This window comes from Phragmites australis, chromosome 24 (assembly GCF_958298935.1).
Source record: "Phragmites australis chromosome 24, lpPhrAust1.1, whole genome shotgun sequence".
Classification (NCBI taxonomy): domain Eukaryota; kingdom Viridiplantae; phylum Streptophyta; class Magnoliopsida; order Poales; family Poaceae; genus Phragmites; species Phragmites australis.
In genome coordinates, this window is record NC_084944.1 from 11338765 (window position 1) to 11410853 (window position 72089).

The window sequence follows — 72089 nt, forward strand, 5'->3', positions numbered from 1 at the left end:
GCACTAATATCGTTTTCCTATTTTTGACAAAACATTTTATTGTATATCAAGGTCTATAATTTATTGTATATTAATTTTTATATTAAATTTATAATTTGTGTAGTACTTAATCATTATTTTTTGCAAAAAATGATTTATTTTATATTTAGGTTTGTAATTTATTGTATATTAGGTAATTTATTTTATATTAGGTTTCTAATTTGTGTAGTAAATCTTCATTACATAAGGCAATGTATATGTTTTATAAAAATTAAAGCTTTTTACTTAATAGAAATTAAGGCATATTCTTTGTAAATACGAATTAGATCTATAATTATCATAAAAAAGCTTTATTTGTACTAATTAAAGTATAAATGATAGTTGTGAACTTTTTACTTAATAAAAATTAAAGTATATTCTTACTTAATACATGTTCTAGATATAAAGTACAATGAATCCTGAATTAATTATTACATAAAATCTATTTTCATTTAACAATTATAGCTTTGTTATGATCGTGGCATATATAGGTAGGTTCCTCAGTGTCATCAATAAGAGGCATGTCGACATTCTCTCCAAACGGAGACAGGTCATCAAATTGATTGTAGTCTTCCTCGTCAACGACATCCTCAACACCAACAATTTTTCTTTTTCCTTGAAGAACCATATGACACTCCTCCTCGTTAACTGGGTTCATATCCTTTACATAGAAGACTTATGTAACATCTTTGACAAGCATGAATGGTTCTTCTCTGTATCCGACGAGTTTGAGGTTAACAGTAGTCATACCGTACTTTTCGATAGTCACTACACATGGGAGTCTGACCTATTGGCACTGGAACAAGGGGGTCTTCAACTTTGTTCTCCATATTGAAGCTCCCAAATCTCCTATATGAATCCATAGTAGGTCTCCCTATTACTATTATAGTCGTATACATTAATACAAACATCATTATTTTGGTTAGTGCCCTTGTTGTCTTGTGCTCTCGTATAAAATGTGTAGGCGTTAATGTCGTATGCTTTGTATGTATGTATTGTAATTGAGGCCCATTAGCTAGCATTTCCAATTGTGCATCATCTATTTCTTTATTCATCATGTGTCTATGTAACCAATTGCTGAAATTATATTTATGCTCTCTTGTGATCCAATTCTCTGATTTTTTTTCGATTTGTGGACCGTAGCATTTGCACATGAATATTGATATACAAGCCCACTATAACTGATTGCTGCAGAACTGCAAAATGTGCTTAGGTGAATGGAACATAATCGTTGGTATGGACTGTATTATGACCTAGCGCCCCTTCCCCTTTAGCCTTCTCTCTTGGTGAGATATGTGCTTACCAATTTCTTTCAGATCTATGTAGTCAACGGCGAACTCAACGACCTCCTTTGTTTCCTAGCTTTGGGCCATGCAACCTTCTCGCCGACCTTAGTTACGAACATATTTCTTCAGAACTGACATTAACCTTTCAAAAGAATACATCTGATGCAAAAACACGGGGCCAAGGTGCTTTATTTCATGCACAATTTGAACAATGAGATGGGGTGTTATGTCAAAAAATGATGGAGGGAAAATACTCTCAAGCTGGTATATAGTATGGACAACGTCTTCTTGCAGCTTTGTTAGTTTGCTTGGATCAATGACCTTATGTGAAATTGAATTGAAAAATAAACACAATTTTATGATTGGGTCTCGGACCTTATCTAGTAGAATACCTCTAATTGCAACAACAATCAAATATATCATCATCATGTGACAATCATGTGACTTCGTGCCAACTAACTTCAAAGTTTTCATGTTCACTAATCTCTTTAAGTTAGAGGAGTAACTCGTCGGTACTTTGGTTCCATGCAAGCAACTGCATAGGCTGATCTTCTCTTCCTTGCTCAGGGTATAGCAAGCCGTGCGAAGTTCGTTTGCCCCATTGTCAAGGATTTTAGGATACAGAATTTTCCTTAGCTTCATAACTTCCTAGGTCCAACCATGTGTTGAGTGTATCTTTTTTTTTTGCTAGGTATATCTAGTAAGGTACTAATCAAGCTGTCAAACACATTCAAGCATATTGGACCATCAAGTGCTTTCAATAAGGTAGGTTCCAAAAAATTGATCTCTTTTTAAACATAGGAGGGAGTTTTCCAGCTGATAATTTTGTACTGCCTTTTCCCTTTCTAAGGACAACTCTAAACTTTTTTACCATCTTATATATCTATTCCCCAGTTTGAACCTTCAAAGCTCGAGAGTCTCCATTGTCCCGTCAAAAGCTCTTTTATTCCTACATTATCGGTGATCTGGATGTAGAAATCTACGGTGACCCATGTAGACCATTTTCTTACAGTTCTTCAACCACATCCCCCCTATTTTATCCAAGAACCATACACATCCATTGTAGCCTTTTAAAGTCTATGTCAAGGGCAAGCCAATTTTGGATCGTTACATACAGCATTGTGCATAGGATGAAATGGTCATGTTTGTATTCATCCCACACCCGTATGTCATCTTTTCATAGTATAAGAAGATCTTCAAGCAATGGTTGGTGATACACATCGATATTTTTGCCAGGTTGATTCAGCCCACTGATCGTCAAAGGCATCATAATGAACTTCTGCTTCATACACAACCAAGATGGAAGGTTGTAGATATAGAGAGTCCTAAGCTAAGTGTTATGACTATTGCTCATATTGCCGAAAGGATTGATTCCATCCATACTCAACCGAACCTTATATTTCTCACTTCAGCTTTGAATTTCTTATATTTTGTATCGAAGTTCCTCCATTACATTCCATCAGCATGTTGTCTAAGCATTCTGCCTTTCTTGCGCCCTTCGGTGTGCCATCGTATCACTCAACATTCACTTGTTGGCAAACAATCGCTTCAAATATGAGATTATAGGGATACCAAACCATCTTAGCAGGAGGTCTTTTATCCTTACTCTTCTCCCCTACGTCATCACTATGGATATCACTAACGTTGTGCTTATACCACAATGCACCGCAAACGTGACATGCTTCCAAGCCTGTATCCCCGTTGTGATACAACATGCAACCATTTTGATATTCATGTATTTTCTCTACTTCCAACCCTAATGGACAGATAATCTTCTTAGTGTGGTACATTTTTTTAGGCAAATTGTTTCCCTCCGGAAGCAAGTCCCTCAATAATTGTAATAACTCGTTCAAACCCTTATCAGACTAACCATTGCTACACTTCATTTATAGTAATGTCAGCACAATATGCAGTTTGTTGTGCTCTTTCTTACAGCTTGGGAACACCAGTGTTTTATGGTCCTTTATCATGTGCTGGAATTTTTCATATTGCCTATCACTGGTGAAGTCTCCCTCCGCATTGCGCAACATTTTGTCTAGGTTGTCATCATCGTTGCCAAAAAAAGTATCTTCGAACGCTGACATATCGATATCTTCGTTAGCCATCATAGTGTTGCCCCCGTCTTCTTCGATCGTGGGCTTCTCTTTAGGCACAACCTCCTCATGTTCACTGTGCTCGGTCCAGTGGATATAGCTAGGCTTGAAACCCCTGCAAAACAAGTATACACGGATCTATTCTATGCTTGAGAACTGCTTCTAATTCTTACAATAAATGTATGGACATCATATATAGTGATCATCACACTTGTTTTTGGCTTCTTGTATGCCGCGACAACCCTAAAAAAGCTTCCACGCCATGAAAGAATGACAGTCAGCCTTGTACATCCATATCCAATCCATCTGCAAATTTATGATTATCATTACGTTTTAGCAATCATTGAAAAAACATTGAACTGATAACCATACAATATTTCAAAATGTACATCTAATTTATTGAATTATCTCGTATCTTGATTGCTCTATGTTAAAGGGCCCATCACCTTCCAACATTTGGCTGAGGTCAGAGGACCCACCTTCCAAATATCGTCGCGTCCGCTTGCGACTAGCGGGTGGACGTGTCATCCCTACAACACAATATTCAAATTTAATATGTTGATCTATTTAGAGGTGATTTTAATCTTTTTCCTAGTTCACTACTGGAAAATTAGAGCTATGTTTTAATCTATTTAGAGATGATTTTAACCTTTTTTTTTTCTTAAATCACTATTAGAAAATTAGATATCTAGGTCATTGTCGGAGGATTAACTCCTGTCGCAGGGATCCCGAGAGACCCCTTTTTAGAGATTCGGCCGGGGGGATGATCCTGAATAAGTTCGTCGGAGAAATAAATGGAATGAATGCAACGGCCGGTGGTGGGGGTGATCGACCTAGTGCAAAAAGAAGTAAATGCACCGGAATTTAGACAGGTTCGGGCCGCACGGGGGCGTAATACCCTATTCCTGTATGGATGCGATAACTGTCCTGAGGAAGTCCCTCAAGGATGTTGCTGGTTACAAGAATATTGGCCTAACTAAGAGCTTGAGGCTCCTTGTTCTTCGGCAGGGACTGTCCCTTGTGCCTTGTGTTCGTCTATGGTTCGGTTCTTGATGCTTGGGTGCTTGCGATCTCTTGTTGGATTGTCCGTCCCTTCTCTTCTGTGTTGCCGGCTCTTTTAAGTACTCGCCGATCGAGACATGTCCCGAACGGGAAGGAGGGGGGCACAAGTTCCAAGATGCCATGACTGGGAAATGTGTCATCATTTCTTCTGGGTGAAGTGACCGGGGGTGGAAAAAACGCCGCACGCCCGGTCACCTGTCACCATAAACGCCCTGGCAACGGACGCCGTGGAGAGGGCCCACCGGGCAGCCACAGAGCAACCCGGCGTGCCCGCCCTGTCTTGTTCCTCTGCCACAACAGGGCGACAGACGGAACGCCTTGATCCTTGCAATGTTATCCCGAGACGAGCCGGATGATACGGGACGGGACCCGTGCGATTAATAGCCCCACGCCTCTCTGCCAAAATATGGTAGGAACTGACACTGCGGCGGGAGCAGTTGGAGATGTCAGGCCACGCACGCTCATTAAATGCGGCCTCGGACCTCTGACTGGTGGACACCTCATCGGTGGGCCCCTCGGGGGCCTTTCTGGGTCGTCGGGGCACCGAGTGCTCGGGGGTACTGTTCACCTCCCCGAGCACTCTCTCCCGAGAATGCCTATCCTTGTCCTCGGGGTACCGGGTGCTCGGGGGTACTGTTCACCTCCCCGAGCACTCTTGCTCGATCCTTCGGGGAACCGAGTGCTCGGGGGCTGCCACGTGCAGTCCCGAGCACTCTCTCCCGAGCACTCTTACGCGGATCCTCGGGGAACCGAGCATTCGGGAGCTACCACACGCAGTCCCGAGCACTCTCTCCCGGAACTTAGCTCTTCTGATCGTCGGGGGACTAGGGCGCTCGGGGGCGACCGGGCACCTCCCCGAGCATTTTCTTCCTGGTACTTAGACTCTGTGGATCATCGGGGAACTGGGGTGCTCGGGGACCAGTGACTGTGGCCCCGAGCACCTTCTCCCAGGACTTGAACTTTTCTCATCCTTTAGGAGGGACCTCGTGGGATGGCGCCATTTGGCGGATGGCTGGCCGGGCCTCGGGACTCAGGGACCCCCGGTTCCTGATACACCGACAGTCATCATGGCATAATTACGTACTTTCTAATCTAAAGCAATCTAGCAAATAAATCTAACCACAAATTAAATTTATATCATCTCTATGTACCCTACAATAAGAAAATTGTAATTTTTTATTCAATTAGAGCCCAATTGGAGCTCTAGCTCCTCTAAAATTTATCACCATAGAGCAATCATATACTTTCAAACCTAGAGCAATCTAGTAAGTAAATCTAAGTAAAAATAAAATGTAGATCATCTTATTAACCTTGGAGCACCTTGGACATGTAAATTACTCTAAATTTTGAAGTCTCTAAGAGCAAGTTGGGCACAAATGGCGGGAGCCGAGCAGAACAGAGCTCCTCTCTATTATGTTCGAGCTTAGGGGAGAAGAAGTCGCCTCTTTTACTGCACATTTACTAGTGTTGGTTTATAGTTACTAGCTGGTACTAAAGTATCAGTGCTGGTTTGTACCAAAAACTGGCACTGATACTTTCAACACGGCTCAATCATTGATCGAGCGTAGGATGTTACGAACTGGCACTGATACTTCATCAGTGCCGGTTTTGACCTAGCCGGTACTGATGACCCAATATAGATTATCTGTTCTATTGTAGTGTGATCTAATATGTGGTTAAGCCTCTCCTAAGCCTTTTTTATTAGTAACTTTAGGATTTTTAGAATCTAATACAACCATTGAAGAAGACATTAGCATTGCCAGTAACATTACTTCACAAATAAGCCTTCCAATCAGCAAGTTTCAGCATTTTCAGCAAAATGGCAGATTGTTTGTCTCCTTTGGACAGACCAAACTCACGTTCGATCTGATTTCCGATAACCTTAAGATTCCCGATACTCTACGTCTAAACTCTCCAATGGCTGCTACTATATACTGACCTGATCCACACATAAGGACAAGCAGCTGCTAAACCGAAACTCTTAGAAAACTGAAGGTGAATCTCACGAACAACAATTGCATACCAAGGAATAAGTTTACTTAACCCCCTCAAATACTCAATTCCATCTAAATCGTCCTATGACGGTTTTGGAGATGGTTTTGGCTAGGTGTTGCATTGTGCGGGCGTTGACATGGCATTGACCCCACATATCATGCTTCCCTTTTTTCTTTTTCTATCTTCTCCTACGCTCCAGTCCCACCTGTCATTACCCTCATCCTCCCTTCTTCTCTTCATACTTCCTTTATAACCTAAGAAGAATATTCCTGCTGCTGTGAGATCATCGGGAATGTGTTGATCCTGAGTGCCTCTCCCATGGCTGCACAAGAGATAGAAAGAGGGAAGACAGGAGAAAGGAGAAGAGATGATAGGTGGGCCCTAGTACAAGAGAGAGGAAGATAGATGTGAATGACATGTGGAGCCAGCACTATGTTGTCGGCCACAAAACATGCTACATCAGTAAAACCACCACTAAGCTACCATAGGGGATGATTTAGATGGTATTAGATACTTTAGGGCCCGAATACTTTTATATTTGAAGGGATTAAGTAGACGAATCCGAATAGATGAGGGGTTATATAAAGTTATTCTGCAGACCAAAGACTTAGACCAAAGACTTGGACCAAACACTTAAGGCATTTGCGGGTACCTCGGTCAAACTTGGGTCGGCAGGCTCCTCCCCTTATCCTTTGCCAATTGTCCTAGCAATTCCCAACTTTGAGAGTTCTACTGCACGCAAATGATCTGCAACTGAACATGAGCACTCACTAATAATTTCATATTACCAGTTGAAAACTGCTCTTGTTCAAAATCCGATAAAAGGCCAAAATCAAATCCAAACTACAAAACGATGTCAATTACTCATCATAAACAACTAGTAGGACCATGATACTTGACTACATGGTCTCTCAAACATATAGGTATAGTGAACCTTGGTCAAAAAGGTCTTTACAACAATATAGTCCTACCTAAAATAATTTGTCAATATCCTATTGTTGTTCCTCATAGGGATCCGATAAGTGACCTTCTAAGCCTACTTTCTCCTTTCTTGTTTAAGCTGCTCCTTTGCTCCAACTACAAAGCAATTAATGTGCGATGGCCTCAAGTGGCATGCACTTTGTTTCGGGCACTTTTATCAATGTCGCCATACAAACAGCTGCATATATTCCAAAAACACCAACACGGCCAACGGTGCTCAGCATCAAGGGAAAGATGGAAGTGACAACAATGTTACTAATCCAAAATGCCATGCTGCAAATGGCCATGCAACTGCCACGGACACTGGTACGTCGAAAATATCTCCGCGCAAAAGATGTTTGAAATTGGGCCAAATCCCATGACTAAGACAATAATATGTAATGACACTCAAGACGGAGATATCAGTATGCAGTATGGTGCACAAGTTCACAACATTGACAAAAACCAAGACAACCAGTGTGATACTAGCAGTATTGGTATTGTAAAAAGAAGAAGAGACCTGCATGGTATAAGAGAAAGTTGATGTCACATCTAATTTAGGGGGAAAAAAGGAAAAATCAAACCCTATATTTGATTAAAAGAAATATATAATAACTTCCTTCCAAAAACATCCATGAGTCGCATGGCAACACTAATACTAGGAAGCATAAGCAAGGTTGTAAGTGCGCTAATAAGAATAGTTGTAGAAGTGGTATTAAGGGAAATCTTTGAAAAAATAATTCCAACACCAGCTTGCTCGAGTATCTGAGGGGTGTAGGAGAGAATGCCACTGATTCAGCAAACTACATAACATCATATAGTCAAGAATTAATTATGCCATATTATTGTCTTTTTTTTAAAACCCAAGACAAAAACACTGCTGATTCATGTAAGAAAAAGTTGCCTCATATTAAGGGAAATGAGGCAAAACAATACAATGCTCGGTTAATTCAGAAAACTATGGTTAAGGGTCTATTTGGTTCACACCTAAGTTTGCCATAAGGTTAGTCACACCATAGATAATGTGGCAACTATTTGGTTGACTGTCACAACAGTGGCAAGCTATACTTTGTTAGTTCCCTGATCCACACGTTATATACATAATTTTTTGGCTAACTTTGCCACACTTGTGTAATTTTGTGGCAATTCTTAGCCACACTTTTTATGGCAAGCTAGTTACACTTAGCTAACCTTAAACGTGATAAACTTAAGAATGAACCAAACAAGCCTTAAAACTGTAAACATTGTGGTAAAGTACCTAGCTAAACTAGGTCCAAAATATCACAGAACAATCTAAACCACCGTATCCGACCAATTACCTAGCTAAACTAGGCCTCTTGTGGTCATTGTCGCCACCAAACTGACCAAAGCTAGACCAAAGTCGGTGGCCACTAAACACAGGGAAGGGCCTCCTATGCTACAAATTCAAGGAGGACACGACATCGAAGACACCGCCATTACCCATCCGAAAGAGTATCACTAGGTTTTACCCAGAGAATCCCTAGGAGCACCACCATGATGCTACTAAGGAGGGGAGTGGTACCTAAGGGCATTGATGTTGCTGGCACTGGCAAAATGTCGGGCAAGACTTTCGTTCGAAGTTCCTGCATCCCACATGGCCACCACCACACACACCTAAAACACCACCATTGCCATGCCGTCAACGAAGCTACCCTCGACACCTCACACCTATGCCACCCACAAAGCCAACTGAGCTGCATAGCTCCCCAAGGGTAAGATTGGGGGGAAGATACCGATCTGCAAGGGGAGGAGTCGATGCAAGGACTAGGTAAGCTACACGAGAAGATGAAGAAGAACCACCGCACTGGCAAACGACCACTGCATTTTCCACCCGGCCATCTACCGGGCACCAACCATGTGGCGGTCTGCAGGACCGCACGCCTTCGGTCATTGACGCCACCTCGAGCTGGTCCAGATCTGGATTTTAGCGGTGACATGGCAAAGCACGCCGTAGACCCATTGATGTGGTGACAACCAAGATGGTTTCATGTGGAACTACAATCGTAGTGTCATGCCACACCCTTCAGCATCCAGATAGAGCAAAGCCACTGCAGCGCTGCATCACGCCCATCAACGTGCAGCCAGGGCAAGAGGAGCAGCTACGCCACCTCACCTATAGGAGGGCGAGGATGAGTAGGATGATGAGGCGCCGCATGGGAGCATCGTCACCACCGTTGGTGAAGATGTTGCCTCAAGGAGCAGTGCACGAAGGTCAAAGTAGAGAGGGAGAGAAAGAAAGAGAAGGAGAAGAAAGGGAAAAAGAAATGGTGGGGCACCTCTTGGCACTACCGCCGGTCACCTCTGGGATGTGAGGTGGGCAGTGACTGGCTAGGGTTTGGCGAATGCTCCTCGCATCACCCCGAGAGCAACACCGAGGGGTAGGGGGGTTCTCTTGGCCACATTATTGTCTTAAGATTCATGAAACATGCATGTGATCTGAGACTATCGTTACCTGTTGAAGTATTTGCAGTATCACACCCACAATCAATGCCAATATGATGACGGAGAGCTGGTTCATTAATCAAACCTTTTGCTTGAATAACCTGACCAACAGAAGGAATATCACCTTGCCAGAAGATACGCTGGAACGAACTTTGCATTTGCCCATCTTCACCCTCTTTTGCTGAATATTTCCAAGCAACTTGCCATCCTCCTTGACACGTGCTTCTAATTGGCTCCTCGATCTGCATACAGGTAGTACCTCTATGTGGCACCACCCTCTACCTCCTCTATCTGCTGTCCCTGAAGGTCTGCTGGTTGGTGTCAAAGAAGTGGGACTATGGAGGCTTTCATCACAATATTCTCTAGTATACTTTGATAAATGTGCATGGGCCTCTACATGGTTCTCAATATCCCAATTTGTATTAGGTGCTCTTTCAACATGACTGAACATGCTTGCAAAGTTGGGAAACAATGTTGCCTCAGGTACCTTCTCATATACATACTGTCAAATAATAATGTGACAATAGGATCAATCTTAACAGATTTTTTTAAGATGGGGAAACTGTAGGCTCTTTCAATTGCACTTCCTCTCTTCAGCGGACGAGCATACAATTCCTGATCTTCTTCCTGTCCATACAGCTTAGTTATTTCTTTTTCTGATACCAATTAATTATCAAAGCCAATCAAGTAGTCTTTAATACATTTAAGCCATTTCACCTGCAAAGCAAGATGGTAAATATCAAACCCTGGCATGAAAAAGATTTAGTAAACAAAGAGAGAGAACAATGAACAAGTATGACTTAAGTTTTACTAGTGCAATGCATACTTGAGACGTCTCCCATTCCATATAGCCTTTGCAAACTATGCTTAGCTTCAGTTGTCTTTCCTTTGCTCACGAGAAATTTAGAGACTCAAGCAGGTAGAAAATGGCCAAAAAAGGTAGATAAAAGATAGAATTGTTTGACTACCTAGCATAACCCTCCAATAAGGTGTCGGCGCAAGTCAGATACAAAACACCACGCAGTAAGATAATAGCATCCCAAAAGACCTTCTGAACTGTGGCAAGGTATTCAGCATTCCCCTCATGTCTGCAGAGGATGAAATCTCCCATATATAGAGTGGAACATGTGTGACAGCAAAACCAATACCTGATCCAGAAAAAAACCTCACCAACAGCAGGATGTACACATTTGAAGCCAAAAATGATATGAATCCACTGATGTGGTCTAGAAGTGATGAGATAATGATCATTAGCCGCCGACCAACCACATCTGCTTTCGCACCCGAGAGCATTGTGTCTATAAGTCTATAAACAGCTCCAAACAGGGACATTGAAACGATAAGCCCTACCATCACTAGCTTGTCTTCCAAGTTGAAGTCATCCTTTATATATAGGATAGCACCTAGAGAAATCATCCAAAAGTTATCAAATGTACATAAGATGTTCCATTAATTATGCATAAGATGATTGATGCAAGGGTACGATAATGTATGAGAAAAAAGGTGTATTGTAAATATGTTCGTCGTAGTGCATCTCAAAGTTTGTTTCAGTGAGAAAAAATAGAGTCAAAGATAGATCTCCTTTCTTATCTTAATTTTAAACTATAATATATATAAATAAATAAATAAACTAGATAGTGATGAGATTGTATTGCAACAGTAATGTATAGAAACATATATACAGCCATATGTCAAACCGTGCACAACTATAATGAGCTGAAGAAGTCACAATATCGTTATTCAATCAAATAGAAAGCAACATTTTCAATTCCTGAAACATCAAAGGAAAATGAATAGCAGCCAATTAAACAATTTTATACTTCACATGAAACATTAAAACATTACCATCGTGCATAAAAATGCACCATCACTTTTAAGGTGATGATAAGACTAAATATTTAGTTAATCACAACATATTTCATGAATAAGCCAAAGATATCGAGAATGTCTCTTTAAAGGCCAATTGATATGGCTGGGGAGACATCCAGTGCACGAGGCCCAATTGTTGCAGTACATATGCACAAAATTTAATCTGTGTATTAAATTAGTGTTAAATATTTTGAAGAAAAATATTGATGTACTTCTAAAACTGCTCTACTAGCGTGTAAAAATTCAAGTTAAACTTTAAAAGAAGAGAAAAATAAAGTGGGAACTGCTCTCACTAGTACAAAAAAAAAGTTGATCACTGCCGGTTAAAATTGTTATCACTGCCGGATTTGGAACCAGCAGTGATACTGTCGAGTATCACTGTCGATTCAGGAACCGACAGAGATACGCTTATCACAAATTCGATATTTTTGTGGCCAAAAAAATTGGACCCGGGCCACCCCTCGCAGTCACAAATCACACATTTTTTCGCATTTGTAGTGCATGGGAGTCGAATCCGTAACCTCACCCCTCGTACGAAGCTTGCTTACCATCCCACCTACAGTTGTAGCTGACGGCTATATGATAATTTATTCTTTTGACTTTTCTTGCTAAATTTTTGGACGATTATTTGCATATCTACATGTCTTTAAATGAAAAAGTCATCAATTACAAAGTTATAAAATCTCATTGAGAGCTACAATAATCATATATATTATAAAATTTTTATCTAACTCCGTATGAATTTATTATAATTTTTTAATATCTCACCACAAACATGCAAATCGTCATATGTTTTCTACAACTTCATCATGAACAAACTTAAGCATTGCATATATCATTTCACCATGTGATTATTACCATTAGAGTTCATCATTTATCTAACATATATTTTTTGTATAATTTCATGTTTTATCCGAGTTGGGTCAACATAAAAGCGGAAGTAGAGTTTCGATGAGTGCATGCACTTTATATGTATAGATATATCAATCTTTTTTTAGTATTTATGCATTATATATATTATTATTTCACAGTGTTATTACTACTTTTTACCCTTATTTATGTTGTTTAGGAGTGCTATGTACTCCTATGAGTGAATCACAATGAAAAAAGTTGATCTCAATAAGTTACGAATGTTAAATTATTTGTGAACTAAATTTGATACTTTAATTACTAAATAAAAAAAGGTCATCAACTACAAAATTGTAGATCTCATCGAGTGCTACAATTTTTATATAAATGTTGTCTTCATCTAACTTCATATGAAAAAGTAATGAATGTTTAAAGACAGCTTATCCTCCATTATCATTGCCAGTTCCTAACAAGAACCAGCAGTAATACTCCGTCCAATATTACTGCTGGTTCATTGTAAAAAGTCCATTTTCACTATCAGTTCATGTCAAAAACCTGTAGTAATAGTATCAGTGCCGGTTCTTGATATGAACTGACAGTGATAATTGATTTCACTAGTGATTCTTTTTTAATGGACTTTTAGTATCCGTTCTTGATAAGAACCGGCATTGATACGAGGACAAGGAAGGATGTTTCAGTAGTCCTGTCTGACTTGTGGGCCACCAAAGGTAAAAATGTCATTTCTAGTAATACTTAACAGCCTCCTGACATCCTACTGACGGAAGTGGTGAAGAAGGAAGTGAAAAATTCAACCGGTTACGTGGAAAGGAAGACAAGTTTTATGGTGACAGATAAGAGATTTTGCTATTATCTAATGGCAAATAATGAATTCTCTTATCGAATATGGACATAGGCATGCCCTTGATCAAAAGAATGTTCGATTCTTTTTATATTAATGAATGCTATAAAGAGTTTAGTGTGCCATAGGTTCCTAAGCTTGTATAGGCACGTCACCAGGTCCTGAACTTAGAATTTGCAAATTTAAGTGCGTAAAAATTCACATAGAAGGTGTTTGGTTTGGCTATTTCATGTTGTTACTTCATTACATTAGATTGTGTTTGTTTCAAGTGTAACGTAATCAGATGATAAGCTGATAAACTGGGCCAGTAGTGTTTGCTAGGAAGCGGCAAGATCAGCAACAGATCAACCGGTCAAATGCTGAGAACTAGGTTGCAGGAGATCCGGCTCACTTGCACGTGCACATCGCCCATCTCCTCCTTTAGCTCCGTCGCCGATGCCTCCATCTCTGGTTTCCACTTCACGAGGGGCTCAATCATCATCGTTTGTGCCGCCACCATCTCCTGTGTCTCCTTGTTCTGCTGCTCGATCCGTGCCAACAGATCGGTGGAGATCTGCCATCTAGTGTTGTTCTTGAGTTCGGTATTGGGGAATTTGTAGGTAGTCTGGAATCTCCATGATGGATAGACTCTGGTACTAAATTTGTCACGAGCACGATTCGAAAGATTCGGGAAGAGATGAATTTGGGGTTGGGGTACATATGAAATGAAGCTTGGGAGGTTTAGTACATTATTCTGTTCTTCCTTGTCTCTCCCCTACAACCATCCCCTATAACTCCAGGCTCATCGCTCATCTACGCAAGCTTCCACTTAATGCTGTTTAGATGGGTCGTACCTACTAGGCTGGCCCGATGCTCATCACTGTAGGCACAACCCTTTTTTAATCGGGCTGGACAGACACGGCATGACAGCTTGGGCCGTGCCTGGGTCGGACTGCAACATGACCCGTTTAATTTTTTTCTATTTTTTCTTGAGTTTTTCTGATTTTCTTTTATTTTTTTTCCTGATTTTTTCACGTATTAACGGGCTAACAGGCTTAACAGGCAAAAAAGGCCATCGGCCCGAAATGGCACGGCACGACTTTAAGTGTGTTGTGCCTAGGCTGTAGGCTCAGTACATGGGTTGGCACAGCATGACCCTCTTATCTAACATGGCTAACTGGGTCATGCCAAAACAGGACGTGCCTATACAGGTCTGCCCATGGCCTGAGCCGCCCATTCACTACTATAAAACTATTTTTAGAGACAGATGGTAATCCATTTGCACAGACGTTTAGCCACCCTCCTCTGGTCGAATGCCTATAAAAATGAACTATTTCTACATGCACAAAAGAGACCGTCTGTGGAAACAGATTACCACAGGTAGTACACTTAAGGAACTACTTGTGAAAAACGATTATCACAAACAATTTACTTAAAAAACTGCCTGTGGTAATTCCTATTTTCATAGTCGGTTCCTTAAGCAGATCACCTATGATAATCGATTCTCGAATCGACAATTTTTGGCCTAAAAAAGCAAAAAAAAAAAATGGCCTGACTAGGCAACTGAAAAGTTATGACCATCTATAGAAATGAGTTCACATAAATAACTATCTATAGAAATAAGTTAAAAAATTCATAACTTTTTTATACGAAGTTAGATGTGGATAAATTTTATATGAAAATTATAGCTCTCGATGAGATCTACAACTTTTCAGTTAAAAACTTTTTCGTTAAAAGTAATTTAGATGATCAAATAATCGTTTGAAGAAAAATCACGTACAGATGAAAGCCTACGATGAACATGTGCCTATAAATATAATTCTAGAGAGAAAACTGCAATATCTTCTATAGATAAATCTTCTATATTTTTTTTGCTTCTAAAATAAATTTAATTTGATTTGCTACTAACCACTTATATGGTAACTTTTTAAGTCTAGGTTCTTTGCAAACATACCCTTTTTTATAATTTGATTTGTGTCAAACAATTATTTAGATATCTAAATATTTTTAAATAAAAAAGTTTTTAACTATAAAATTGTAGATCTCGTCAAGGACTATAATTTTTATATAACTTTTGTCCCCATCTAACTTCGTATGGAGAAATTATAAATTTCTACAACTCATTACGAGAGATGGGTCATATAAAAAATTATTTTTGAAAATACCTATTTCTAGAAACGGTTTCTTATGTGAACCGTTTGTGGTAATTATATTATTTTCAGAGACAATTTATATAAGAAATGACTATTTACATAAGATATTTACATAAGATAGTTACATAAAAAACCATCTATAGTAATTATTATATTTACCTAAATAATTGTCGTAAGTAATCATATGTGAAAATTTATTTCTCATAGTTGGCACGAAACAGCATAAGTCCACTCCTACTATTTATCATTTAAACCGTTTATAAAAATAATTCTTGAGTATATTAAAAATAGTTTTTATATTAGCGATTTAGCCAGCTTTACTTTTACTCGATTCTGTAACGGCTACTAGGCCGCCTCGTCCTGTGCCAACGGTGCGGCTGGCTTCTAGACCATTGCTTCTCAGAGACTTCCTGTTCGGTAGCGCGCACGGGGAGATTAAGAGTAGGTTTTGTTTACCTGCAATATCCGCATTGTCCCTCCCTGTAGCAGGTTGCCCATGGATGCCACGACGGCACCGGACGCCTCGCGGATTCGTCTCCCACCTTCAATCTCATTCTCCGAGGTGCGGCGAGAGCCCACGGAGAAGACGACGTCGCGGGAGCCCAAGCTGAACGGCGCGACGGGGGACTCCGAGCGGCGGCGCCGCTGTTGCGCCGCGCGGTTTCATCGCGCTGATGCGATGAGCCTCTTCCCCTCGGAGCTCGCCGCCGTCACCGTGGATCTGGAGGAGAACCGACGCCGCCGCCGCCGCCACCGCCGCCGCTGTTGGCTGTTACTGCTGAGCGCACGCGTGCTGTTAAGGTCGCCGCCGTTCCCCACACCTGCGGGAGCGGAAAGCAACGTGGCGTTCGCTAGTAAAACGCGAAGACTCCGAGTGGGCCCCACCTGCCTTGAGGGGTGTTTTCTCCGAGGCCCACCGCCCACCCGACACCCGACTGCCACCCAGTTCGCGTCCCCGCCCCGCCCCCCCCAAAAAAGGCAGCAAAACCCCACCTCGCGGAGATGGCTCACCTCGGCGCCTCCGCCGCCGCGGCCACGGGCGCCGGCGGAGACGGCGAGGAAGCGTTCTGGACGGCGTGCCCGCACTGCTGCTACGTGCACTCGTACCCGCGGCCGTACCTCGGGCGCCGCCTCCGCTGCCCGACGCCCACCTGCCGCCGCGCCTTCCCGGCCGACGAGCTCCCCACCGCTCCGCCCGTCGTCCCCGGCGCCGACATGTACTTCTGCACCTGGGCATTCTTCCCGCTCGGCCCGCCCGCCACCCCCGACGGCTGGGCGCCATTCACCCCCTTCCACACCTTCAACCAACCGCCCTCCCCTTCCCCCACCCCAAACCCCTCCGCCGCCACCGCCAGCACGCCCAGCAGCGCGGGACCCACCTCGAGGAGGAAGGTAGGAGTGTGCCTCAAGGGCAGGGCCCGCGCCGAGGCGGAGGAGGAGGCCGCCACCGCCGTCAATTTCGAAGCCGAGGCGGATGGGCTCGGGGGGAAAGGCAGCAGCGGCATCGACATAAACGAGGCGGTGGACCTCAGCGAACTGGGCTTCCGCGTCGACGAGATGGGGGTCCTCCACGATTTGCCGTGACCGATCGAGGGGAGGAGGAAGAAAGGTTGTGCCTTTTGAACGTAATCTCGCTCTTGTTACTGCTGCTTACCCACTAACTGCTCAACAAGGTAGATGGCTGGAAAAATGGAGTCGTGGTATCGAATCCGCATACTTTTGTTTAGCTTAGTTTAGTTTCTGATGGAAATGTGGGGTTTAGCGATGCAAAGTTGCTAGAGTTTCTCCACGTGTGGCTCCTTTTTGTGCGAACTTGGTGTAAAGGGAGATGGATGCCTTCTGATATGGAGAAGTTTACTTTGTTTTGCATCAATCTGCATGAAAATTTGTTTTGTGTTCATGCCCAGTTCTATCTGATGGTACTGTTATCTTTAGGATATCCTCTTGATTATCGTTGGTTTCGTTGAAATGAATTCTGAATTAACGACTAATGATGCTTGTTCCTGCTTACATTGCTTGTTTATGGGCTTCTCATGCCAGGTTCTGTGAATTGAAGTCAATCTTGTCTTTGTTCAATGATAAGGAAAAGGCCTGCTGCTAGAGTCCTACCTTATTGCACTGAGTTTAGTCACAGTGAAGCGCTTCTGATATTTTGCATCAGTATAGTTTCAGTTCACTGTGGTTGTACCTCGAAAGTTCAAATTTAAAATGGATTTTTGAAGGTCCCATCTCTTGGAATTGGCATATTTGATTTGTTAGACATCGATATATGTTTTATAAGGATGGAATCACATAACATCACCTCATGTTTCAGTTTCTTCAAGTTGTATTTGATCTTGTCATCCTCATAATATAATGTGTATGCTGTGAGGTTTTGTCACCGAGCTTGCAATTTTTGTTCTACTTGCTTGATAGATACATACACACACACATATATATATATAGGAAAACTAGTTTGTACTCCCGGGAGTACATACTCTCAGCTCGATCCATAATTGATCCTGTTATAACTGAAGTATATACTACTTTCTAAGATATATATATATATATACTATTTTCTAATATGTATATACTATTTTCTAAGATGCGTATGCTTCTTTATAAGTGATTTTTTCTAAGATGTATATACTATTTTTTAAGATGTACATACTCTTTGGGTACTGATATGTGATGTTAGTAACTCTTGGATTAGTTTCGATACAATTGTGTGGTGGCTAAGAACCTGATCTGTCAGGTTTGCCAAGTTTGACAGCGTCGAATCCTGCTAATTTACAAGAACGATGTACCAATTAATGAGGATGATTTCACATAGCATTTCGTTCATGTTTATGTTTCTTTGTGTTCAAGTTGTGTGTGATCTTGGCACACCCATAATGTGGGTGCTGTATGGTTTTGCAGGTGACGTTTTTATTTTCATCCTCCTCTCTTGATATATTTGGTTAGTGATAAACTGATGATATAATTCTGGTAACTCTCACATTGTAGTTTTGATATAATATTATGGCTGGATCAGATTAGGGTCTTACAGGCGTACCACCTTTTACACTCTCGGCATGTATCATACAAAGAACAGATTTTGTAGCTTATGTTGTGGTGCAGATATTTTTGCTTCCAGTGATGGTGTACATTTGGCATTGGCCTTGAAAATGTGGAGCAAAGAAGTTGCGACTTTTCTGTTGGTATTGTGCGTGATGTTTGCTTGATAGGAATTTACTGTGCTAAGTTTCCAGAGGCAACTTAGGATGCTCTATACATAGACCAATGTCTACTGATTAATTTACTGTGCTAAGTTTCCAGAGGCAAGTTAGTATTTGGGGTTCTTTGATCGTGGCGATGGCAAAATATAAAATGTATGAGGCTGAGATGCCCGGCGTTCTATTTGGGTTTGATTCAGGTGACTCATTTGCTAGTAACTTTCAGTGGCTACTGATGCCTTGGTTTGAAATTGTTGATGGAATGTATGTGTGATGCTCTGCATTGGAGGTATTAGATTGTGCGCCCTGTCCAAGTTTCAATTCCATGAAGCATTTTACATGTAGTGCTTAGCGTAATACCGGCCGCTAGAGCAACAGCGAAACCTTGAATGCAAGGTTGGCGAGGGAATCTATCAGGCAAGGTTGGACGATGGGGAGGGAATCCCAGGAAGGAGATTCTGGTGGGGGGCGGGGGGGGGGGGGGTTGAGGGCAATTCATTTTTCTAAGGGTAGAGAACAAACATGGTCTCAAAAAATCAGAAAAAAATTGAGAAAATTCAGAAATATCAATAATATGATAAACAGGAAATTTTATTACATTCAGCAACCAACAGAAAGAGGGCTCTTTCACTTATTCGGAAGGATTCAATGCAGACACACAATTTTTAGTAAACATCTAGATGCGACCAAATGACAAGTGTCTAATACATGTTCTTGAAAGTGATGCTGCATTTCTGCTAATGTGAATCCTGTGGCTGACATGACTGCCGCTTTTCACCAACTAAAACCAAGACGTCCTTGAGAGGAGGATGGAAGCAAGTTACAGGGATTTCTTGGTTCCTGCCGTCGGATGAGAAAATTGTGTAAGCTTCAGACTTGCTTCTGACAGCATCATCATACTTCAGACCGTGGAGATCTCCCATGTGCCTCTCTCTCAGCGCCTGATCAAACACAACCTGAAACAAACAAACAATTCATCGTTTTAGGCAACCAAGCAGTAATTCATGCAGTGAGAAACATTGGACACAAGTTGTTCTAGCATGTTCATACTTTGGATAAATCGCAAGCTGTTGCGATCGCATGTGCAGTCTGGGTAGCACGCTTCAAGTCAGAGGAGTACACGGTAGCTACCTTGGCTTCTTTGGACAGGCGAGCATCGAACGGAGGAGCACCTTGTGCTGGATCTGGTGCTTCCACCAGCGGAGGTGGAGGACCAGGTCTTGAGGTGGGACTCCAGGACGGGGGTGTCCCCACCCCGCCAGCGTTGCGGTTGATCGGAACCATGGGCTAAGCAGGCCAACACCGTCTTTGGGAGCCGCCGCCTGCCCCTGCGGGGTGGATTTAGGGCTCTCCGTCATCTCCCTCTCCTCTCTCCTAGCATAGAGGTGGTGACCGTCGAGGTGGAGGTGGCGGTGACCATTGCGACTCGCGTGTCGAGGGGTGCCACGGAATCGAGAGCAAGTCACGAGTGGCGGGGGAGAGAATCCCGACCTATTGAGGTAGGGTGCGGTTTCCTTGTGAAAACAGAGCGGAATGGAACATGAGCTCTCTGTCTTGCGTTTTCCAAAGAAGCTCTTGAGTTGCCCCAGGGATTGCTCCCCTCTGGATACCCTCCCGAGGAAAGCATTGGGATCCCGATGGGGATAGTTGTTTACAAATAAGCCCTAAGTCATCACAACTTCACAAGAGATGGTTAGTTCACTCACTAGTACATGTGTGGTATGCGCGTGGTGGTGGTGTTTGCGCTTGTTATTTTAGGGTGTGTATGGTTAAAAGATAAGGTTGAATGTGATAAGGTTATTTTTGTTTTTTAATATGATGATCTAATTTTCTGTTTGATTGGATGAAAGAGATAAGCTAATTTTTTGTTTAATTGATAAGATTAGAGTGGATAAAATAAGTCAGTTTTATATTTAATTGGTTAGATGGGATAAAGTGAGTTATTTGTGATGACTTTTTTTGGGTGAACGTACCCCTTTCATTCTAAAAGCAACTCTATGAATTGATTTTTTGTCACTACCAGCACGTAATAACATTCTTCGAATTCTATTTTGATCTATACGAATATATGCGCAGCTAGTACTTGTCAATACACGCCAAAATTTAGAACAACAACAGAAGCACTTGCAAATATGTCAGCAATATTGAAGTAGAAGGCATTAGTACTCACGACAATTCCTCACGGCCAAAACAAAAACAATGGTCCCATGATTCTGATTGCTACTATCTGCACATAACTCCAATAATTAAGCAGAAGGTGGAAGCACACCAGAAGCCGAAAACCAAAGTATTGCTCCTATCTGCACATAGCTCAAATAATTTGTTAGGATATCAATCAGACTACCAACAAGTGAGGAGGAAAAAAAAACAGCAAACATATCTCACAGCTACTGCAGCCCCTGCAAAAACAAACTACACGTTGAGTTGTGATGTTGCTACTTCATTACTAAATTTATCCTGAAAGTAAGAAAGCTGCTTTCGAAGCGCTGCAAATTTCACAATTAGCAGCCATACATAAACTGACATTTGCATTTCAAATTTACATTGGAGGTAAATAAGTGAACTCTGATGTTTCAGCTAGTCTGAAATTGATAAACGCCTCTATAATTTAGGACATCCCTGACCGTTGCTTGCTATTCAAGAATCTATCCCCATCTACACCTGGGGACTGTAACAAGAGGGGCTCTGAATGTACATTTTTGTTACACTGAAATTCATGAAATGAATCGGCTATATGGACAGAGAAAGCTATGGGTTTTTCCTTGCTTCAGAAGTGCATGTGGTTACAGCTTCTGTGATAATACTCTCATGAATAGCAACAATAATCACTCTCAAACAAAAGCAAGTATATCTGAAAACAAAAAGATCACGAACAGCAGAAGCACTACGTTTCACGTCCCCACTGCAGGAAAATAATGATGAATGGATAAAAGTAGTGGGTACAAATTGCTTCACTCAGAAGATGACAATTCCAAACTGTTTTAGGTCCCAATAACTTTCAACCTTCAAAGAGGTTTCACTCAGAAGATGGCAACCACAACAGTGTGCAAAAGGAGAAGGGAGCCAAATTGTCGCAAATCAAGAGGGACGTCATATGGGGCCGGCAGCAGGGAGGATGGGGGCGGTGAGAGGAGGGGCGGGTGGAGTAGAGAGAAGGTGGGACGAAACAGGGAAAAGAGTCATGGGAGATACGGACGGTCTCATTCGAGAGTTTTTACAAGATGAGTTTATTCGATATCTGAGAAAACATATTTTTTATAGATAACTATATCAGATATCTTTTTAACCAAACCTATCCTTATAATAGTGGAAAATAAAGGAGAAAGATAGTTGGTCCACTTGCTGCTTATTCTGTAGAACTGTTGATAAATCATGGTGAGTTCATAGAGCAACTGTCTGTTGAAAGCGAAGTTTTTTTTTTTTTTTTTTTGCGTATCTCAGCACACGAAAGCGATGTGGGAAGAACCTGCATCTGAGTAGGATACCTGCACTGACAAAAACATCACCTGAGCATCACAGAATTAAATGTGACTTTCCAATATATTTTTGTTCATAATTCCTTACCCAAGCTGCAAAACCCTCTTCAAACCACGTATGTGTGTACAACTCCATTATCACAAGATTTCCAGACCACTCTTGAGCTATAAAGACTGTAACTAATGATGATTAGTGGATAATTATCATATCCAGGCACCCTAGGGTTCTCCATAATTCTCGAGACATATATCTATCTCTGGGAAAGAAATCTCTGGATAGATGGAAACCACGTGTAGGTATCCAAAGTATCTCGTAAAAAGAGAAGTTTATCTCTAAGAATAGGAAAAAGACTCCATATGACGTACAATGCCTCCTATATATACGGAGCCTCGATTGCAGAGGGATAAGTCATTAGGAGCCAACCAGCGACAAAAGTCTACAAGAGATAAGAAGCCGTTTGATAGGTTAGATCTATCTAGACTAGCCACACACACTTATAACAATCTAAGATATCAATTCAAGATAAATAGGATATATGGTCATTATCCTAAGGGAGGCTCAAACCTTTCTAAAACTCCCTTTTTGTATTCCTTTGATTTGTTTACTCGATACATTTATTCTACAAATTCATAAGATCAGCGGTTCACCAATCGTCAACAGTTGGCGTCGTCCATAGGGATCATGACAATATGCGTTAAGGATTCTACACAGAATATGTCGTCGACTTTGCCCAAGCCTGCACCAAGGACTAGTTTCTCGAATGAGAGGTTCTACAACAACTTCACCCCTCCCACCGACGAACCAGCAATCAATCGGGTGAACTTCGATGAAGAACTTTCTGGTGACGATTCTAGCGATGAGGTATGTAACACCCTGAATTTTAGCATATAAAAATATAGCAAAATTCGCTCCAAATTAAAACTTTTTCTAATTATTAAACTAGTATAAAATCAAGGAAGTATTGGTTCTTATGGTTCATTGTGTGGTGATTCGAATTTGAAGTTCTCTCAAATTCGAATCCATTTTAGTTTTCTCGGCAATTCCCTAATCCAATTTCAGATCCGAATTCAAATACTCCTATTTGAATTCAATCCCAAATATCCCAAATCCAGTTTCAATCAAATCCTTCTCATTTTCATATTCGAGTGCGGTTCAAATCATTCATGGTGCATTCAAATGTCTTCCCGTTCAATCGCTTCGCAAACTCAGTTCATCGTTTCAAATCTCATATTGAATACATTTCTAATTCAAATCCAATTGAATTACACCACTTAAATTCAATATATTTAATTGAATTATCACAAATCCATTTGATTCAATTGCATTCAAATTAAATCATTCCATTCCAAATTGAATCAATATTCATACACAAATATCCCTCTGTCCTCTCTAATCTCTCTCTCATCTCTCTCACCCACATAGCTCTGCTCCTCTCCCATCCCTCTGTCCTCTCTATGTGATCACCGACCAAGAGCAGCAGCCCATGCCCTGCTCTCTCCTGCCCATCCTCCTCTCCCTCTGATCTTTCCACCGCGAGCTCCACCTCCCTCCCTGCTCTCTCTCATCTGCACCAGCAAAGATCACACCCGAGCAGGCAAAATGAATTGGCCAATTGCCCTCCTCGATCTTCATCTGCAAGCCTCCTCTTCCTCACACACACAACCACATACACACAAACATGCATACATACACCCAGGCACCCCACCGAGCTCCCTTCCTCTGCGCCCGCACATTCCTTTGCCGTGGCGCCGTCCTGCCATCGCCGAGCCGCTTCCCGTCGCCATGCGCGCCGTCAAGGGACGCCACGCCCGCGTCCTCACGGTGAGCACCACGGTCACCCTCCTCTTCTCTCCCCGCGCCGTCGCTTTGCGCCATTCGGCCGCTCCACGCTGCGCCGTCCTTTGCACGCGTGTGCGCCGCCGGTCTCAGCCCCGCCACGGACAAGCCATCCCCGGCGAGTTCCACCCGCACGCCACCCCGGTGAGCACCTTCATCTCCTTCGGCTGCCGTCTGCTCCACCCATGCCGGTGCATCCTCCCGCAGCCCAGCCTCAAGCCGATGCGCCGCCGTCCCGCGTGCGCCGCCTCGCCCAGGCCCGCGCTCCACCACCGGCTGCTGACTCACGCCGCGCCGCCCCGGTGCGCCGCGCCGCCCCGGTGCGCAGCGCCGCCTCCGTCTGCCTGGCCGTCGCGCCGTCCCCGCCGGCCACCGCCTCCCTTCTTCCCCGGCGCCTCTCCTCCCCGAGCTCCGGCCTCCTCTCTCGCCGTCGCCGGCCCCTTTCTTCCGCCGCCGCCGCGCTCTCTCTCCGTCGCCGATCTTCTCTCCCTCCGACCACCTCCTTCTCTCTCTGGCCCCCATCTCCAGCGCCACCGCTGCCCCTCACTCCGGTCTCCTCCGCCTCTCTCTGAGCCGCACAGGCAAAATGGCCCGGCCGGCCTTATCCTTCCCCCCTTCCTTATCTCCTCCCTCTCTCTAAACGTGGGCCCCAGTGGTCGGGCAAGCTCCCCAGCCCACAGCTCCCGGTCCACGGTGCACCACCCTCACAACCCACTCCGGTTCACAAATCCCATAGACCTAGTCCGTGAAACAGTGGCATTTTCTAAATTCCAGGATTTTCTATTCCGGCAATCTTCCGTCCGCTATAACTCCTCCATTTCAACTCCGATTTTGGCGATTTTTTCGTCAATATTCCTCTAAAATCATAATCTTCACCCCTGCCAAATCTTGTAAATTTTGGAGTTCGTTTATTTTCTCATCCGGTATTTAATTCGTGTCATCGTGTTTAATCTAGATTTAGATCTCGTCTGTTAATAAATAAAGTGAGCTAGATAATTTTATAAAGATGTTTAGATTGTAATCATAGATTAGTCACTTATGATAACCTAGCTTAAGAAGGTTAATTCCTTTTCTTAATGAGAATAACTAAATGTTGTTTCAATTAAATGTTTAAGAATAATTCGTTATTTCATGTGGTAGTTTATGGATTTAATCTTAGTTATAATTAATGTAATAAGTTAACCAGTGTAGCGGTTAAATAAATAAATATATGTTAATAGAATATGATAGAATAAATTACACGTTAATAGTTAATTAATTGAAAAACCTTTTGATAATTAATTAATTAGATTCAAAGAATAGATTAACCTAATTAATTAATTGCATGTATGCTTTTATGATAGCAATAAATATACCTAATTAGTGTGGCAATTAAACAACACCAAGTAATTAAGATTAGTTGCTAAATAACCATATTTAGTGCTATAAATTAGAATAATTAATCTCCACACTTAAGCACTTATAATTGTCTAGAGTTATACTTACGTATATATATATACATGCTCACATACATATAGACATGAGTATTACACATATATTCATGTCTGTACACATGCACTCACCTACACGTAGAATCTCTAGCTGTCGTCCTTCGACAGTTAATCTAATAAGAGTTCACCTAGTTAATCATGATTGTTCAGGTTTTCTCTTAAGTTGATAAAATAACTAGGTTAAAAGCCTAGCCTAGCTTCGCTAGATGATCCCGTTATTCTCTGTGTATTAGTTTCATATTGATTAGAGTTGCCGATCGTCTTCCGCTAGGTTTAGCTTTCGTCGTTTTCTCCGTCGTTCTTCTTCCGCTTTGATATTTCAATTGGTTTTATTCTGGCGTTCAATTGCTTAGTCGTTGTGCGCTTTTGTCGTTAATTTGCGTAGGCTTGAAGTCTTGGTTCTAAGCAAGAGCGCGAGGCCTGACGATGAAAAAGAGCCCCAGGAAACTCAAGCGACAAGACCAATCGTGAAATGACTCTTCAGGAAGGCACGTCATATCTCCTTGATCATATTGAACCTATGGTTTTCAAATAATGTACATGATCAACTAAAACTGGACTTATTACCGCATGTGCTATATATTGCGTTTTCCTTTCAAACTACTTGTAGTAGTTAATCCTATCAACACTGCCATGCCTTATATGTCATCACTCAGAATACATATCACCCTAGGAATACCTGTTGTTAAATATATTAACAATAGACGATATCTTGATACCTAGCATGCTTAGGATTGAATACGTCTCCTCGGAGATGTCGTTTTTAAAATACATCTCCTCGGAGATATCGCTTTTAAAACACTTATCTTCGGAGACAAGATTTACTATTATCAATGATAACTCGTATATCATGCTTCCTTGATGGTTGTGAATTCCGTGATGGTCGGGAAATCCTTGATGTCATATGGGACATGGAAGGTGATGTGTAAAAATAGGTGAAAACTGTTTTGGCGGGGGCAGGTAGAGTAGTCCTCTGGGGAGGGTGCTCTTGGGGGCGTGAGGTATCGTGGGGGTACTCATTGCTGGAAGATACCTGCCCTGGTCGCTTAAGGACCGAGTCAATGCGCCGTCATGCTTAGCCACCCCGTGCAACCATACGTCCTGTATGGGCAGGACTTGACTTTTCTTTCACCAGACTGAGTTGGGCATAATACCAGGAGGCTGAGAGTAGCGCTTGAGCCAAGTTACCAGTTTTCCTGATATTTGGAGGTTGCTAGCCGGCTTAGGCTTAAAAATGGGACTGGCCTTCGGAACATGGCCTCTGGTACTTGATGGATCACGTGGAAAAGCCCGGCAGGAAAGGTGTTATAGAGGGTCTCGGTATGATTCGCTCCTCCGCTAGCTACGGTTGGAGGCTGGGCATATCGTATGGGTAAAGCTGTACAACCTCTGCAGAGTGTAAACATATTCGAATAGCCGTGTCCACGGTTATGGATATGCGACAGCAGTAACCGTTTTGACTAGACTCTGGGTGCGTGAGTTTTGATGAGTGAGTGTGTGGACTAGATGTCCATGTGATGTGGTTCCTGGCTCCATCTGCCAGAAGCTGTGTGGTACTAGAGGTACACCAGATGTGATAAAAGGGATTACGGAGTGAGGTATAGCCCCTCCCAGGACTGAAAACCCCCAGATACAACTTGTTACCCTAGTTATGGTTTTAAAAACTATTTCGACAGCTTTGCTACCAGGTTACCTTCTAATACGTTGGGGACTTGAGGTAATACTCAGTACCAACAGAAGATGCCTGAACTGTTTTACTTTTAAAACCGTTTTGACAGCTTTGCTACCAGGTTACCTTCTAATACGTTGGGGACTTGAGGTGATACTCAATACCAACAGAAGATGCCTGCCTTTGTTTTCAAAAGCTTTGTTACATTTATTTCAAAAGGTTAACAGTGGAGAATATAACTGGATATTTGCATAAAACCTGCTTTACGCTTAAAACTATACCGTAAAGCCTTAATCCTTAAAATATTCATTATGCATCTATCAACCCCCTTGAAGTAGTATAGGACTTGTTGAGTACCTTCCGTACTCAGTCTTGTGCTTTTAGATTGTTGAGTTGAAGTTCAACCTCAACCCAGATGAAGTCGAAGAAAAGAAGTCTAAGGTCGCGTCTGCACCCGAGTTGCCTGTGGCATTGGGTTGCATCGTTGTTTTGCTCCGCTGCGCTGTAGGCTCTTTTGCCTAGCTGGTCTGCTGTGGATTCTTCTCCACTAGACCATCTTTTCTCTTTTCAGGTATTTATTTTACTTATTTGTATTCGAAGTATGTATTTGATATCATTCTGTTGAATTCTGTGTGTATCAGCTACTTGATCCAGGGACTGATACAGGAGGCATGGGGGAACCCGGGTTCGGGGTCCTGACAAGGTAAGTCGTTTTATGGATCAATGCGTCAAAGACTACGACATCGAGTTCAAACTACTCAGCTCCCAAGACAACTATGAATGTCCAATTCACTAGAAGTTGGGATCTTCCCCAACAGTTTCTGACGACATGGATTGTCGATATGCCTATATAAAGCAATTCGATGAAAAATCAATGATGGGCCTGGACTCCTCCTCTAGTGAGGATTACCCTCGAGAAGTCTTCACCATCGAAGACAGGGGTGATGATCCTTAGAATCATGGTGGCAACTCTACAAACTCTCAAATCCCTCCTACTCTGGGTCTGGGTAACAACCAGCATCCACTGGCCACATCTCCGTAGGACCAAAACCTTAACGGCGCGTAGGGCTTCCCGTCTACTGACCAGCAGTAGGGAGCTCAACGTTGTAGATCTACAATAGCGCAGAAGCTCCTCCTTCTACAAGAGGCTCTAATGCGTCGTCCGACTATGGATCTGACAACCCCCTCGGTAGGGACTGTATAAACTCGATGACTGGCATGACCAAAGAGGTTCTCATCTGACCCTCGCTGAGAATATCTCTAATCAGGGGAAGTCGCGCATCACCCTTTCTTGAGAACGATCAAACTCAGATAGGCATAATCCCTGGAACAATATGTTTTGAGATGAAAACCGAGCGCCCAACCGCTATAGAACCTCGCCAGTCAGAGGTCATCTGATCAATGACTTGTGCAAAGCTATTGATCAGCGGAGACACTGAAGGACACTCGAGGTGGTATCATCTGCCCCTCAACAATCTGATCAGGGGCAATCATGGCATCGTTCAAGTCAGGGTTGATCTCCAACCCCCGTGTGAAAAACATCCTAGGCTGTCAGGACCAAGCAGGGCACCATCAACATGTGCCTAGCCTTTCCCAGGATTTGCAAAATGTAAGCTAGCTAGCAAGGTTTTGCCCCAGGTCGATTGAGAAGTACAATAGGAGTATGAATCATGTTGAGTTCCTCCAAATCTATACCACAGCTATTTGAGCGGCTAGTGGGGACGAGAAGTGTAACAATCCAAATACCTAAAACCAAGAAGATAAAAACTTTTTCAAAAGAAATTAAAAAGAGTTTTGCAAAATTAAATAAATCCCAAAGTGTCTATATGTGCCTTATACATATATGCATATATGTGGATATATGTGTATAAATACATGTATACATTGAGGGCTATTTTCCTATAAAAGAATATTTATGTATATATGTGTGTGTGTGTGTGTGTGTGTGTGTGTGTGTGTGTGTGTGTGTGTGTGTGTGTATTTGATTGCTTGTCAATGTGAGCCAATATAGTATATATGTGGTATATACATTGTATTTATAAATATACATGTGTATATACATGAGAGAATAGAAAAGATAAAACATAAAAGAATTAGAAAAGTTTTTTGTTGAGTTGGACCAAAGCCTACTTCTCCTTTCTCTCCTTCTCTCTGGTCTAGCCCGACTCAGTCCAGCCCATCTCCTTTGTTCGGCCCACTCGGTCACCCCCTAGCCCCAGCCTTTCTCCCTCTCTCCTTCGCTCTCACACCACTAAGCTACGCCACCAAGGAAACCCGAGCCAACCATGAGCCGAGGAGCAAGTCCGGCGCGCTTACAATGGAGGAGGTCATCTAGAAGCTCGCCAAGCTGCGTAATCAAGAATCCCAGCCAAGGGTGCCTTATCTCTACGTGGATTGGAGTTCAAATTAGAGTCCGACCTGGTGTCTTCGCCATTCAAACCAAAGCTGAGTCACCCGCAAACTCAATCTCCTCTAAGTATAAATAGCACCCTAGACCCTCCCCTAGAACATCCCAAAGCAATCCCTTGGTCTAGAACAACGAGTCACTGAGAGTAGCGCGTTTGCCACTGCGCCAGTGAAGAGTGTCGTCGTCATCGATCTTGACCACTGAAGCCCGAAAGCCACCGCCGAGGAGTTCTCAAGCATCGTAGGAGCACGAAGGAGCTTCCCTAGGCAATATCGATCGCCAAACGTCACCTAGAGCTGAGTTCTGACGAGCTCCGAAGCTTTGAGCCACCTCTCACCGTCACCAACCTCGCTGGAGCAATGCCGACATCGACACGTGCGCTAGGTAAGATCCCCGTGCTTCCCCGATCATTTTCCACCACTCGCCGTCGAGTTTGGGTCACCGGTGCGCTGTTCTGGCAAGGATCCAGCCAAGCGCCGCTGCGGAAGCCGATGCCGCTGCCTCTGTTTAGTCGGATATGAGCGTCATTGCTTGAGAGCCGTCCGATCCAAAGACAACATCCCAGATTAGAAGACCCTTATACCCCTTCATGAACCAATCTAAGCAGGACACCTGGCATCCATAATCCCAGTCAGCAGCCTTTGCCATGTCAACGAGCCATGTCAACACTTTTGCTTACGTGTCAAGCCATCTCAGCCTGTAGTGCCCAGTCAGCAGCCCAGTCAGCTTTTGTTATTCTTTTTTAATTATTTTAATTGTGTTATGACATCTAATGGTTAAATACCACGCAATAAATATATTTTAGTATAAAAATAATTCTAGAAAATAATAATAATAATTTTGATATTAATTTCTAATAATATTTAATAATGCTATATAGTTTTATCTAATTCTATTTAATAGTTTTATATAGTTTTGTAATTCAAATAAATGTTAGAAAAATCCTAGAAAATCATAGATGGCTTTAGAAAAATTCTAAAAAATTTCTAGCAACATAATTTTATCTGTAGATAATCTTTTTAGTCATGTTTTAATCTTTAGAAAATCATAACTTGTTAATCGTAGCTCTGTTCTGACCCGTTCTTTCGTCTAATTATCTGGAATAGTGTAATCTTGTGAGTGATGATGTTTGTTGTGTGATGTTTTGTTCTTTTTGGATCTTGGTGTTTATGTATTGTTATTTTTCTACATATGTTACGAGTAGATGTCAACGTTCAGGAGGAGCTAGAAGGTCTATAGGATCAGGATTTTAAAGACCCAACTGAGTTAGGTGAAGGCAAGTTGTGCTCTTGATCATTTTTATCACAGTTTTATAAATATTTTGTTTTATAAATGTGCATGCTAATAATCTATTGGGAATTCCAAGAGTTAGGTTTTACCTTAGTTTTTCCCTTATCATTCTTGTCGCCATAGTATGGTTTTGGGTTATGGATGGGTAGATGATGCTTAGCCTTACTTTGGGATGATAATCATGATAATTGTTCCACGAACTTGATAATGGTCATATGCAATAATGATAAAATATGATAGAATAATTTTTGTAGCAACATGGTATAGGGATTTGAGCAAGTGGTACGTTGAGTGTATGGTTGGAAAAGTGGTAGCCTTGCTCAAATCTAAGGAGCGGTTCGTGGGGTGACCTTTCTGTATTTATAGTACAACCACAAGCCTGGTATGAGACGGATCTAGCCAAGTAATTTGCTTACTCTCAGTATAGTGTAGAGTAGGCAGAAGAGCGGTGACATCCAAAGGGCGCAAGAGGGGGCATTTGTTATTGAGGTGGAATCACACGGCAGTAAAACCTTAGCGGGTAGACATGTGCTGAGAGGGGGCGTTGTAAAGGCTTTGTAGTGGATTCATAGCGCACACTTTAGTGGTGTGTAAGAGTTCTCCATCGGCTAACGAATGCTCAGTAAAATGGGATGAAACATCTTTTGGATAAAGTACAACCTCTACAGAGTTAAAACTGAATATTCAGCCACACTCACGGTCATGAGCAGCACTGAAAACCTACCATGATTACAACTTGATGTTTTGGTTAGTCAGGTCAACTGTGATAATGGGAATCATAGTTGAGGATGGTCAACCATAGTGGTAGAAACTATGATTGAGGGTTCAACCTTAGTGGATGAAACTTTGGTTGAGATGTTGATTAGTTGGTTAAGTCAAGATGGATGAAATCTTGAGGTGGTTTGTTATTCACTTAATTATTATTGCTTTTCAAATATTTTTACTTAAATGATGTTTTATGCAAAGGAGCCATTTAGCTATATTCTTGTTAAAGTCTTCATATGCATACTATTTTCTTCACAACTTGCTGAGTATGACAAGTGCTTATTCTTGCTATCACCAAACACTCAGTTGAAGGTATCGAGGAATATGCTAAAGGTGGATCGTTCTAAGATGCTTTCTACGTCGATAATGCCTGTGGAAGAGTCATAAAGGATTAAAATCTTCGTAGTTCGTTTAGTTCCGTTGTAGTTTATTTGGTTCTTTGACCCTTGAAGGTCACTTTTGTAAGACGGTTAATTCAATTAAGTATGAATATTGTAATGATTATCATTGATGAAGTCACTATGTGTTGGGATTGATTCCTGGGCTCAACACATAGATGAGAGTGGTTTATTTTTTGAACCGGTTTTGACAAGAAGGTAATGGAAAATTATCTCCCCACAGCTCTTGAAGGACCAGCCAGGATATGGATGACTAATCTATCACCAGTAAGAATCTACTCGTGGGAGAAGCTTTGCGACGTGTTTTAAGCTAATTTCCAAGGTACATACGTTCGCCTTGGCACAAAAACGACCTCTACTATTGCGAGCTAATGGAGAACAAAACCTTGTGCGAGTTCATACACCACTTCAATAACACCCGGAGCATCATCCCCAAGATCAAGGACTATGATGTCATCCAAGCGTTCACTGAAGGGGTTAAGAGCTGGTGATGCATTGAAGATATCACTCGAATGAGCCCAAGATAGTTAAAGAGGAGACAAGGACTCTCTTGGGAACTCTAAGGCGCTCAAAACCCTAAACAAATAATCTGAGAACATAGAGAATCCGGTTAGACGTATCATCCTAATCGGGAACTCGAGTCTTACTCAATGATGCAGTTAGACAAAATGCTTATCTTTACTGATTACGTACTTGACCCGTTGAAGCCTCATTTCACGTACCGGTGGGGGACTTGATGATGACTACTAAATGATTACCATATCTGTTCACCCTAGTTCCTTGTAATTCTCGGAGCATATCTCTATCTCCAAGAAGAGGATCCCTAGATAAATGGAAACCATTTGTAGGTACTTAGGGTGTCCCGTAAACAAATAAGTTTATCTCCAAGAATAGGAAGAAAAACTTTAGAGGACGTATGTCTCCCCCTATATATACGGAGTCTGAGGACCCTACGGAGGGACATGTCATTAGGAGCTAACCAATGACAGAAGGCTACAAGAGATAAGAAGTCAATTGACTAGGTTAGATCTATTTAGGCTAGCCACACACCCCCTTATAACAATATAAGAGATCAATATAAGATAAACAAGATGTAGGGTTATTATTCTAAAAGAGGCCCAAACCTATCTTAAAACCTCTTTGTGTGTTCCTTTAATTCGTCTACTTGAGGTATCTCCCATCTATTCTACAAATCCGTAAGATCGACGATTCACCAATCGTTGACAGCAACCCAAACAAGTAGGAATTAAGAACTAATTTGTTATGGATGGGATATTCTTGATGGCAACTGAGATTAAGTAGCTTGTTTGAATGAAATCTCTCACTATTACAAAAAGGTGGATCAGTGCCAGTTGAAAAATGGCTTCGTTGTTGGTTTTTCAACCGGCACTCTTTACTCGGTAGTGATAGTCGGCTACTATTAGTGCCGGTTGACCACTCGACAGTGTTGGCATTTCCAAAGAATAAAAAAGGAGAAAATTGGCATCAGCGGGAGAGGCACCCGAGTCGGCTTAGATGTTGCTCCAACCGCCGCTCCCGCCGGGCACTGCCGAGCACACTTGTGAAACAAGATAACGCAACGGCTCGAAGGCTACTGCTAGAGCAAATGCACAGACTCCTAGACCTTGCCACTGCTCGGCCACCACGTCTGGATCCCTCGGCCGCCGCGCTTGCCTGGATCCCTCAACTACCGCTCAGTTGCCGCACGTGCCTGGATCCCTCCGTTACCGCTCAAAGCCATAGAACCTGGATCCCTCCACCACCGCGCCCGCTCGTTCGCAGCACGAGCTCGCCTTGGATCCCTCCACCACCTCGCCTGGATCCATTCGTCTGGAGCAGGGGCGACTATGGTGAGGGAGAGCGAGGGAGAGAGAGTCATCGGAGAGCGAAGAGATAAGAGAGAGAGAGAGAGAGTCGGGCGCGAGTCACGTGAAGATATAAGGGAGAGAGAGCCGGTGGATGCAAATGAGGAGATTGATGAACTAAAACGGCAATGAAATGAAATTTTGGGTTCGGACATAGCATCACTACCGGTTTTTAATACTAACCGGCAGTGATACTACTTATTAGTACTAGTTTTTGTCTGAATGGACGGGTGGATGTATGATTTTGCTACGAATTGACAATGATACCCTATCAATGTCGATTTTGACGGAACCGACACTGATGAGCTAATACTTATGATTAATTCTGTAGTAGTGTCTACATAATAACTACTAGCACAACATCCCATAGTTATTGCTGTGAAACTACTGGTAAAAACAAATTTTTATATGCTATTGGATTCAGCATTATTCACTATGGTTAATAAAAGGTCGAATTGGATGATTGTGGATTATACTTCCATCTTGGAAATTTATTTAAATTTTAAAAATAGTTGCAAAGTGTTGTCCATCAAACATTACCCGACCTGCTTTTCCCCATTACTCCGGGGGCGACATATGGCGAGCAATCATGCCCATTTTTAGGGAAACGGTTTGGCAAAGGAAACTAGCACCGGTCCACATAAAAGGAATCATCATCAGCTGAACCCATGAGAGTGTTGTTTTTGAGGTAGTCGATTATTTGCCATCAAATAAACTCTGGTTTCATGATTTTCCGCTCGAATAAGTTAGGTTTGGAGTGAATAAATACAAATCCAGGTGGCATGGAGTGAAAGTGTCCTTACTCGATCAATGGCGAACAGTGAATTAGGGTCTTCTATGATGGCACACTGTGGATTTATTCTTTTTTCTTTTTTGCGATGTATCCATGAGTAATGTTAATTAAGCCAGCTAGAGGAGGAGATTCAGATGCCTCAACTGATCCTCGATTTTAATTTATAACTAGGATGTACCTGATATTCAGATGGTGCACAGCCTTGATGAATCATCAAATCATGGCATACTTTATAAATCTTTTAAGGGCTTTTTCGTGTTATGTTTCTTGGAAAGGACAACCTTGTATCATCCATAGTGCATCAGTTAAATGCCAAATCTAAAACTCATTACATCAGGAAATGTTCTAATAATGTGATATTTGATCATATCTTGGCATAGAGTAGTGAAAGAAATATGTGATATTTGATAATATCTTGCTTGACATAGAGTAGTGAAAAAAAACACATTTACTATTCTATACTACTTTGTAGATTGACTATCGTCATGCAATAGTATATCTATTTACAAGCAAGATTGTAGCCATATTAATTTGTGGGCAATGTCAAAACATGAGGAAAAAAATGATGTTTAAGATTGTAGCCACGCCAAAGCTTCTCAAGAAAGTCAGTATGACAAGGGTCCACACGTCATTGATTTTTATTTCAACAAAATATAAGCTAGTGAGACTTTGTTTGTAGATTTAGTTGTAAGGAATATTACGATGCAATTGCGATTTAGAAGATATTTTTCGTGTTGCTCGAAAAGTTAAAAGGCTGATGCAGCTAATCACAGGTTCCCACCTAACCCAATAGATTCCCCTTGCATGCGCCGATTCATGGGTGAGCAAAAAGCTCGCCCTCGTTTCTTCCCACGCTGGTAGTGTAGGAGTGTTGGCTTTGACAATTTTTTTTTGGTAATATCGAAGATTCGTGTCCGTCTAAACTCTAGCCGATTATTGATGGTAATACCAAACTTTGTTGATGTTTTTGTTGGTCGAGAACCAAACAGCAACTTGGCACCTATGCCCTTGCTGAGTTAGCAGCAGCACATCGGCTGCAATGATTTTATTTTTTTGCTTTTTGTTAACAAGTTTAAAGCTATCGCATTTTCCAAATGGTTTATTCAGTGATCCCTTTTTTTTAATCCTTGCTATTTAATCTATAATGTAAGACTCATATTAACTATATTTTAATGAATAAAAAATAAATACTATGTAGACCCACATGTCATACTCACATTAAAAAAATTGACAAACCTTTTATAGCTATTGGTATGACTGCAACCCAAAGTCCAAGAGAGAATTCCTTGTGTTATTAAATAATAGTAAAATTCTCATTTTGCCACTAGAAAATTGATGGTTCCTTGAGCACCACTACTTTTTATTTTTCCTTCGCATATATGCCAATTTCATCCTTATTATTTACTTACAAAATAAGACTCGTCTTAGCTATATTTTGATGAATAAAATAAATAAATACTATATAGACCTACATATCATACTCACATTAAAAATATAGCAAACCTTTTATAACTATTGGTATGACTGCAACCAAAGTCCCAAGAACAAACAGCCTCATGCAACCATAATTAATTTTGGTCCTACTCCAAATTTGATCATGCCAAGATTTTGTTGGGTGGTGTGGGGCTCAGACAAAACGTCGTGAGGTCCCACGAGACCATAGAAGGGGATCTCTGACTTCATCAGCGAATAAAGTTAGTGACTTCAAATCGATATGGATCATTGTATTATAAGGCATAGATAGGATTTTATGCTAAATCGGCACAGTAAACTGCCGGCATTGCTACGGTTGTTTGCCAAACACAGACCAGAATTTCTTTTTCCAAAAATGCCCCCACACATCGCATCCCCACTCCCCAACGCTCGGCAGCCCCCGAGCTAATCACTCCGTCTCTTCCTTTCCTTTCCCATTTCCCTTCCCCTTCCGCCCGCCGAACACGCACGCCTCCGCTCCATGCTGCATCCTCCCACCGACGCGACGCGCGCCGCCCACCTCCAAGGAACTCTTCTCCTGTAGCCTTCCTCCGCCTTCTAGTCGACTGGCGTGGGGGTGGAGATCGGCCCGGGATTGGACTGGCTTCTTCATTCGCTGGTAAGGAAGCCCTGGCTTGCTAGGTTGGATTTGTTCTTTGCTCGTGGTTTCGGTTCCGCAGGATCTTCTCTTTACTTTTAGCAATCAAATCGGGATCTTTCTTGCTGGGGTGGATATCCCCATCCGTCCATCCAGTTTGCCGCCGATTTATTTTTTCTGTGCTGCCGGGTGTGAATTGCAGTTTAGTTTCTAAGAATTTTATTGAGATTTTATGGCGTTAGTGCTCCGTGGTGATAGATCGAGATAGCAACAGTGTCACTTAAAATTGTTGCAACACGTTTTTAGGAGTTCCCGCTTGATGTAGGTGCTTTTTTGTTTGCTAAAGATGTTAACTGCACGGAGTTTGCAGTAGATGACCGGTAAACGGGGGGAAGGGGTATAATTAAGAGCAATATATTCGTGTATATTCATTGTCGGTTGTTTAGATTAGACCTGCAAATGAGCCTGCAGTAGACATGACTTGGGATGAAAGCAAGGTATGATTAGGCTTTATGCGGTTCTTGCTTTGGGAGAAATCAACACCACGCACCTATGATGTGTGACGCTGAAGCTTGTCAGTATTGGTCAACCTGGCTCGACAAAAAGAAACCTTGTTGATATGTGGTCTGCTACCTCTATAGAAGGAAGAAAATGATTGGTGTTATTGAGATTATAAATGATGTGTCTTGTTAGTTTTTAGCGTTGGTTTTTCCTGTGTAGGCTGCTTGTAGTGTAGTCATCTCTAGTTCTGCAGACCAAATGGCTTAAAAATGGATCCTGGTGTCAAAACTAGAAAAAAGTGAGTGACTTTAGAGAAAATGCTCTGAAGACGTGAAATGTAGGTTGCTCCATGCATCTTGGGAATCTTATCAAACATTGTATTTATTTTAGCCATCACACTCAATTATTTTTGGGCTGGGGTGAGGTCATATTGTAGACATCTGTTGTTGAAATTAGAAAGGATGTTTTGCAGCAATTGAAGCTTTTGACAGTTTACATTGCTCGAACACCTTTTTTCCTTGTGTTAGCATTTGTAGTACCTACATATAAAGTAGCTTTGAACCACTCATACACTGGCCAAGGGACACGGACTACAGCTACTTTTATGATATTTTTTATCTCGTTGTAAAATTGTGACCTGAATCCAAAAGTCGCTTTGCAGGTGGATGTCAATTGGTTGTGTAGTTGAAGACAACAAACTTCATTGGTCCTGAGAGGAAGAAGTAATGATCCGCCCAGGCTCTAAGGAGTCACAAAATTATGATAACAATAGTCAGAAAGTGCATCCTCAACCAATTGATGAAATTATGAATCAGAACGGGGACTCGATGGACACTATGATTGGAAGGATATTCAATGACATATCCTCTTTAAAATCTGCATACATTCAGCTGCAGGAAGCCCACACCCCATATGACCCAGACAAGATCCAAGCTGCTGATAAGCTTGTCGTAGAGGAGCTCACGAAGATTTCAGAACTCAAGCATGCTTACAGAGAAAAAAATCCTAAGCCTGTAGCTGCATCACCTCAAGATTCACGCTTGCTTACTGAAATACAAGAGCAGCAGAACTTGTTAAAAACATATGAGGTCATGGTAAAGAAGTTCCAGTCCCAGATCCAGACTAGAGATACTGAGACTACCCATTTACAGCAGCAAATTGATGAGGCTAAACTCCGAAAATCGAAGCTGGAGAAGAAACTGAAACAAAGGGGCCTACTTAACAAGGAATCTGAGGAATCTGATGAAGAAGAGAGCTACTTTTCCATTGAGTTGACACCAAGTTTGTTTACATCTGCTGTTGATAATGTGTACCAGTCGATACATGACTTTTCGAAGCCCTTGATCAACATGATGAAGGCTGCAGGGTGGGATCTTGATGCCGCTGCTAATGCAATTGAACCTGCTACAGTTTACACAAGAAGGGCTCACAAGAAGTATGCGTTTGAGTCCTATATTTGCCAAAGAATGTTCAGTGGCTTCCAAGAAGAGAGCTTTTCTGTGAAGGGCTCTAATATTACTGTTTCGAATGAGGTTTTCTTCCATCAGTTCCTTGCGGTACGAGCCATGGATCCTTTGGATGTCCTGAGCCAAAACCCTGATTCAAATTTTGGAAAGTTCTGCAGAATCAAGTACCTATTACTTGTTCACCCAAAAATGGAAGGTTCTTTCTTCGGTAACATGGACCAGAGAAACTATGTCATGAGCGGTGGCCATCCAAGGACACCTTTCTATCAGGCATTTCTAAAGCTAGCGAAGTCCATATGGTTGTTGCACAGGCTGGCATACTCTTTCGATCCTAAGGTCAAGGTCTTTCAAGTGAAAAAAGGAAGTGAATTCTCAGACATTCACATGGAAAGTGTTGTCAAGGACATCATCTTAGATGAAGGCGCAGCCAGGCCTAAAGTTGGCCTGATGGTGATGCCTGGTTTCTTGATCGGGACTAGTGTCATACAGTCTCGGGTGTATCTTTCAGATGTCAAGTCCGCTGACTGAAGATGCGGCAGTTACATGAGGAGATTGAGGGATCTTTGCATCTCGGGGGTCAACTAATTGCATCAGATAAGGTGGAGGATCATGTGTCTGTCTTGTATGTGATGCTTTATGTTGTCCCCAAAATGCTATTCCTGTGAAATGTGGATATCAATGCCTTTATGAAAAACTTCAATGGCTTTCTGTTATTTTCAGGACTATAATATCTATTTCTCTTAAGTTAGATGTTCTTGTGGTATGTAATTCTGTCCGATGTTTGGTTGGTGCATGGTATCAGTGTGGTTTGACAATATATGTGATGATTGTACGCCCCTTTCATCTGACACATTTTTGCCTAATCGGATGATTTTATTGTCATAGATGTGTGTACTGAAAGTGTTCCTGTGTTGCCTAATAGAATCGTTGAGACATTTTAGAACAAGTTAAGATCATCTTCCAAAGAGAGGCAGCGCTTTTGAGGTTTCTTAATAGAACTGTTCCTTATAAATATCGGGGATTTTATGTCTGACGTTGCTCCAGTGTGACAATTATTTTGCTGGAGGCTATGCCACTGCCAAGCAGAAAATATTCCACGCTGTTGAACAGGGGATCACCATCCAAGCATGCACTTCAAATGTTCCCTTTTTGGCAACAATCACGACAAAGTCGTCCCTAGGATTCTCTTACAGGAGAACGAAGCTTTATAGTGATGCAACATGCATAAACGAACATGAGAGGATCTGCGTTCTGAAAGACGGCCCCGATGATTACTTAGTTCACCATGACTACAAGAAAGTCGCAAGCTGGTGCTGGAAGTCACAGAATCAACATGCGTTTTGCATGTTTAACAATAGAGCCTGACATATGACTGTCCCAAAAACATATATATGTACCTCTGAACAATTAAACTGACAGAAACGAAATGTGATTACAGGCGGAAACGACAGGATTTCATGTACAATGGGTCTGTCCCACACTCTCGACTTCAACTTATGCAATTTGCGACAACCTCTGAAACTACTCGTTCCCTCGATATCACAAGGCACGTCGAGATGCAGGCACAAGCCGCACCAGACATCAGTTTTCCCTAGTGCTATTCTTGAGCCACTCTAGGTACTTTTGGTTGCCTCCATTAATGGGCAGAGCGATGACTTCAGGAATGCTGCATGAAAAAATCGAGCTGTAAATCTCAATTCAAGGTAGTGCAGAAAGTTTTGTTTTATATTTTGTCAAACAGCATTAGCTATTGCAGGGAACTTACTCATACTCATGATTGGCTTTCACATGTTCAGTTAAGGGTTCTAGAAGAGCTTCCCTTGTCTTGATGATGAGCAATTCTTCAGCATCACTTTGCACCTGAGCACGGATCAATTGTTGATCACCAAATGTTTGTACTTCATAGTTAATTAGCAGGTAAGAAAGTTCATCTAAATGTGTTCGGCAAGACTGTTGAACCCAGTGAACAGCTAAAACATCAAATTAACATGGGAAAGAAAATAGATCAATATACCTTTCCCTCCCACCAGTAAACAGATTCAATGCCTGGAGAGAGGATCATTACAAAACTTACAGCTTAGCAAATTAGCAGAATAGCAAATAAAAACAAATGATACTATTTTACCCACACAAAGTGAGCCGAGTACTAATGACAGGAACTATAAAGGGACGACAAGATCAAGAGTCAAGACATAGGTTAGCTGTAAATCCACCTGTTAATAGGTCAAATCAAATCTCACAGTATCTTAATCCCATTTTCATGTTAGTAGTGCACAACTTAAGAAATTTTGGCAACTGTTGCACCCAAGTCTGCATAGAGAAGCAAGCATGCATCGGCCAACTTGTGCATACATCAGATATCATTCTGTCCACATCCATTCCAGTGCAAGCACACAAGCAAAAGCTATGGCCCACAGATAAGTGATCTTAACAAATGTCAGAAGTTCCAGCAAAACCGACTAATAGACTTGAACACTAATTATGTTCCTCAGGTACTACATAGACATTGTATTTTTATTTCTTGCTGACATAATTTCAGTTCAGTTTCAGCCCCTCACATTCACCCTGGTTTTAATCTGAGATCCATATGATCCGCATAGGACAAATGTAGCTGAAACAGTGGTGCTGCACAGCACTTGAAGTCTTGAACATGCACAACTGATGCTTGACCAGCCACAAGACTGGACTTGTCTTTTTATTTTTATTTTTGGAAAGTCAAAATTCACATGGTTATCCAAGTGAACATCTTTTGTTGTATCACTTGTTACTACCATACTCATGGGCACGAAGATGATAGGATTATGCAGTTACTTGACTAACGGGACACTCAATTGATGGCATTACATTCAATAAATAGAGAAGTCAACCAGAGTGAAGGTGATGTGCTTGCAGTGCAAAACTAGTCTAAGTTCCAATGCATCTATAGCTGCAGATAATGAGAGCAGAATGTAGTTCCCACCAGGCACTATGTTCACACAGGCAGCAAGCTTCTCACTGATAATGCTTCCAGCTAGCTTCTTGCCTGTAGAAAAAACGTTCGCTTTAATGCTGGTAAAGAAAGAGATCAAACGTATCAAAACAGAAAATAGAACCATCTAAAGTATGAACGCTGGAACAAAACAATAGTTGGAATTTTTAGAAAAGAAAAGCAATTCAAACACATGATGAGATGTGGAAATAAGAACCAGTTAGTTCTCTACAGTTACTAGTAGAAAAATATGCCTGATAGTTTGCAATTACTGAAACACTGAAAGTAACGTGCAACAAAAATATAACACAGCAAGAATATAGGTGAATTACCTGCTTCCTTATTTGGAACCGTCACATACACAACAATGGAAGGGACAGTGGTGGAAGCAGACTCCATTTGAACAGAACTGAGACTTCTCACACTTAAAAAATTCCAAACCAGTAATTCATTACCGACTACTCTACATAAACGAAATCACACTGACCAAAACTTCCTTAGGGATGACGACATTGTAAACATCATATTACTCCCTCACACAGAAACAGCAAAAAGCCAAAAACAACAGTTCAAATCCACCAAAAGAAACACAACAGTCTATTCTTATTTTCCAAAAGTTATGGATGGTGACTAGCAATTTCGCAGCAATTTTAGACAGATGTCTCATTAGAATTACAGTGCACGCACAGTTCAGGTTGGAGTTCTTCTTGCTATTAGCCAATGTTCATAGATTGAATCCAATCGATCAAGCACACTCGGATACAGACTCTACGAAATAATTCAAGAAGGCAAAAGTCATCTATAGCAGTTAGTTATTCCTTCCTAGGTCATTGAGAACTTGAATAGTAGCACTGCACAGTTAGGAGCAATCAAGAAAGCCAAACTCATTCCCACAGTTTGAACCCTGCAACCAAATCCACCCTGCTGATCCTGCAGAAAAATCAGCACAACACTCTTGCCGAACCCTCCACCACAGTAGCTACCAAGAAACTTGAGTGGGTAGATAGGGAGACGAAGGGTAGGCCGTAGGGGTAGTGACCGAAGAAAGGACAGGCCGCGGTGGGAGAGGGGGCACCCCGCAACGGCGCCGAGGCTGAGGAGGAGGAGAGCTCCGGCGAGCGGCAGCGGCGGCGCCGCGCGGGACCGAGGCGATGGGGGTGAAGAGGGCTCGGAGTGGCATCTTCCCGAAACCTCCTTTGTCTGCCATAGTGGGCCCGGCCCGGGCTGAATTCAAGGCGTGCCTAGTGGATCTCCTGGGCCGTCGGGGCCTTTCTGCTAATTTCATTCCAGATATTTTTTTTAGGAAAAAGTTTATTTGACCCATCGTTTCTGAGCAATTCTTTGGGTTGCTTTTACGTATCTTCTCTCATGTATCATCGACCCATCGCGCTGTGGTAATGCGGCGCCAATATTATACATCACAAAGGCTATCTGCACTGCAGCGCCAATTCTCACATCTCCTCACCTGCTTCTTGACTATCTTTTCAGGCCTCAGCGCATCCTCTCCTTTCCATGTTTTCCGTCTCATCGCCTCCGTGAGCCTAACGGTGGTGTCTCCTTTCTCCCTCCCATCTAACGCTTCCATGCTCCCTAACGTCTCCTTTCTCACTCCCATCTGACGCTTCCATGCTCCCTAACGTCTCGGCTCCCTAACGTCTCCTTTCTCACTCCCATCTTACGCTTCCATGCTCCCTAACATCTCGGCTCCCTACTCTTACTTTGTCTCTCTATCTCTCCGCTCCTTTTTTTTCCTGCGGTTGACAGCTCGACGCCAGCCAAAAGTTGTAGAGCGAGTGCGGCAACATACGAAGAGCCAGACTCCAATGTAACCAGCATGTTAGATATTATGCTTCAAAATTGCATATAGGGTTATAGTCGAAATATAAGCCATTTTTTAACTTGTATCTTGAGTTATCATAGTACAGTTTGTCTATCGTGGTCTGTTTACTACTATATTGAAGGGTTTTTACATGTTAAATCTGTCTCTCAAATCCAAAGTTCCTAACAAGTGGTACCAAAAATCGGATTAATCGATTCAGATCGAATTGTTTTTTTCTTATTCGGCTATTGTTCACGTTATGCTTGCGCTCGTCCCGACATGTTGATTGAGTCAGGTTGCAAAGAGATGCATCTGTCGGGTCAGCGGAGAGAAGCTCGAATTGAAATTCCCTCCCAGACTAGGTTACAGGAGTACATTTACAACCACTAGGTCAGACTGGAACAGTGCATATAGACAACTAAACATACTTTTCTCTGATATTATACACATCCACCAGGCCAGATTGCTCTCGTGCAGACAACCAATCAGACCCTTAGCATTTAGATCCAAACGTTAGCCGCACGATCTACTCTAAAGAAGCCAACCGCATAAGATCTTTGATCAGCATAGCAGATCTCACCAACGCAAGACAATTGCTGACATTAGCATTTACGTCAGCAGATATTGTTCACCTTATGTGGAGATCGGTCAAAAAAGCGACCAATCTCATCTATGTGTTGAGCCTAGGAATCAATTCCAACATATAGTGACTTTATTAATGATAAACCGTCTTACAAAAGAGATCTTCAAGGATCAAAGAACCAATTAAACTGCAGTGTATCCTAAATGTAGTCTTCATCCTCACTAATAACCCCACAGGCAATAGACAAAGAACATCTCCCTAGAATTAGGGGTGAAAAATAGATAACAGATATCCGTATTATTTGATATTCGTATTCAGTTAAACATAAATATAGTAAGAAAAATCCGTATCCAATTGACAGATAGATATTGTCGGTGACACAGGAACCAGGGGTCCCCGAGTCCCGAGGCCAGATCAGCAGTGTGCCACGTGACGCCCTCCCGCGGGATCGTCTCTGCGAGGTGCGAGAAGACTAAGTCCCGGGAGAGGGTGCTCAGGGCCATGAACAGTGGTCCCCGAGTACCCGAGTTCCCCGATGACCTAAGAAGACCAAGTGCCGGGAAGAGAGTGCTCGGGACCATGAATAGTGCCCCCGGGCACTCAAGTCCCCCGACGACCAGAAAAGCCAAGTGCCGGGAAGGGGGTGCTCGGGGCTGCGAACAGTGGCCCCCAAGCACCTGAGTACCCCGAGGACCCAAGGAAGTTAGTTCCGGGAGAGAGTGCTCGGGGCCGTGAACAGTGGCCCCCGAGCACTTGGTTCCCCGAGGACCAAGAAAGGGCATATCCGGAAGAGAGTGCTCGGGACCGTGAACAGTGGCCCCCGAGCACTCGGTTCCCCGACAGCCTAAAAAGTCCCTCGTCGGTGGCCCCCACAGAGGTCCAACGATGAGGTGTCAACTGGTGAAAGACCCGATACTGCATTTAAGAGGGCACATGGCCTGTCACCTCCAACTGCTCCTGCCACGCTCGTTGTCAGTCCCTGCCACGGCCTGGCAGGGAAGCGTGGGGATATTTAATGCACGGGTCCCATCGCGGGACATCCGGCGCGCCTCGGGATAGCATCGCGAAGCCCAAGGTGCCCCGCCTGCCGCCCTGCTGTGTCAGGTGTACAAGACCAAGCGGGCACACCGGGCCGTTCAGTGGATGCTCGGTGGGCCCTCTCCGCGGCGCCCGTTGCAGAAGCCCGTTGCAGAACGGCATGATGACGAACCAGACCGGGCGGGGGTGCGCTTTCAACCCTCCCCGTCACTTCACGCAGCAGCCCATGATGGTTGCTTTCCATTTATGGCACCTCGGAACTCGCACCCTTCCTTTCTGGGCACGCTACCGCTCGGCGAGTATTTAAGGCGGGGCGGGCTCCCCAGAGAAGAGAGGTAATGGACGGCAAAGTCAGAAGCAAGCCGAGGAAGAAGACAGAGGTTCAGTACAAGCACAGAAGCTGAGATCACCGAAGAACAAGGAGCCCGAAGCTCTAGACTAGACAAATATTCTTGTAACCAGCAACATCTCTGAGAGACATTCTCAGAACATTCATAGCATACATACAGGAGTAGGGTGTTACGCTCAGTGTGGCCTGAACCTGTTTAAAAGACCTCCTGTGCATTTACTACTTCTGCATCCGATCATTCCATTCCACCTGCATCGCATTTATGCCCATTTATTTCACCCGCAAAACAGATTCAGAATCATCCCCCCGGCCAAATCTCAAAGGGGGTCCCTCCGAATCCCTGCTTGAGGAGTTCACCCTCCGACAGATACGAATATGGATACATCCAAATTCGTTTCCCAGATATGAATATGGATATATTCGAATCTATTTTTCCAGAAATAGATATGGATATGGATAATATCCGTATCTGAATATGTAGAAATACTTCTATGTAATATAAATATGAGTATATAAAGTTCTATTCTTTTATATTATTCTCTTACTAAATTCTTTCAAACCTACCTATTATTTTATTATTTGATATTGTACCACGTATGTTGTAGCGATAATCTGACCCTTTCATCTCCCATCAACAGTCCAAAATCATCTAAAGTCATGGTATTGTATTAAAAGTGGCTCTTTGCCTTAAGCTAAATGATTAATACACTAAAAATTAAGTTACTTATGTTGAATTGTCATCATGCTTATGTCAAATAACTTTATTATTTCACAATTTCTTGTTAAAGCTGTAGGATATTCACATACAATTGAATCTAGTATGTATTCGGATGCAGATCCATATTCAAACAATCCAATTCGTATTGCATTCGAGGATATTCGGATTCATATTCATATTTGTAATAAAATATAGATAGCAATGTAAAAATGGACTATTCGATTCGTATCCGATCCGTTTCCACTTTCGTATTCATATTCGTAATAAAATCATGATTGACCCACACCTCAACTATGGTTCCCACCACCACATTTCACCATACCGACTATATCATCAAGTTCTAATCATGTGAGGATTCCTCGTCGCTCGTGACCGTAAGCATGGCTGAGTATTCAGTTTTTACTTTGCAGAGGTTGTACACTTTACCCACAAGTCATCATTACCTATCATGCACGTGTTAGCTAGACACTTACACACTTTCGAGATATGTGGCCAATAAATCACTACAAAGCATTTACAGTGCCCTTCTCAGCACGTGCCTACCCGCTAAGGTTTCACCACTGCATGAATACACCTCAACAACGGAAGCCCTCTCCTGCACCAATGAAAACCCTAAAAGTACACCCTTCTGTTCCATACAACCAAATGGTCTACACCATGCTGAGAGTATACAAATTAATTATCTATATTCGTCCCATTCTAGGCTTGTGATTGTATTGTTTACTCAGATAAATCACTTTATGAACTGGTCTTTAGATTTGAGCAAGACTACCACAACCCAACTATGCAACATATACCGGTTTCACCAAACCACTTGCTCAAATCTCTATACCATGTTGCTAAAAAATTATACCATCATCTTTTATCATAGTTGCATATGACCAACAAAAATTAGACCATCATCTTTTATCATAGTTGCATATGACCATTATCATATTTGTTATCCTTATCACCATCCCAACAAATTATTAGCATACGTATTTGTAAAAAAAATATTTTAAAAACTAGGATAAATATGTTCAAAACACAACTTACCTTCATAAAACTTAGTTGGATCTTTAGCGAAGTCTTGATCTTAAAGTTCTTCTAGCTCATCCGGAACATTGGCATCTACTCGCAAACATAAGAAAAAAGGCACACACATATAAACACCAAGATCAAAAGAACCAAATATCACACACAATCATCATCACACATAAGATCACACTTTTCGGGACTTTCTAGCAAAAGATCGGGTCAAATCAGAGCTACGGTTGATAAGTTTTAGATTCTAAAAGATTTAAACAGGAAAAAATATTAACTACATCTGAAATTATGTGATTAGAAATTTTTCTAGAATTGTTTTGAGCAATCTATGGGTTTTCAGGATTTTCTAGGATTGTTTTGAATTTATTATCATATATTTGAATTATTAAACTATATAAAAACGTTAAATAGAATTAAATAACATTATAAAACATTTATTAAAACTATTCTAGATTTTATCCAATTTTCAATATTATTTTGATACTGGAAAATATTATTAAAACTATAGAAAAAAATTAAACAAAGTTAATCAATATTTATTTATGAAGGAAAAACATCATTAAAATAATTATCAAATTATTTACTAATTATTAAATATTTACAAAAAATTATCAGAATTAAAATAGCATTGAATATTATTTAACAAATCTAGTTCTCTTAAGGAAAAGCATTAAACCAAACATTAACTATTCATTTATTTGAAGAAAACATTATATAAGTTATTATCAAATTAATCCACAAATACCAGAATTGTTTTTTACTAGAAACTCTATTTATGACGTTAGCATTAACAAATATGGCATCAGCAAACCATTTGGTTAATAATAAAAAAAATGTTGACAAGGCATATATAGTTCAAAATAAAGCAGTGCTTCTCACAAATTTTACACTGCAGATATCCCATGGGTCAATCTTATTTGGCAAGTTTATTACTCTAATAAGAGTGCTGCTCATGCATGTCCTATCAAAGGTTCATTATGGTGGAAATATCTTCTTGTCTAACTGAAATTTTCAGAGGCTTGGCGTACTGTAACGTTGCACCGGCTCAACACCCAGAATCTACGAAGAAGAAAATCTTTTAATTGTCAATTGTAAAATTGTGCACTTTGCACTGATGGATTGGAAGAAACCATGATGCACCTCTTTTTCACATGTGAATTTAGTCAGTTATGCTAGACTCTTCTTCACATCAGTTGGGACACGTCTTTATCTATGCATGACATGTTGATTGAGCTACATAAACGTCTAAGACTCAAATGTTTTAAAGAGGTGCTTATTACTGCTTGCTGGACCATTTGGATACATCAGAACAATATTATATTCAATGGAGGTCACCTCTCTATACCCTTGTGGATTAAAGAGTTCAAGGAAGAATTTGCACTACTATCCCATCGTGCTAATCACTCCTTGCATGAATCAATGACATCTTGGCTATGTAGTCTATAATAGGTTCTTGGCATTTGTGTATTCCCCTATCCCAGCTGCTTGTACATAACTCCTTTTGTTTGTTCCCTTTTATAAAAATCACAGTAAGGCCTCCCCTCTTGTTTTTGGTAAAAAAAACGTTGACTAGGCTTGATGAATGGGCTGCAATGTAGGTGCATGGGGCTAACATGGCTGACAAGGATGTGGGAAAGGCTGACATGTCTGCTAACACGATACCGAAGTGGCTCTGCCATGTGACGCTAACTAGTCGTTGATTAGGATTGGCACATAGGCCCAAGGAGTGATGTGGCTCTTAGGCGGCAATGACACTCAGGAACAAGAGGTGACGTGGCTCTGATGACTGGGCACCCTGACTAGGCCAACATTCATTAAATCCAAGCCAGTAATCTAAGATCTAACGACCATGACTTCACTTGACCAAAGGGGTACGATGGGATTTAATCGCAATTGTCAAAGAAGATCGGATGGTGGGGTGCTCACCTTCCCTGTTTCCGACACCCGCTGCTGGCTGCGTCGACACAAAGACGTCAGAGGTTCACCAGGAATCAGCCGAGACTGTGCTACATCGCATGGCAGATGACGGTGAGCAGTGAAGTGCAGTTGCAGGGTGTCGGCGACTCCGTTGGATGCATCTCCAGGCATCGAGAACCCTTGCAATGCGCGGTGTAGAGGAGTGGTGGCTAGTGCTTGTGGTGGCACGACCGGCCTTCGGGCTTCTTGTGGTACAATGGACAAAAGGCCCCAGTGAGAAATAGAGTGCGGTGCGGAGATGTAGCCAAGCCCATTCGACTAGGAGTCGCAAACTCCAGTAAGGGCACGGGTGATGACTCTGTGCGGTAAGAAACTCCAATGAAGGTGTGTGTGGCAAAGAAGTCCCCTCCGGAGGCAATGGCTCTACATATGGCTCGAAAAAGAGGCGGTGTTCTCGGAGGGAGGTGCAAGGGTCATTTTTATAGACGAGATAGGAGGGGAGGTCACGACGGGTTCGTTTAGAACTCTGATATGGTTTGATGGTGGCGGAGGCTATCACTAATCCAACTCGTTGTTCAAATGCATAGAATCTGGCGTTGATTTTGCTGTGTATCCCCTCGTGATCCTTCTCATGTGCTTCTAGATGGCCGAGTAGGGCCATCCCTGGGGCAGGGCAGTCGGGGTGATCGCCCTAGCCCTCCAAAAGTTAGGGGGCCCCAAGCCCATATATATATAACACATGTATAGCATTGTTTTCTAGTTGCTAGCCCTCGATTGAGCCCAAAAAGTTCCCACTTAGCACAACCCAAGCCAGCCCACATTTTATGTGACTTTGAATCTCTCTGTGAGGGAACCATTCAAATAATATTCTAGTTAATCACTAAATCGATCATTTACATAATCATGACTTCAACGATTAACCAGAATATCATTCTAGTAGTCTCGATACATGTTTTGTGCCCAAGATCGAAACACATACCTTTCCAATATAAGCAATCATAACCAAGTTTAATAAAGAGCAAGTAATTAAATTATATTACAAGTTCTTAACCATTTACAAGTTAATAGCAAAAGAGATCTAGGAGGATACTAAAGCTGATCAACTCCTAGACAACAGAGAAAACTATGCAGCGAAAACAAAAGCTAAAGACAACAAAAGATGGATGAAGCCATATGCCCTTAGGCTTCATCCCAAAAGTGCGACTTCCGAGTAGTTGCCTACTCATTCCCGCCGCTAGCATAGGCGGGCTTGAAGTAGGCAAACACCGTATCTTCCTCACCTGCAAAACCTGTAGAGCAGCTGAGTATGAAAGTACTTGCAAGACTTAATCCATATAGAGTACATATAAATAACCCGACTCCAAGGATTATGCATTAGGCCATTAGCAAGAAAAAAGTCCACAAGGTTGATTAAAACATATGCGCCCGCAACCTAGACACATATGTATGAGTATCTAAATATAACTAACATACCCTTCCATACCTGTAACTATCAACTTGCACATAAGTGTAAATGGAACTATAGTAATACATCAATAGCTAGCCATCAACATTACCCAACATACCATCCATACCACCATCCCATATTCGTGACTCTACGACCGATGCAAATGGACAAAAGCATGCTCATGACCGAGAGCGCGACAATTCAAATTGTTTTTATACCCTGCAGGGGGTACTCCTTTACCTATACGACTCGAGGACCATATGGCTCACGTGTCCAAACAGACCCACGAGAGGGGGTACTCGTGTCAATCTTTCCCAATAAGCCCCAACCATTTGATCATGTACCGATAGGTGCAGGGGTCATCCAAAACTACTCCCAGAGCAAACTGGATACCCTTACAAGCCCGCCCACTCACACCATGGACTGCAGACCAAAAGGCCACAACTATATAGGTATTCGTCTTATCGTTCCTATATGCGATATGTAGTAAGCACGGAAAGTGCTAAAGCCAATTGCATTGATGGACGATGCTTAACCGATGCAAAATGGTTTATGGTGCATGACTCCTCTGCCGAACTACCCCGAGGAACTCCTCCAGGACAGAAGACACCCCTAACACAGCTCACAATGCAAACCTTGACATAGCTCTTAGTTGTTTTCTTATTGCTCTAGTGATCTTTAGTTTATTTTCGCAAGTTTTCTTGATCGCTTAGTTTTTAATTTTAAAACCACCTACTCACCCCCTCTAGTCAGTATCCTAGATCCTACAAGTGGTATCAGAGCCTAGGACTCCTTTCTATCGCAAATTTAACCATCCCAGAGTAGGATTATGGCTAGTGACTCATGTCAATGTGGGGAAGCTTTCATTCTTTGAGGGGTCAAACTACGCCTATTGGAAGGCTAGAATGACGTTTATCTTAAAGCTATGGGCGGTAAGTTATGGGAGATAGTGGACAAGGATTATGCAATTATTGATCCCACTAATCTTACCGATGTAGATAGGGAGAATACTCTTGCAAATGCTCAAGCTATGAATGTTCTGTATGGTGCTTTAGATCTTAATGAGTTTAATCGTATTTGTAAACTTGAGACCGCTCATGAAATTTGGGAAAGGCTCAAAGAGATTCATGAGGGCACAACCATGGTCAAGGATGCAAAATATTTTGTTTATAAAGGGAAACTTGAGAAATTTACTATGTTGCAAAACGAAAGCATTGAAAAAATGTTCAATCATTTAAACAACATAATAAATGAACTCAAGGGGCTTGGCATGGATGTTTCCGATGTTGATTTTTCTCATAAATTTTTTAGAGCTTTGCCTAACAAATATGACGCGATTGTGACTTTACTTGTGAGGTCAAATTTGAAGGATACAACTCAAATGCAAATCTTGAGTGAAATTCTCACTCATGACATTTGTAAGAAGTCACAAGAAGATCTTCATGATGATGCTATCGATACTAAGAAAAAGAATGTTGCATTCAAGGCTCAATCATAAAGAGACAAATATGATCATGAAGTGAGTGATGATGAAGATGAAGAAGATGAGGAAATGGCTCTCTTTGTGAGAATATTCAAGAAATTCATGAAGAAGAAGAGATATTAAGGTGGATATAGCAAGAAGGGACAATCTTTCAAAGTGAATCCCTTCGAAGAAAGAAGATACTTTTAATGTGGTGAGAAGGGACACATTGCCACAAATTGCAAGAACAAAGAAAAAAAATATTCCAAGAAGAAGAAGGAGAGTGATGGCAAGAAGGTATTCAAGAAATACTACAAGAAGAAGAAATATGATCAAGCATGCTATGTTGAGTGGGATTCGGATGCAAGCTCAAGCTTTGACTCTGAGGATGAGAAACAATCTCAAAAGGGTCTTGCCAGTGTAGCCATCAAGGAAGCACCTTCACTTTTCTCCACTCCTCATTGTCTTATGGAAAAATGTGACTCTAAGGCATTAAATGATGAAGATGAATATTCATATGATGATCTAGTTGAGCTAATAAATGGTTTTGATGACTTCATGAGCAAAGAAAGAGCAAAGTTTAAGGAATTGAAGAAAGACATACTTCTCTTCAAGATTCCTATGAGGAGCTAAAGATGGCTCATGAGGGTCTAAAAGAAACTCATGAGATGCTTAAAGAAGCTCATGACTCTCTTATTGCTCATGAAACCAACAAAACAAAAGTAGATATGAGCATATCTTGCAATATTCTTGATGATGCATCTTGCATGATGATGCGTTTACTTTGCCTAGAGTCATATATTGCAATGATATTTTGATTATTGATGAAAATATCATGTTGAAAGAAAAGGTTGAAACAAGATGTTATGTTGAAGAGTCCAAAATTAGATAAGTTTTAGATAGTCAAAGTTTCTCCATCAAGAAGGAAGGCCTTAGGTATGTTCCCAAGAATGGTAATAAGGCATTCATTCATCACAAAACTATTTTTGTGAAATGTAGCAGTTATTGCATGAAGTGCAAAAAAACTGAGCATGTTGAGAAGAGTTGCAAAAATGTCAAAATAATTCATATGCATCTTCTGATTCGTGCTATGTTCTTACGAGAAGCTCTAATGGTAGTGTTAAAGATAGATTGTTAACTCCTATAATCGGTGCTATAAAGAATACAATTTGGGTGCATAAAACCTTGGTGACTAACATCCAAGGATCTAAATAATTTTGGGTAGCTAAAAGAGCTTAACCTTGTTTTGTAGGTAAACTACAAGTTTGATGGAAAACATTGGGTGCTAGATAGTGGATGCACTTAACACATGACCGGAAATCAAAGAATGTTCACTTCTATGAGAAATGATGGATCGGAATATGACAATCATATCTTGAGACAATAGCAAAGGAAAAGTAAAAGGGTTATGTAAAATTGCTATCTCAAATATTTTACTAGTTGAATCTCTGAATTTCAATTTGTTATCCGTTGCTCAATTACGTGATCTTGATCTTTCATGCACTTTTTTCTCCAAATGATATGATAATATCTAACATGACGGATAATAGTGTAGTTTTCAAAAGTTTTAGATATGATAATCTTTATCTAGTTGATTTCTCTTCAAATGATGCAAGCCTAAGCACATGTTTGTTTAGGCCAACTCCAGTAGTTCCACTATCCAGTGCTACAGTACCCCCCACAAAGTACTGTAGCACTAGAAATCGGCCTCCAGCAGATACTTTATCCGATGCTACAGAAGAATATGCAGATCATCTCCGAGTTGTTCTTAGCCGACTTCGAGATCACAAACTCTATGCCATGTCTGAGAATGGAGGTGATGTTGACCTGAGCAAAGTGCATGAAGTTCTCAATTGGGTTCAACTTAAGAATGTCACTGACATTCGGAGTTTTCTTATACTTGCGGGTTATTACCACCGGTTCATCGATAACTTCTCAAAGATCTATAAGCCTATGATCGAGCTATTGAAACAAGGAAATGTGTTTGAGTAGTCGAGTGCATGTGAGTCAACTTTCTAAACTTTGAAGAACCTGCTCACGACCACTCCTGTTCTTGCTCAACCTGAAGTGGACAAGGGTTTCAGCGTCTATTGCGATGCTTCCCGTATAGACCTCGGATGTGTCCTCATGCAAGTAGGCTGAATTATTGCATATGCTTCATGCCAATTGAAGTGGCACGAAGAAAGTTACCCAACTCATGATTTAGAGCTTGCGACAATTGTGCATGCTCTAAAGATTTGGTGCCACTATCTGTTGGGCAATTTGTGTCGTATCTATACGGATCACAAAAATCTCAAATATATCTTCACTCAAGCCAATCTGAACATGAGACAGAGAAGATGTCTTGAGTTAATCAAATACTATGAGCTAGAAGTTTATTATCATTCTGGCAAGATGAATGTTGTCGTCGATGCACTGAGTCGAAAGGCTTCATGCAATTGTCTTTCGCTTAAGCCTAGAGTCACCATGCTTTGTGATAATTTCCAAAGGCTTGGACTCGAGTTGGTTTCAGAGGGATTTCTTGCAAACTTGGAGATCAAATCCACCCTCCTGGATCAAATTAAGGAAGCTCAAAAGGATGATAAGGGCATGACCTAAATTCGAGATAAAATGAAGGAAGACAAGGCTGCCTATTTTTTTGAGGATGATCAAAACATCCTGTGGTTTGGGAAGTGGTTCCGAAGGTTAATGCATTGAGGAAGAAGATTCTGGATGAGCCTCATCATTCTTTGTTGTCTATTCACCCAAGAAGTACTAAGATGTAGCAAGACCTCAAGCTAAGATTTTGGTGGACCCGCATGAAGCGTGAAATTGCTCGTTATGTCATCGAGTGTGATATTTACAGGAGTGTAAAAGCCGAACACCTCAAGCCGACCGGTACGCTCTAGCCCTTACCTATTCTCTCCTGAAAGTGGGAGGAGGTCGGTATGGATTTCATTACTGGGTTACCCAAGACCTCTCAAAGGTATGACTCAATTTGGGTCATCGTAGACCGATTGACCAAGTTAGCTCATTTCTTTCCTGTCAAGACCACATACTCGGTCAAGAGATATGTAGAGCTATACCTTACTCGAATTGTTTGCCTTCATGAAATTCGAAGAAGATCATCTCCGATCGAGGTACTCAATTCACTTCATATTTCTGGAAGAGCCTTCATGAAGCCATAGGAATTAAGCTCTTCCACAGTACCGCCTACATCCTCATACTGATGGCCAAAACAAGAGGGTGAATCAAATCTTAGAAGACATGTTGCGAACTTGTGCTCTCACATATGGGAAGAGGTGGAAAATTTGCTTGCTATTTGCAGAGTTCTCTTACAACAATAGCTATCAGTCAAGCATTAGAATGTCCCCATTCGAAGCTCTCTATGGCCGAAAATGCCGAATGCCATTGAATTAGTCTGAATCCGATGAATGGGCTTTTCTAGGCTCGGATTTGGTCAAAGAGGCAAAAGAGCATGTTTTGACTATTCACAAGTGTCCCCTCACAACTCAATATTGTTAGAAAAGTTATGCAAATCATCGTCAACGAGCGCTTGTGTTCGCCATTGGAGATTTTGTATATCTCAAGGTGTAGCCTCTCAAGGGTATTCGACGCTTTCAAGTAAGCGGGAAGCTAGCACCTCGATATGTGGGACCTTTCCAAATCATTGCTCGGCGTGATGAGGTGGCCTATCAGTTGGACTTGCCTCCATCCTCTCCGCCATATATAATATGTTTTATGTCTCGCAATTGAAGAAATACCTTCGAGTCCCAACTGAAGTCATTGAAATGGCAAATCAAGAATTGCAACCGGATCTATCTTATTGTGAGTGACCAATGCAGATTTTGGACGAAGCGGAACGCAAGACTTGACGACATTCCATAAAATTCATCAAAGTGTAATGGAGCAATCACTCGGAAGATTGAGGCAACTTAGTGTAGCATCTAGGCCCCTAGGTAAGAGGTAAGAGTTTTGGTGATTAATGACAACCGTATCATTATGACTAACATATATGCTTTGAACAGTATAAAAGAAAAAGAAAAACTTATTCGACAATGATGCCTTGATACTCTTGCCCGTTAAAGAGCTTATATGGACGATCAAAGGACCGGTACATGAAGGATAAGGATCTTCTAGTTCTAAGTGTTATAAGGAGATGAAGGACACTTAGAGTAGTATATGTTCTATTTCTTTTTAGTCTTTTGACCGTACTATAAAGAGGGGTTAAGAGTTATAGCTTGACCTAGGTGAGTCTAGACATAGTCGATGCACACTTGTGACTTTCTATTGCTAGGTTGGCCATAAAAGCTTTTGGTTCAGTATCCAAGAAGTTAGAACTCAAGACGGCTTTGAAATAGATACATTCAGCGAAAATTCAACTCACCGGATGATCCTCTGTATAAAGAGTGATCTTACCGGAGCAAATTCCTAAGAGTTTTGACTTGAAAATTTGTTGAAGACCACGCCGGATAGTCCGGCGTTCGAGTGGTGAGATCACCGGAGAAATATTCGCAGTGAAGTCTCGGATTAAGTCTACACACCGGATGGTCCGGCGTAGCAAAGAGTAATCACCGGATGATTTTATACAGAAAGGTTGCAAACTATCATCTGGCCGGTTTCAATGCGCCGGATGGTTCGGCGTAGAATAGAGTAATCACCAGATGAATATACACAAAGAGGTTGCAAACTATCATCTGGCCCGTTTCAATGCGCCGGATGATCCGACATAAGTCCAGATTAAACACTGGAGGTTTAACGGCTAATGGAATAGTTAACGGCTATTTTGTCAGAGGTATTAGCACCGGATATTCCGATGTGAAGTGAGTTATTCACACCAGAACTTCCGGTGTTAAGAAAAAATTCTGGGTTGTTAGGCAACGGCTAATTTTTTATCCTTAGCCTATAAATACCCACCCATTTGGACCTCTCAGGACCTCTTGCGACCCTGTAGCAGCTCATACACTTGGTGTGTCATTTAGAAGCAAGAGAGAGCACTTGTGTTAATTCCAAGTTCTTAGTTGAAGATTAGGGACTTCTTTAAGTGCTTAAAGAGTAACAAGTGTGCATCTAGCTGTTGTCTAGGCTTGATCTTTGTCAAGTGAAGCTTGAGGCTTGTTACTCTTGGTGGTTGGCAACACCTAAACGGTCTTGGTGATCGGAGGTTCTCTCGGTGAGCTCTTGGAGGACTTGTGGGAGCCCCGGGAAGAGATGATGTACTTGGTTTGATGCCCGCCAATCCGGAGATGGAGAAGGGGCAATCAAGAGGAAGCACTTGAGTCTTGGTGACTCAAGGGGGAGCTACATCCTTGGTGGATGCTCCAACGAGGACTAGGGGGAAGTGCCAACTTCTCGAAACCTCGGAAAAAAATTGGTGTTCTCTTTTCCAACTATTTACTTTCCCGCATTTTACTTTGAGTATCTTTGCTATTGCGAGTCCTTCTTTAAAATTCTCTCTCTTGGCTATCTTGCTTGTTTAGTTGCCTTGTTCTAGTTTAAATTACGTAGTCGTATTCTTTTTTATCTAGGCTAAGGTTTTATTTGTTTAAGCGGTAGAAGTTTTAATTAGCGCCCAATTCACCCCCCTCTTGGGCCATTCGATCCTTTCACTTAGGAGCACGAGGATCGAATCCGCTCCGAGTTTCCTGATCTTTTTGAAAACTTGTGAGTATTGTTTTTTAATTATGCATATATTGAACACCTCGCATGTCTAGGGTTCATTATTATGTTGGTTGGAAACTTCGTTCCCAAAGGAGTGCACTTAGAAACCATTTCAACCGGGGGAACATATTCCTGGCGGTCCAACCGCGCCTGTGCTGGTTTGACCGCTAGAGGCGTCCAGAGGCCATTTTGCTCTGTGCTCCCATGCGGTCTGACCGCCAAAGGCTTGCGATCTGACCATTAAAGGCTTGTGGTCTGACCGTGGGAACCAAAAACTCTTTGTATAGATTTTGGTCTAACCACCGTACCCGCGGTCCAACTGGAACTAGTTGCGGTTTGACTGCTAGTGCACAGGAGGACCGATAGCTATCTTATCAGTCCATCAATGGATTTTGACAAAATTCTTTTCTATTTACGGAAAATTCCTTCCCACTTCATCACCATCCCTTTTCTCTCTGGGTTTGCTAAATCTCGGGATGAGATTCTTATTAGGGGGGGGGGGGGAGGTTTGTCACATCCCAAAACATTAATCACGTAATTAAGCATGCATAATCATCATGGCAATAGTTTCTACATGTTTATTTATTAAATTAAGTTCCAAACGTGTTTCAAAAGTACTTAATATAGATGGTCTAGAGCTCTTTAGGAAAGCCCTAAATACTTTAGAGAAGAAGAAGAATAGAAAAAGGAAGAAAAATAAAAAAGACAGTTTCCATGGTTTGACCAGGATCCTCAGCAGTCTGACCGCCATAGACAGCCATGTGGGCTTTTTGCGGTCCGACTGGGAGCTTCCGCGGTCTGACTGCCAGGGCTCAGAGGCTCAACTTAAGTGAGTAGATCACTCTCTCTCGCTCTCTCTCTTTTCTCTTTTCTCTCTCACTCCCTCTCCCTCACCCAAACCTTAGAGAGAGAAGGAGAGGACGACCCCGACGACCGGAGATCGACGATGGGGACTTCCTTGAGCTTCCAGAAGGCTTCCCTGAGTTCTTCTCCCTTTTCTCCATCGTCAAAGACGCTTTTCCCCGGGCTTTTTCATCTCAAGCTTAGAGACTACTTCGAGGCTTGATCCATAAATCAGAGCTTCCCCAAGGCGAACCAATCTGATACGAAGTTGCCCTACGCCGAGGTAAACCTTCCGATGCCATTTTCTGTTGTTTCCTAGCTCTAGTCACTTGCTGTTTTTTACTTGAATTGAAAAACCCAAGTTAAACCTAGGTCTAGATCTCATCCACAGAGTTTCACGTGTTTGGACTGTGCATGTTGTCCGAACGATCATAGAAAATATTCTCCTAGTCTTGTGGAGTACTTAGGTACCCTTCGTAGTCAAAGGTTTCGCTGGAGCTTCGCTGGCAGCCTCACAAAGTGGCGTCGATAGAGTCTCACAGTATGACTGTCGCTTAGGCCGGTCTGACCGTCGTTAAGTTAGTTCAAAACCACAACAAAACCTAGTTAGGGTTCAGATCGCCACTACGGTTGGCCACATCGAACACATGGGGGAGGCCGTGTTTGTAGTGTGGTATGCAACGACCACACAGAGTTGATGCACACCACGAAGGTGGCGCCATCCCTAATGGCCGCAGTGAGGCCCTCAGCACCGAGGCGAGCAATGGCGTGCGTATGATCCTCAACCATGGGAAGCCAATGGTGTTGGGGTCAGCTGGAGATTATGGGTGGCACAGAGGTCGTTGGTGGTGAGGTCACGGACGGCGTTAGTGTTCCTCCACATACAGGCGATATTGTGGGCGTCACTTGTCATTGGCGACAATCTCGTGGTGGATCGGGGAGTTGAGTGAGGGGGCGGCGAGAGGCAGCGCAGGGGCAGTATCCGAGTTTAGACGGTGGCAGGAGGGTGAGGAGCGGTGGAATTGGATGACAAGTGGTGCTATGAGGCAGGAGGTGGCTGCGGGAGAAGGTGATGCAGGTGGAGGTCAACCTCTTATGAGGGTGCCACCTGTGGATCCCAAGGTGTGGTGGCGTGGGAGGAACGAGGGACATGGGGGACATGTGTCGGTGTGGAAGGCGTGAGGTTTGAGGTGGAAAAGGGAAGGAGCAAACAAAAGGAAGGAGGGGTATGATGGACAGGAGTGGGATTAGGGAGGATGGTGAAGGAGATAGGGTAAATAGCGAGGTGAGAGGAGGGACAATGCAATCTTGGCTTTTTGATGCAATTACACGGCGTCAACTGAATATGGGTTATTGTGTATGGTGTTTATAGATCTGAATGGTGCTGATTGTTACATGTGTATTTTTTATGTGGACATAGTATTGTTTGTGTTCGCTCTTTCTAGTCTCTACTATATAAAACACGAGTTGATTTTCGTATCACCTCTTTCTCTTATTGTACTCTCATCTAATAAAATCTCTAAAGTTTGAATAATTTATTCACCTTTTATCATCCACTCTGATCCTCGAGCCTCTCTATCTCGTTAAGATATGAGACATGTTTTACTAATAAAAATAAATAAAAAATTAGAAGGGAAATTTACGGATAATCTTCTCCTCTGTTTTTGAATCATATATGAAATCAGACTACAATTTCGTTCTCAATATATTTATTCAGTGACGCTTCTATGACGTATTTACATGAACATTTATTAAGTTTATGATTAATATTATTATATTTAATATTTATATTTTTGTTAGAATGTCGTGGTACATGGATAGTACATATAGATGGCCACATTACCCTACGTTCTGTGTAGCTTATGACCAGCTGCCGACCTGCCGTGCTACTACACACACGACGTCACCAGTCGCCCACACCGTAGCCGCTAGTCAGCCGAGCCAGCTCAGGATGCTGGCCGTCGCATCCAGAACCCGCAACAAATCGGCTACCACCGCCATCTCCCTTGCTATGCCATTCCTCCTCTCCTCCACCACCACCAACGCCGCCGCTGCCTCCCCTCCTCTCTTCTCCCCGACCTCCCAAAACCCTACCCCCCACCTACGCCTCCCGCCTTCTCCCCCCGCCCGCCGCTTTCCCCGCTTCCCCGCCGCCTCGCCGAGCTCCCCTTTTCTCTCCCTCCCGCCGAGGCGAGGCATGGCGTCTCTGGCGGCGTCGGCCGCGGCCGCGGAGGTGACGCACCTCTCGCAGCGCGAAGCGGGGGAGATCGACGAGCAGCTCATGGGCCCGCTCGGCTTCAGCGTCGACCAGCTCATGGTCAGGGGAGCGCTTCCCCTGCTGCTGTTGCTCTGTTATTGGGGTGCGGTATCGGTACTGATCGTCTGATTTGGCTGTCTTTGCAGGAGCTCGCTGGGCTGAGCGTCGCGGCGGCTGTTGCGGAGGTAAACGAATCGAGTTCCCGTTGCTGCTCTCGAACTGAATTAGTGATGTTCAGCGTAATTGGGTCACAGCATCTCTGGTGATTTTGCGGATGGACCGGAATATCCGTGTCCCTGTGTCGTTGTTGATGGTAGTGATAGTGCGTCGTGAGGTGTAGTTCTGGGAAATCAAGTTTCTGTAGCATTAGCGGATTGCACAATGTCCAAGTTGTCGTGCATTGATAATCTGCTGCTGAAACTTGATCGTCCTATATCTATCATATCGTGGAATTTATTGGCGACATTGGCAAGGTCGGTGTGTTGTATTTGCACGTTACTTGCCTCATATAAAATTTCAAGCACAAAACCGTCTGGGTTCGAGTTTAGCTGTAGCTTTCTTCTCTTGTTGAATAAGATCGAAAGTACCGTTTCCTGTTAACTTATTTGGGATATGGTCTGCTATGTAAAAAATGGATAAACCAACTCATGACCCTGGTGGCTTACTAGTTTTGAGCTTCCACTAAGGACGGTTGAAAGAATGGAAACACAATCATACCATACAAAGTGGTACATATGTTTTATAGGAGCTAACATTACTGTGCATGGTTATGTTAGTTTCTTTAGTTTTCCTTCTTAAATCAAACGTTTTCTTTAAGTTTTCTGCCTGCACACTTGGTGGTTCGTGAAAAGTTCATCATCAACACAGGTTTACAAGTTGGGTGAACATACAAGGGTCCTTCTTATATGTGGTCCAGGAAATAATGGCGGTGATGGTCTGGTAGCTGCTCGTCATCTTTATCACTTTGGATATAGGCCCTCTGTTTGCTACCCAAAGCGCACACCCAAATCTCTGTACTCTGGTCTTGTTACTCAGGTAAACCATCACACCTCCCTCATTTTCTTGGCGTGATGTATGGTTCCTTGTTTTCCGATATAATTTGAACAATTCTCGTGCTTTTTAGCTTGAATCACTGGCGATCCCATTCCTGTCTGTTGAAGACCTACCTGAGGACTTATCAACGGAGTTCAACATTATTGTTGATGCAATGTTTGGTTTCTCATTTCATGGTATGTGTGCTTTTTATAACCTTCCTTTCTGGTCTTGTTTGTGTTCACTGATTTTAATGTGAAGCTTCTGCCATAGATTAATCGTTGCCCTGCTTGCATCCTGTAGTTTTATTAATTGTGAACATTCTATTTCATATGATTTGTAAAGCTGGGTCATAGATTATCAATTAAACTGCTACTAGTATAGTACCTGTTATTGCTCCTTATCGAGAGGAGTTGAGAAATTGAAAATTATAGTGGAGCATGTAGAAAATAGGAATGCAGCACACAGTTGTATTGAATATCTGGATGTACATTTATACAAGAGCTCTAGGCTAGATCGTGGCTAACTAACTAGCTAACATGCAGGCGACAAGTGGGAGCCATGTCGAGAGACTCGGTAACTGAGGGGGCCACGCAAACGGTAGCATGTAGATACATGCGTGGACTCAACTCTTTCTAACCCCCCCCCCCCCCGGGGCAGTCTTTGTGATGCATAGACTGTTGCGGAAGTCTTCAAATAGTGCTGTCGACAAGCCCTTCATCATGATGTTCGCGAATAGTAGGTGAGTGGGGACATGAATGACGTGGAGGTCACCTAAAGCCACCTTTTCACGAACAAAATGTATGTCGAGTTCAACGTGCTTCAAGCGCTGATGATGAACGAGATTTGCTGCCAAGTACACGGTAGAGACGTCGCAATACATGACTGTTGCCTTGTGGAAGCCATGATGTAGTTCGCCGAGCAGATTCCGCGACGAAGTTAGACACTCCTCGGTACTCAGCTTTGGTGCTAGAACACGAGATGGTAGGCTGTCGCTTTGAGGACCATGAGATCAGATAATCACCGAGGAAGACACAATACCCTGATGTAGAGTGGCGTGTGTTGGGACAGCCTGCCCAGTCGGCGTCCTTGTACGCCACAAGATTTGTCGATGTTGACTTGTGGAGTTGGAGCCCATGAGAGGTTGTTCCACGAATGTACCTCAAGATGCGCTTGACAAGGCCCCAATGGTGATAACGAGGCTGATGCATATGAAGGCACACTTGGTGCACTGCATATGCCAAGTTAGGCCTTGATTGTGAGGTGCTGAAGCGCTCCGACTATGTGCTATGGTAGTTGGAGGAATCCGCCGCCAGCGATCTAGTCGACGCTGAGGACTTTGGCTTGGTATCCATCGGGGTTGTTGCGGGTTTGCAGTTTGCCACCCTGGTGTGCTCCAAGAGGTCCTCAGTGTATTGTTCCTGGTTGAGGAAGAAACCCAAATTAGAGTACCGTACTTGATGACGACGAAGAAATGTAGCGGACCAAGGTCTTTTATGGCAAAGGCCGAGTGAAGATGGTCAATGATAAGATGAAGGAGCACCGTCGATGAGCCTATCAGTATGATATTATCCACGTACAAGAGAAGAAAGGTCGTTTCCAGCCCTATGTGTAGCACAAACAATGAAGAATCAGAACCGGTGGTGACAAAGTCGATGTGTCGAAGATGGCCGATGAAACGCTAGTACTAGGCGCTTAGTGCCATCGAAGTCCGTAAAAGGACTTGGACAAAAGGCACACATGGTTCGGGTGTGTTGGATCTATGAAGCCGACCGACTGCTAACTATAGATGCACACGGAGAGTTCCTCATGAAGAAACACGTTTTTCATGTCTAGCTGATGGACAAACCAGACATGCGACGCAACGATGTGCAGCAACGTTTGGATCGACACAAGCTTGACGACAGGGGAAAAGGTCTGGTCAAAATCCACGTTGGGACGTTGGTTGAACCCCCAGACCACCCATCGTGCCTTGCAGTGTTCGAGGCTGCCATGTGGCTTGTGTTTGTTGCGGAAGATTCATTTTCCGCCGATGATGTTGGCACCGTGTGGTTGAGGTACAAGCGTCCAGGTGTTGTTGGCCTTAAACGCGTCGTACTCCATCATGGCCTACAACCAGTCGGAATCACAGAACTGGCGTTGTGGATGAAATTGCGGCGACATTGGCATAGCGGTGATTTGGCTTCAGGATCCCAACCTTTGCTCGAGTCACCATTGAATGAAGAGCTTGATGTGGAGGCGGACGTGGTGCAACCATAGTTGTCATGGCGGTTCCCAAGCATACGGTTGAGACGCCCGCCGTTGCTTGGCAATCCGGAGCTAGAGCACCAAGCATTGTGGCGCGATCAGGGTCTAGAGCAATGTCTGTTTCGTCGCGTGCCAGTGCTAGCACGCCGGCCAGTGCGTCATGGACCCGTTCAGTTGTAGTCGAGCCGCTGCTTGCTGGAGCTATTGCTACCGCAGGAGGAGGCGATTGGTCAACGTGATGTGCTGGAGCAGGTGCGCGTCGTGGTGCGGGTGCTGGTATAGGTATGAGATCTGACACCTGCGAAGAGCCGTCAGCTCAAGCTGTTGACGAGGGTTGCACCTGGCGAAATGGGAAAACACGTTCATCGAAGTAAACGTGACGGGATGTGATCACGCGCCGAGAGTCTGAATCGTAACAATGATATCCTTTAGTGTTCAGTGGATACCCTAGAAAAATGCAAGCCATGAAGCGATGCACTAGTTTATATGGTGCGGTGGTAGTGATATTAGGGTAGCACAGGCAACCGAATGTGCGAAGGTGTTCGTAGTCTGGGGGAGATCTCGTGGGCAACATGGTCAATGATTAAGCAGGTACGTTACGGTGGCAAGGGCATCAGGCCAGAGGGTCGGTGGCACATTGGCTTGAAAGAGAAGGGTGCAAACACATTCATTCAAAGTGCGAATAACTCTTGGCACGACCGTTCTTTTGTGATGTGTATGGACATGTAAGATATAGAACAATGCCGTGAGATGCAAAGAATGAGCGAGAGGCATGATTATCAAACTCCTTCCCCTCTTTGGAAACTAATGATGAGGTGCTGAAATTGCGTACAGACATAAGCATGGAAAGAGATGAGAAGAGGACATCAGACTTGTGACGTAAGGGAAAGTTCATGTATAATGTGAGAAATCATCTAAAACAGCCAGGTAATATTGAAAACTGGAGTTGCTCCTTATTGGAGACGTCGCAATGCATAACTTGAAAGGGAGAACTAGCAATAGTGGTGGAATCGGGAAAAGGAAGACGCACATGTTTGTCTAGACAACAGGTGTGACGTGTGGCTATCTGATTTCTTACATGAATAACTGAATGAATGTAAGACCCTGCAGAGGGAGGTGTGCCCTGGATGGCCGAGATGAGCGTACCCGATGTCAGAGTTGGTGGTGGCAAGGTAGCTCTGTGGAGGGCCAGTGGAGTTGGACGTGCGCAAAGGGTAGAGGTCACCCGAGCTGTCACATCAGAGCAGTGTTGTGCTTTGAAGATCCTTAATGGAAAAGCCAACAGGGTGAAATTCAACCAAAACTGAATTATCTTTAGTCAAAGCATGAACGAAAACTAAATTCTTGATAAGAGCTGGTGAAATAAGGACATTGTTAAGATGCATGGGTGAGCGAGAGGTTGAGAAAGAAACAAGCCTAGTGTACTAAACAGGGAGAGATGCACTATTGTCTACGATGATGCGGGAAGAAGAGGGAATGGGTGAGTAGGAGGAAGTGCTATCAGGGGTGGACGTCATGTGAGACGTAGTGCCAGTGTTGACGAACCAATAGCCGCCGCCAGAGTACGGGTTGTTGGTGGGCATCCCTTGAACGGTGGAGAACAGACCCGTTGGAGCCTAAGATTGAGCAGGTGGAGGCATGTCGAGGTTGGAGGATGGTGTGCATGACGCGGTCATGGCCTGAGGTGCAACGCTTGGTTGCGGTCCAAGGATGCTGGCGCCTGGTGCGCGCAGCTGTGGCATCGGCCAGGCCTGGACAACACCCTTCCAGGGATTGTAGGAGGAGACCTAGGTCAACGGTGGAGCTGATGGTGGTTATGCGCGCTGCTGGTGGTGCCTGAGTTATGGAAGCGACTGTCATTCTGCTTCGTTTTTTTTTTGCAGCGTTCACGACCGTTGGAGGATGGAGGTGAGGGATTTCTTGAAGAAGCGCCCATGTTGGATGACTGGTTGCCTGTGGAGGCGGTAGCAAGCAGTGTCGTTACAGCCTCCATCCTGGCTGTATGAATCATATGATTTTCCTCTTGGAGAAGGTAGAAGCGCTCGTAGATGAAGCTCGGTATCAGGGTCTTCAAGGTGAGCACGAAGATAGCGTGGCTAAACTTGGAGTTCGAGCCACTCAAGGTGTTGATGACGAGCGCCGTGTCGGTGATCGAAGCACCCACATCATGCAATGTATCAACAAGCCTCTTGAGTTTGCCGCAGTACTCAGTGGTGGAGAGCTCACCTTGGTACAAGCTGTGGAACTCTTGTTGGGCGTAGACGGTGCGTGACATGCTGTTGTCGAGGAAGAGATTGGAGATCGCTGTCCATATGTAGTACGTGGTGTCGTTGGGCCGGTGTATGATGCTGAGGATCTTAGGCGAAACGGTGTAGAGCCAGGACCACGTTGTAGTCGTTCTGGGTCCATTCAGCGTCGTTGAGGCGTAACTGTGCGTCCACCATGCCATTGACATGATCGTGCAAGTTGAACTTCCGGAAGGCGGTGGTGAAGAACGAGCTCCAGGTAGAGAAGTTTGATTCTGCCAAATCCAAGGTGATAGGGACGTGGTTGTGAATGTTCACCAGTTGGATTGATTTAGTGGAGATGGCGATGGGGGCGGCCTAGGTGGGAAGGAAGGGGTTGCCGGTGTTGACCGATCCGTCGGAGGATGAACTGGTTGCCATTGCAAGGAAAGCGAGAGCAGTGGAAGAGGTTGAGGGGATCGTTTAAGCTGATACCATGTAGAGAATATGAATGCAACGCTCTCGTTCTATTGAGTATCTAGACGTACATTTATACAAGAGCTCTAGGCTAGATTGTGGCTAACTAACTAGCTAACATGCAGGCGAGAAGAAAGAGCCGTGCCGAGAGACTCAGCTCTTTCTATAGAGCACATGTTAGAATGTATTTACCAGGACTGTAAGCAAAACAACAGTTAAGCTTTCAACTAGCACAATGATGTTTTTCTAGATGAAGCATACTGCTACTTTCCAAATTTGAATGAAACTCATTAGTAACATGATTTTTAGGTAAAACACTGTATTCTTGTCCTTTTATTATAAAAGGTTTTTGGTCTGGAAGTATATAGAATAATTGGGAGCAACTGAGGCCTGGTTTATTACATAATTTTATCAAATCCAGAATGGCTTGTTAATTTAGAAAATGCTGCTAATGCTATCATTTAGAGTAAACTGAATCGGATTGAACTCAAAAGAGCGTATGCTTGCATTCCTGACATAGATCAATTGTGCTTTCCATTATTTTTACTTATGTTTTTGTTTTTTCGTTGGAATCTTTTGACAGGGACACCCAGACCGCCCTTTGATGATCTTATCCAAAGGCTTGTTTCATTTAGTGTTATTGGCAGTTTGGATAGAAGACCAGCAATTGTTTCTGTTGACATTCCTTCTGGATGGCATGTTGAAGAGGGAGATGTCGATGGAGGTGGGATTAAACCTGATATGCTGGTTAGCATCCTATTTAGAAGCTTTCTGGGTTGGAATTCATGTATCAACATAAGTGCATTTTATTTGAAAATACCAAATCTCATCTTTTAAGTAATTGTGGTGTCTCTAGATATCATTGACTGCACCGAAGCTGTGTGCGAAAAAATTCACTGGTCCACACCATTTTCTTGGGGGTAGGTTTGTTCCCCCACCTATCTTGAGCAAATATGGACTCAAGCTTCCTCCATATCCTGGCACCTCGATGTGTGTGAGAATTGGACAAGCTCCAACTGTTGACATTTCATGTCTCAGGGAGAACTATATTTCCCCAGAACTTCTTGAGAGTCAAGTGATGCCTGATCCATTCGATCAGGTTTGGTCAGCTTGAATCAACTTTCGATTAGTCATCCTTTTCTTTGAACAACCTTTTCTTGTTCTAATGAATGTTTTTGTTTTCATTTATTTTTAGTTCAGTAGATGGTTTGATGAAGCAGTTTCTGCCGGCCTGCGTGAGCCAAATGCTATGGCTTTAACAACTGTCAACAAAGGGGGAAAACCGTATGGCTCTTTATTCTTTAAATGTTTCTTTCAGCTTAGTAAGCCGGTTACCCCTTGTATAAGAAATTCAGAATGATAATTGTTTGTCCCTGGTTATATGTGCAGTACTTCAAGAATGGTCCTTTTAAAGGGTTTTGATAAGCAGGGATTTGTTTGGTATGCGGCAGACACTGTTATACAGTCTCCCATTTCAGTGAAGTTCCATAGAAATTGTTGACTCATGCTTTGATGGGTTCTTGTGCAGGTACACAAATTATGGTAGCCAGAAGGCACATGACTTATCTGAGAATCCGAATGCAGCACTCCTTTTCTATTGGAATGAGATGAACCGTCAGGTGATTTTACCAATCCCTATTGTAGTATTAAAGGATAGTTTCTGCTGTCTGCTGTATTACATGGCGACTAGGAAGGGCAAATATCTTTTCAATCAGTAACACAAAACGAATTTTCTAACATGCACGGAAGCTTCTCTAACTAACAGAATGTTACTTATCTTCCAAATCATTAATAATGTGTTAATAGGGAACAAGTACAATTCCCCCCCCCCCCCCCTGAACTTGTGTAGTCTGATTTTCACCCTTGAAGTGCAAAACCAAAAATTCTCCCCCCCCCCCAACTCTAGAAACCATCCAAATTACCCCCTGTATCCTTTTAACCCTGATTTGTTCCACATAACCCAAATCAGGCCCACTCGTCAGCCTTCTCATCTTCTTCCTCCTCTCTCTCCAGAAATCATGTTCCGTGCATGACCGCTGGAGCCCAAGTCACGGACAACTTTAGCATGGGGCCCACGTAATTTTTTTAAAAAAACTTTTCCAAGTAAACTTTTCTTGTTAACTTTTTTTCTCAGAACTTTTCGACAAACTTTTCTCGTGCAAACTTTTCCAAAAAAGGAAATACGAAGAGGGAAAAAGATTCCAAAAATGGAAGGGGGGGGGGGGCTGTCGGGGTGGTTCGCGCATTGTGCTACGAGCGCGCGTGAATTAGGTCTCTCTCTCTCTCTCGCCCCCCCCCCCCCTCCTATTTCCATGGCCAACGCTGTTGTGAGGCCCTTCCAAGATACGCTGCCCTCCTCCTGCCAAGCTTTGAAGCGCCGTCTGCGAGCCATTCTACTCCAAGTCCTGTGGAGGCGCCGTTCCTGTCATAGAGCTGCAGGACGTGATGCAGCCGCAAATCTGGTACGGTGGTACCTATGCTCCGCTCCTCTTCTTCTTTTCCAAGGTGACAACACCCACTGAAGCTTGCTCCTCTTCTCTATGTATTAGTCAAGCATGAGCCATTGGTTGGGCTTCGTTGCTCAGCTGATTTGGGGATCTTGCTGCTCCTTTGCAATTTCAGTTTCTTGATTGATTTGAGGATGGCCTAGGCTAGCTTGCAAGCACTCTACCATTAGACTTGGAGAAGATGACCTGCAGGCACTCTGTCCTGACCTCGATTTGGAGAAGAGGAAGAGCAGTGGTCTGCTGGGAGCTTGATTTGTACTTGCGCTATGTCTTGTCGCTGCCTCTAGATTTGCTTGGGCTCATCGCCTCACGCCAACGTTGGCTTCTTGATCAAACCGTCATTGTTCATCATCTCCCCCACCAACACCTCTGCCACCTCCAGTCCGCGCTCCTGCTGCCGCCATCGCTGAGGAGGAGGCACTCCAGTCCCATCAAGGCCTTGCTCCATGCTCCGGTTCGGTGGCGCCTTTTGTCGCTGATTTCTCCTCATGGCTCGGTGGTGCAGTTCGTCGACGATTCCTTTGTGCAAGTGGAGGTGGAGGAATCAGAGGAAGTAATGTGACACTTGACATGTGGGGCCCATTGCCAAGTGTATGCCAAGTGAGCTAAAACCACCTTGCAATGGTTGAAGGGTAATTTGGATTGTTTCTAGAGTTGAGGGGGGTAATATTTCTGGTTTTGCACTGGGGTGAAAATCAGACTACGCGACAATTTCAGGGTTGTGAATTGAACTTGTTCCTGTTAATAATGTATGTATGGTGTCTAAAGTGCCAAATAAGCTCATTTCATCATAATATCGTTTTACTACTACATTGTTAGGTTGGTCCTTTTAGGAATCTCCATTTAGCGTACCTGTTGCCTTTGTGCTATTTTTGTGAGCTACATTCATTCACTGCTTGATTTTGTAACCGAATTATTGACTGGGGTCTCAATTAGACTTATGCATTCAGTAATATTTATTTGTTGAACGAGCCATGTTTCAAAACTGGGACAAAGAAAATAATGTCTATTGCAGGCTCTAACTGCTGATGTGTGGGCTTTATTGTTCTGCAGGTGAGAGTTGAAGGGTCTGTTCAGAAGGTTCCAGAAGAAGAATCTGAGAAGTATTTCCACAGCCGCCCACGAGGAAGCCAGCTTGGTGCCATAGCCAGCAAGCAGGTACTGTGGTAATATAGGATTGTAAGCTTAAACTTACTGTTGCCACATCTTTTACTCGAAAGATGATGTAGAAGTCACAGCATTTGCCAAGAAGAAAAATCATATTAATTATGTTATTAACCAGAGCACTGTCATCGCTGGAAGGGAAGTTCTTCAACAGGCATACAAGGAGTTGGAACAAAAATATTCTGATGGGTGAGTTTAACAAGCCAACAGCATCCATATTTGGTTCCATTGCATGATCTTCCTGCTTTGCTTGGCGTGAAAAAATCACTTTAAGCTGCTTTGTTCGCTGGCGATTCATTTGCCATTTTTATTAGATTGTCAGATTGATCTTGTATTTAGATATTGTGTTTACAGTAACATGAATATCATCTTCAAATATTTAGAGGACTATGAGCAACCCACTATTCATAAAGCCAGTTTGACGAATGGCAACTTTCATACTCAAGTGGTGATTGTTATTGGTGATAATGAATGACCAAGCACCATAAACATAAAATAGCTCACCCATCAAATGTCTGCACCTTCCTAAGCTCCTAGCCATTTCCTTTGTCAATCGACAGTATGCAATATGCACCGCAACTATCCTCCTCCGTTGCAGCTGATGAATATTGTGGTTTACTCTTTCCAAAATGATGGGGAGATTTCATTGAACTGTTTGTTCAGAGTAGTGCCATGTGTATTTTAGAGTACATATCAAAGTTTCCAGAACACTGTCTCGGCATTAGTGGAACATGTTTGCTATGAAATACAAATCTACAATTAGATGCCTATGTACAGCACTTGATGCCTTGGTCAAAGTTGCTAAACTTTGTGAATATCTAATTAGCAGCATGCTCGCTACTGAATCCTGAAATCAGCATATTCTCTGGAGTTTTAAATATATCATGGTTGTGTTCTGGAACTGCAGTAGCTTAATCCCGAAGCCTGAATACTGGGGTGGCTACAGATTGACACCATCACTTTTTGAGTTCTGGCAAGGCCAACAGTCTCGACTGCATGACCGGTATGTTTCGTATGTCCATTATTTTCGCTATGCATTCTGTTCTTTGAAACCCCACTGAATGCCCCTGAAAGAAACAACAGATACTTTATAACCTGAGATAATTTGATGTAAACAGGCTACAATACTCGCAGCGAGAAGTAGATGGGAGTACAGTGTGGCGCATCGAGAGGTTGTCCCCTTGACTATTAAACTGCCAGCACTTTGGTAATAGGGTTCATCTTATCACCAGCACTCAAATCTTCTCCAGCTTCAAGGCGTCCGAATTGTCCCATGATGTTTGCATCACGGTTAGGTCCTGTGTTTGAGTACCAGAAACTCCATTATATGCGCGCTTTCACATGGGCTTTTCATTGGAGTGTGGATTTATCTTGAGTCAATGGAGGTGCATCGCAAAGTCATCAGATGTCTTTTTTCTTTCCTTGGTGTTTTTCATTCGTAAATGACATTCATAGAACCATCGAGTAAAATCTTGGTATTTAAATCTCATTGTCTGCAGACTTACCGCCGTCTGTGACTCCGTGTGCTATATATTAGCCTATATATAAACTCTGTTGGGCAT

At 42.7% G+C, this 72089-nt stretch overlaps 4 protein-coding genes and 1 pseudogene across 7 annotated transcripts in view; 3 read left to right on the forward strand and 2 right to left on the reverse strand.

Moving 5' to 3' along the window:
* Positions 1-7542: 7542 nt before the first annotated feature.
* Positions 7543-16249, reverse strand: LOC133907187 (monosaccharide-sensing protein 2-like; annotated as a pseudogene).
* A 339-nt stretch (positions 16250-16588) lies between these two features.
* Positions 16589-17377, forward strand: LOC133906914 (uncharacterized). The gene has a single exon (XM_062348875.1). The coding sequence runs from the start codon at positions 16589-16591 to the stop codon at positions 17168-17170; it is 582 nt and encodes a 193-aa protein (XP_062204859.1). The 3' UTR covers positions 17171-17377.
* Positions 17378-36642: 19265 nt separating this feature from the next.
* Positions 36643-39690, forward strand: LOC133907464 (protein GRAVITROPIC IN THE LIGHT 1-like). Its single transcript, XM_062349514.1, has 2 exons — positions 36643-36862; positions 38004-39690. Exon 2 carries the CDS (start codon positions 38068-38070, stop codon positions 39334-39336), a length of 1269 nt encoding a protein of 422 aa, XP_062205498.1. The 5' UTR covers positions 36643-36862; positions 38004-38067; the 3' UTR covers positions 39337-39690.
* Positions 39691-40181: 491 nt separating this feature from the next.
* On the reverse strand, positions 40182-43000 carry LOC133907465 (protein CutA 1, chloroplastic). 4 transcript variants are annotated; one of them, XM_062349518.1, is made up of 6 exons: positions 42852-43000; positions 42109-42200; positions 41768-41830; positions 40823-40854; positions 40574-40668; positions 40182-40474 (listed from the first exon to the last, which is right to left on the reverse strand). In XM_062349518.1, exons 2-6 carry the CDS (start codon positions 42173-42175, stop codon positions 40390-40392), a joined length of 342 nt encoding a protein of 113 aa, XP_062205502.1. In that variant the 5' UTR covers positions 42176-42200; positions 42852-43000; the 3' UTR covers positions 40182-40389. The 4 variants fall into 4 exon arrangements, with proteins under 4 accessions (XP_062205502.1, XP_062205501.1, XP_062205500.1 ...); XM_062349517.1 differs by having other exon boundaries at positions 42816-42987; XM_062349516.1 differs by having other exon boundaries at positions 42464-42957.
* Positions 43001-60497: 17497 nt separating this feature from the next.
* Positions 60498-72089, forward strand: part of LOC133907466 (pyridoxine/pyridoxamine 5'-phosphate oxidase 1, chloroplastic-like) — an 11670-nt gene continuing 78 nt past the window's right edge. Inside the window, exons 1-13 of the mRNA XM_062349520.1 lie at positions 60498-60935; positions 61022-61060; positions 61743-61910; positions 61999-62104; positions 67440-67603; positions 67713-67955; positions 68052-68140; positions 68246-68296; positions 68385-68475; positions 70417-70521; positions 70646-70716; positions 71435-71530; positions 71646-72089. The exon at positions 71646-72089 is cut by the window's right edge and continues 78 nt beyond it. Coding sequence (XP_062205504.1) covers positions 60570-60935; positions 61022-61060; positions 61743-61910; positions 61999-62104; positions 67440-67603; positions 67713-67955; positions 68052-68140; positions 68246-68296; positions 68385-68475; positions 70417-70521; positions 70646-70716; positions 71435-71530; positions 71646-71712 — 1656 coding nt within the window. The 5' untranslated portion in view covers positions 60498-60569 and the 3' untranslated portion in view covers positions 71713-72089. The remainder of the gene's footprint in view (positions 60936-61021; positions 61061-61742; positions 61911-61998; positions 62105-67439; positions 67604-67712; positions 67956-68051; positions 68141-68245; positions 68297-68384; positions 68476-70416; positions 70522-70645; positions 70717-71434; positions 71531-71645) is intronic.

What these genes read in the sequence shown, in the direction of transcription:
- LOC133907465 (XM_062349515.1), bottom strand. Translation starts at nt 41,903, where the DNA reads ATGGTTCTATTTTCTGTTTTGATACGTTTGATCTCTTTCTTTACCAGC. An exon ending in CTGTGTGAACATAGTGCCTG is followed by an intron (nt 40,855 to 41,767) that starts GTGGGAACTACA and finishes TCCTCTCTCCAG; the next exon opens with GCATTGAATCTGTTTACTGG. An exon ending in AAAGCCAATCATGAGTATGA is followed by an intron (nt 40,475 to 40,573) that starts GTAAGTTCCCTG and finishes TTTTTCATGCAG; the next exon opens with CATTCCTGAAGTCATCGCTC.
- LOC133907464 (XM_062349514.1), top strand. Translation starts at nt 38,068, where the DNA reads ATGATCCGCCCAGGCTCTAAGGAGTCACAAAATTATGATAACAATAGT.
- LOC133906914 (XM_062348875.1), top strand. Translation starts at nt 16,589, where the DNA reads ATGGCTCACCTCGGCGCCTCCGCCGCCGCGGCCACGGGCGCCGGCGGA.